This window comes from Heliconius melpomene, chromosome 21 (assembly GCF_056956725.1).
Source record: "Heliconius melpomene rosina isolate 202511_hmr_F chromosome 21, ASM5695672v1, whole genome shotgun sequence".
Lineage (NCBI taxonomy): Eukaryota > Metazoa > Arthropoda > Insecta > Lepidoptera > Nymphalidae > Heliconius > Heliconius melpomene.
The window spans coordinates 581,852-637,974 of record NC_140409.1 but is presented as its reverse complement, the minus strand read 5'-3'; the positions used below and the strand labels follow the sequence as shown (position 1 = coordinate 637,974).

The 56,123-nt window shown below is 35.7% G+C and overlaps 4 protein-coding genes across 4 annotated transcripts; 3 read left to right on the top strand and 1 right to left on the bottom strand.

The window, feature by feature from the left end:
* Positions 1 to 4,760: 4,760 nt before the first annotated feature.
* On the bottom strand, positions 4,761 to 7,307 carry LOC146526741 (uncharacterized). The gene is made up of 4 exons (XM_085206111.1): positions 6,569 to 7,307; positions 6,149 to 6,298; positions 5,848 to 6,097; positions 4,761 to 5,688 (listed from the first exon to the last, which is right to left on the bottom strand). The coding sequence occupies exons 1-4, from the start codon at positions 7,305 to 7,307 to the stop codon at positions 4,761 to 4,763; spliced, it is 2,067 nt and encodes a 688-aa protein (XP_085062237.1).
* A 22,469-nt stretch (positions 7,308 to 29,776) lies between these two features.
* Positions 29,777 to 30,888, top strand: LOC146526740 (uncharacterized). Its single transcript, XM_085205674.1, has one exon. The coding sequence runs from the start codon at positions 29,801 to 29,803 to the stop codon at positions 30,560 to 30,562; it is 762 nt and encodes a 253-aa protein (XP_085061800.1). The 5' UTR covers positions 29,777 to 29,800; the 3' UTR covers positions 30,563 to 30,888.
* Positions 30,889 to 35,823: 4,935 nt separating this feature from the next.
* Positions 35,824 to 38,877, top strand: LOC146526739 (uncharacterized). The gene has a single exon (XM_085205673.1). The coding sequence runs from the start codon at positions 36,750 to 36,752 to the stop codon at positions 37,998 to 38,000; it is 1,251 nt and encodes a 416-aa protein (XP_085061799.1). The 5' UTR covers positions 35,824 to 36,749; the 3' UTR covers positions 38,001 to 38,877.
* A 14,225-nt stretch (positions 38,878 to 53,102) lies between these two features.
* LOC146526738 (uncharacterized) lies at positions 53,103 to 54,524 on the top strand. Its single transcript, XM_085206252.1, has one exon. It carries the CDS (start codon positions 53,105 to 53,107, stop codon positions 54,407 to 54,409), a length of 1,305 nt encoding a protein of 434 aa, XP_085062378.1. The 5' UTR covers positions 53,103 to 53,104; the 3' UTR covers positions 54,410 to 54,524.
* The last annotated feature ends 1,599 nt before the right edge of the window (positions 54,525 to 56,123 follow it).

Sequence of the window (56,123 nt, the reverse complement as noted above, 5' to 3'; positions counted from 1 at the left end):
AATTACCTAAGGGCATGTATTCAGTATATGAAATACAGATAAATTACTTGCTTAACAAATTAGACGAGATATTACTTCAAATTAAATCCTTACAACCCACTAGATCTAAAAGAGGAATCATTGATGGACTCGGAACAGTTATAAAAAGTATTACAGGGAACTTAGACTATACTGATGCTTTAAAGTATAACGAAGCTATAAAATTATTAGAAAGTAATCAAGATAAAATTACAAATGAAATTAATAATCAATTAAGCATAAGCAAAGAATGGATCACTAAATATAATAGCGTTTTGACTCAACTAGTAGAAAATCAAAGTAAAATTAATAGTACCTTAATGTTAATACTTTCTAACAAAATGAATAATGGTTTGACTTTAATTAAATATGCGAAATTTGGCCAACTATTAGTAATATTAAGTGAAAACATAGACGATTTAAGGAACGAATTATTAAGAATAGAAAATAGTTTAGCTTTTATACATGCATCAAGCATGCACCATTCTATGATTAGTATAGATATATTAAGTTAGTTTCTTATAATTCAACCGGCTTCTTACTATGCTAATAAGCAAATAGTTTTTATATTCCGATTTCCTATTATTTCTAAGGATAATTTTTTATTATATAGATTAGCAGTAGTACCTAATAAAAAATCACAGGCTCTTATCCCATCCTCTCCTTTCATTGCAACAAACGAGAATTCATTCTTGTACATAGAGGCCGAATGCCCGAAACATAGCAGCTGGTATCTCTGCCAAGTAGAACTCAACCATCAGATACGTACAAATTCCGATTGTATCCACGAGCTAATTATTAACCAAATATTGAAAGAATCTTGTCACTTAACTACAGTTAATCTTCTACGAGGATCTATGGAGAAACTAGACGATATGCACTATATTATATCGTTTCCTGAGAATCAAAAGATACAAATATCATGCAATAAACACGAATTTACATCATTAAAAGGCAGCTACCTTATAACTATTCCCCTAGGATGCCAAATTATATCCGAAGAATTTACGTTAATCAACGACAACAACGAAATAAGAGGACAGCCCTTAAAATTGATAAAGATATCCGATGAAATTGCTCACCTAGATACAACTATTAATATATCATCTATAAATCTTCATGGACTCCATAGACTCAAAGATAAAATTGTGATGCAATCACCGCTACACATTGAACACGAAAAAGATACTACAGTATATCATACAACCATACCAGTATACGCAATATTATTCAGTGCAGGTGCACTTATCATTTTATTACAATATAAAAAGTATAAGAAAACTATTGGAAAGAATGAGGAAAGTTTGGAAAATGGAGATAACCCAGAAGATCCTAAGGAAGCGTGTACTCCGGCAACTTTTTCACTCAACATTCTCAAATAGTTGCCTCTCTAGGGGTGGAGGAGTTACGGAACCCTAACCCTACGAATATGCTGACGTACCAAAGTACTCGCCTGATCTCAGGCGACCACCCAGCGATTTCTTCGAATTGTCCAATGCACCTGTGTTTTAATTCTCGTAATTATAATATCTTATTAGAAGTTAAAAAATACTCTTTATTCTCACTTCGATTAAAGCAGTCGTTAGTTTTAAGATAATTGTATTAATATATAATTAATAAATAATTAATAATTATTCGGTTTTTTTTCAATCCCTCGACTGCCACAAACGTAATTTCTTACTTCAAGTAACATGGGATGTTATGCTGGCGGGAAGCGATGCATAAGAGTTTTTATAGTATTAGATATAAATATATCTTAATATTCATAGATTTTTTTATATTAGTTGTATTTATTATTATCTATTATATATACATTTATTTTAAAATATCTTTTTATTTATATATATTATTATTTGATCATTACTTAAATTACAATAAGTTTATTTATATATTAGTAATTTGTTTGATAATTTTTATTATTATTTGCTATTATATATACTGCTGCTATGTATATTGGACATAATTCTGAATGTGATGACTCAATGTTTTTTCTCAATGTAGTTCAGATGATAGTTTCCAGAGTATCGATTCCTTGCCACTTAATTCAGCGTTAAATACAACTTTTGAAAATCATGGGAAAAATTTTAATGTCGTACATAGAAATGCACAGAGCATACCTGCCCACTATCCCGATTTACTCAGTTCATTTGAAGCAACGAATATCCATGCGATCCTGGTCTCGGAAACATTTTTAAAACCATGTTTACCATCGACATCGTTTGCATTGCCAGGGTTTCACTTAATACGCAACGACAGAACTGAAAAGGGTGGTGGAGGTGTTGCTATTTATATGCGTAGTCATATTCCTTTTAGTATACTGGACAAGTCGCCATCACCATACTCAAGAACATCTGAACATTTATTTATCCAAGTACTTTTCGGTACTGTAAAACTGTTACTCGGAGTATTTTATAGCCCCTCATCTCAAATTAATTATTTCGAGACATTGAAGAATTCCTGGAAAATCACGTACCAGATGCGGATCACGTTATAATAATGGGTGATTTCAACACCTGTCTGCTAAAAAATGTCTGGCGTACAAAGCAGTTGTCAAATACCAAAGTGTCAATTTAGATATACTTCCTTCCAATCCTACTCACTTTTTTCCACACCCTCCTTCTTTACTGGATTTAATAATAGTATCGTCTACTGATAGAGTTCTAACGCATGGACAACTGGGAGCAGAAGCTTTTTCGTACGACGATCTTATATACCTCTCATATAAAATTCGCCCGCCAAAACAAAAACCAACAGTCGTGATGCGTAGAACTTTCAAGAACTTCAACAACGATAGTTTTTTGCAAGATCTGAACCGGCTACCTTGGGATACTGTTCTAAACGCACCGACAACTGACGATAAAGTTAGTATATTTAACTCATTACTAATTGACCTTTTCGATGTACATGCTCCTTTACGACCTGCCAAGCTAAAACATTTACCAGCTCCTTGGCTTACGGACGATATTAAAATTCTTATGTCGAAAAGGAATAGAGCAAAAACCAAATTTAAAATAAGTCCTACGGATGCTAACCGCTCCAAATACAAAAAACTACGGAATCGATGTTGCAAAGTCTGTAGGGATGCCCAACGAAAACACATACACGAGTCAGTAACTAATAATAGTCCTGCTAAAGTATTGAAGTTTCTCGATTCTATGGGTATTGGGCGACAACGTAAAACTACACTCATAAACGACAGAATGGATCTTGATCAACTTAATAAGCATTTTACTACTGTGAACCTCTTAAGCCAGAGCATTAAATCCAGTACTCTCTTGTCACTTTCCTCACAACCTTTTCCGTCTTTTAGTCCTTTCAATTTCTCTTCAGTTACTGTCACGGATGTTAGACGGCATATTTTTGCCATAAAGTCGGACGCAATTGGCGCTGATGGGGTGAGTCGTAAAATGATTCTTATGACATTGAATGTGGTGCTTCCTGTACTTTGTCATATTTTTAACTGTTCCCTTTCTACCAATTCCTTCCCTAGCTCTTGGAGATTTGCTTATGTTATCCCTATACCTAAAATTACCAATCCTACATCTTTCACACACTATAGGCCTATTTCTATTCTTCCTTTTCTATCCAAATTTCTCGAGAGAATTGTACATCACCAACTCTCGCTGTACCTAGCGAAAAATAATATATTATCATCTTTCCAATCTGGTTACCGGCCGGGACACAGCACTGTTACAGCACTTAACAAAGTATGCGATGATATAAGAAGTGGAATAGACAAGCAAAATATTACTATATTAGCCTTATTAGATTTCTCTAATGCTTTTAACACAATTGATGTCGACATACTTTTAGCTATACTTAAATCTATATATATAAAAGGACTTGTCCTCACTGACTGAGGTAAGACGCACGCACAGCCGTAACCGCTGATGGTAGAAACGTGGAATTTGGACAGATGTTTACTTTCGTAATCTGGACATCCACTAAGAAGGGATTTTGAAAAATTTTAACCCTAAAGGGGTGAAATAGGGGTTGAAAGTTTGTATGGAAAAAAAATTAAATCGGCATCAATTTTCATAAAATTTTAAAGTTAGATTATTAAAAGTAATTAATTGTACACGTGTTTCGTCGTTTTCTAGAATTCTCCCCCTAAGGGTGCATATAAGGGGTTGAAAGTTTGTATAGAAAAATCTTTAAATCGCCACCGATTTTTATAAAATTAGAAATTTAGACTCTTAAAAACATTTCATTGAACACATGTTTTATGGTTTATTAGAATTCACCCCCAAAATACGCAAGCGAAGCTGCACGCGTCCGCTAGTCTATTAATATATCGCAAAACGCTATTGAATGGTTTTATTCTTACCTCGTCGATCGTGAACAATGCATTCGTGCTAATGACAAACAGTCCTCATACAATCGACTCAGTGCTGGGGTACCTCAGGGTGGTGTACTTTCTCCGTAACTTTTTTCTATATTTATAAACTTCTTAACTCCATTGCTGACATTGTCCTTTCATCTTTACGCTGATGACTTGCAGATTTATACGACCACGGCAGTTGATGATATTGCTGATGCTATAATAATAATAATAATAATAATAAAATAGCTTATTTATTCCACAAAAAATACATGTTGCTTACATTACAAAATTTACTTAACTAACTAATACTATTTACATATATTATTTATTTTATTTTTAATGTGTATATTTGTATATTTTTATTTCTTAATTGTGTTTGTTTTTAATTCCTTATTATTAATATTTCTTTCTGTTTTAATTATGTGGACCCCCTCCGGGTAAAAGCCTCCTCCAAAGAATTCCATTTTATTCTGTCGTTTGCCGTAAACATCCACGCATTTCCTGCATGTGCTACAATCTCGTCTTGCCAACGAGCGCGTGGGCGACCTCTGGTTCTCTTGCCATGTGGTCCTTTCCATTTTGTGACATTGATTGTCCAACGGTCATCGGCAAACCTCGCCACATGACCAGCCCACTTCCATTTTAGAGATTTAGCAAAATGCAAGGCATCTTTCACTTTTGTTATTTTTCGAATTTTTGTATTTCTTATTCTATCTCGCAGTTTCATATTCATACAACTTCTCTCCATAGCCCTCTGAGTTGTCTGAATTTTACATCTTGCCTTGTGGTCGTATGTCCAAGTTTGGCAGCCATATGTAAGACAAGGCAAAATGGTTGTGTCTAAAACTAGCTTTTTTAATCTTGTTGGTAGTTTTGATTTGAAAACCTCTTTTTGAACCCAGTACTTTTTCCATGTAATAGCTACTCTCCTATTAATTTCTTGTATATTCCGGTCTGATCTAAATGAGATCTGTTTTCCAAGGTAAACGTAGCTCTCTACGTATTCGAACGGCACGTCGTTAACTAGTACTGGAGACATCTCACTATTAGTCATAACTTTGCTTTTATCTAGGTTCATTTCCAGGCCTACGCGAGCACTAGCAGATTGAAGTTCGTTAATCATTTCATTGAGCTTATTTGAAGACTCAGAGAACAAGACGATGTCGTCCGCAAAGCGTAGGTGGCTTAGATGTTCTCCACCTACATTGACGCCTTGGCCTGACCATGCTAAGTCTTCCATTATGTTTTGCAGAACTGCTATAAATAATTTCGGCGAAATGGGATCGCCTTGTCTGACTCCTCGGTTAATGTTAATTCTAGTACCCACTCTATCTAGCCTGATTTTGCTAGTGCAATTTATGTATATATTTCTGATAATATTTATATATTTAGCATTTACATTTTGTTTGCTTAATGCTTCCCAGATGCTAGAGTGTGAAATAGAGTCAAAAGCTTTCTTAAAATCAATAAAAGCTAGGTAGAGAGGTTTATTGTACTCGACATACTTTTCGATGACTTGATCTACGGTATGAATGTGATCTGCAGTAATAAATCCGCTTCGAAAACCCGCTTGTTCCCTCGGTTGGCATGAATCTAACTGTGGAGTTATTCTTTTTAATAAACAAGATGCGAAAAGCTTATATAGGCAAGACATGAGACTTATCGGGCGGTAATTTCCTATATCTTTAGGATCACCCTTTTTATAAAGTAGGATAATTTCTGATTCTGTCCATTGCTGCGGTACAATTTCCTCCACTAGAATTTTATTAAATAAAATTGTAAGTGGTGTTAGTAGTAGAGTTTTACCGTGCTTGATACATTCGTTGCTTAAACTATCCGGCCCTGGGCTCTTGTCTGGTTTTAAATTTTCTATTTGATTTTTAACTTCTGTCTCCGTAAACCTTTGAATGTTCATTGTTGTCTTTGGTATGTCTTGTTGTTTGTTTTTCGTTAAATCTGAAGTAGAATTGTAAAGGTTTGCGTAGAAGTCTCTAGCTATGTTTACAATGTCACTCCGTGATGTACAGATTGAAGATCCCCTCTGTAGAGACGGAATCCATTTTTTTGAACTATCTAGTTCTTTATATGCCTTTTTAGTAGATCTCGATTTTTCTAGCCATTTTTCCAGTTTAAGTAATCTATGATTATCATAGCATATTTTTATTTCTTTATTCGTTTGCTTGTATAGGTTTTTTAGGTCTTCTTTTTCCTTTTTAGTAAGTTTACCTTTGTTTTGTAGTCTGCATCGTTTAATCATTAATTGAATTGCTTTTTCCGATAGAATTGGAACTTTATTTGATGTTTTCTTGTTTCTCAGGCTTGTTAATATAGAATTTTCTATTTTCTTATAGTATTCGGTAACTGTTTGCTTTTCATGGTTTACGATTAGATTAGGTATCAATTTGCTTAATTTTTTTATGTATATTTCCAGCTCCTCTGGAGTTTTTAGTAAGTTTTTAGGGCTGGTGAAGTTTTTTCTGCTCTTTTTTCTCCCACTTAGACAAAGAGTCGCTCTCAAAAGTCTATGATCCGTGCCAAAGGAAAAGGAATTCAGCACTTCGTAGTTGGAGAATAACTTAGGTTTGGATGTTGTTATATAATCGATTTCTTTTTTTGTGTTTTTGTCAGGTGAAATCCAGGTCCATCTTCTATTGGCTTTTAATTTAAACATTGTATTAACTATTTTCAGATTTTGTTCGGACACGTACTGAATTAATCTTTCCCCTCTCTTGCTTCTGTTTCCGAAACCATGGAAACCCGCTACTTTATTCTCGTAGTTATTTGGTTTGCCGACCTGAGCGTTAAAGTCGCCCATAGCTATTACGTAATGTGTTGAGATCATGTCGTGAGCTTTTTCCAAGTCTTTATAGAATATATCTAAATCTTCTTGTGTAGAACATTCAGTTGGTGCGTATGCCTGTATAATTGCTGATGCTATACGGCATGTCAATTTTAACTTAAGCATTATTAGTACCTGGAGCAAATCATTTGGTCTGTCGATAAATCCTACCAAGTCTCAGCTGTGCATCCTCGGTAACTCAAAGCAACTCTCCAAAATTGACTACTCCCTACTTCCTTCCGTAATGCTTGATGATTGCAAGATGGAGTTTGGTACTTGCGTGAGGAATCTGGGTATCAGGATGGATAGTTCTTTGACATGGGTTCCTCAAATAGCAGAGTTAGGTCGAAAAGCTTTTGCTGCTATCGGGAGGGTAAAGAGATGGAAAAATTTATTGCCGCTTAAAACCAAAATATCTTTAGCTCAATCCATTCTCTTTCCCCTTTCTGGATTACGCAGATTCCTGTTACCTAGATTTGTCACAGCAATTACTAAACAAGCTCGAACGTGTTCAAAATGTAATAATTAGGTTCATTTTTGGATTGCGGAAGTATGACCATATTACTCAACATCGAGTTCAACTTAAATGGTTGACCATCAAGCATCGACGCAATTATCATGCACTTATCCTTTTATACTCTATCTTGTATCTTCCTTTAACTCCTTCATACCTCAAACAAAGATTCACTTTCCTGGGCTCCCACTCTCAGTCTTTCAATCTCCGTTCAAGATATGACAACGTATTGAAGGTTCCACTATGTCGCACCAAGTGCTACAGTGAATCATTTACCGTAAAAACGGTGAAATTATGGAACGAGCTACCCCGGTGCATCAGGCAGTCGACATCAGTTGGTATCTTTATGCGCCGGCTTAAGGAGTACTACCTATCGTTATAATCTATGTATCTGTTTTGTGCATATGTATATATGTAAGTCTATTATTGTATCTCTATATGAATGTATATATGGTATCTATGTGTGTATTTATTTATGTGTGTATTTATTTACATAAATACAAAATACGCGCGAAAAACATAACTCTTCCTTAGTAGTCGGGAATAATAATAAACTAATTTAATAATACATTTTTACTATTATTCCTTTAATTTTTATTATTATTTACTGAAAACTTTTCTTTTCATTATTTTTTTATATATAGAAAAAAAAATAGAAAAAACTTTATTGCACACATAAATACATATAAAAGAGAAAGAAACAATATATTTTTATAAAATGTATGCAAAGGCGGCCTTATTGCTTCAAGCAATCTCTTCCAGGCAACCCTTGTAAAATAAAGGACTAAAAATAAAGAAATGGGAATAACGTTATAGTGCCCAATTAGATGAAATAACATACAGTAATAAAATAATAATGAATATACACACATACATATATATATATATACATATTTACATAATAATAATATAATACTACATAATATATATATATATATATATATAAACGACTAAAGATAAACTACAGTTATATTTGAAAAAGATAGTCTTTTAAACGATTTTTAAAAATATTAAGTGATTTAGAATGACGTATTTCGGACGGAAGTTCATTCCAGAGGATAGCAGATTTTACAGTGAAGGAATTGGAATAGAATTGGGTACGACAAGTTGGAAATTTAAGAAGATTATCGCTCCTGGACCTAAGTTCAAGGCGTAGGCTAGAATCGGAGCCGCGGAAGCAGAAACGATCTTTTAAATAAGCAGGATAGAGAGGATTATAAAGGATTGAATAGAGGAGAGTAAGCATCCGGAAGTTACGGCGATGTTCCTATCAGAATAGGAAGCCATCCAAGCTGACGACGATGATCTGAGACATGATCAAATTTACAAAGACCATAAATAAATCGAATACATAAGTTTTGTAACCGCTCTAGTTTGTTTGATTGTTCCTCAGATAAGTCTGGGTAACATGAGTCAGCATAATCTAAAATCGGTAGCAGTAGTGAGTGAGCTAGAGTAGTTTTGATTTTAACCGGTAGGAAATGTTTATATCGTTTGAGGGATCCAATACTAGCAAATAATTTTCGGCTGACCTCCGTTATCTGCGCTGACCAAGATAGCGAGTTGTCTAAAATAATCCCAAGGTTCCTTATAGACGCATTAACACTTAAAACGACACCATTAAGCTGTACTGAGGGAAGTTTTATACCCTCAAGTTTTTTTAATTGCTTAGTGCTGCCTATAATGCTTAACTGGGACTTACTAGGATTAATAGTAAGTCCGTAAGATGTACTCCACACAGATATATTATGTAAATTCTCGTTAAATTTACAAATGGCCACATCCATATCACTGGATGGAGTCGCTAAGTAAATCAGTAAGTCGTCAGCATATAGATGGAAGGAAGAGGATAGGGTTTGGGAAACAGTATTAATAAAAATAGAGAACAGGAGTGGGGAAAGGACACCGCCTTGTGGGACACCCGCAGACAATGAGCATAGGGAAGATGATTTGTCGTTTGCTTGTACGTATTGTCGCCGGTTCGATAGATAGTTTCGGAACCACTCAGTAGCTTCTGGGGAGATGTTTATTGATGGTAAGACAGCAATTAGTAAATCAGTATTAACAGTATTAAAAGCGTTACTGAAATCAAGCAATGCAATGAGGGTAAGATTTTGGTTCTCCATATTAAACCGTATATCGTCGCACACTTTGATTAAAGTAGTAACTGTGCTGTGTCCACTTCGAAAACCAGATTGGAATTGAGACAAAGTACGATTTTCTAAAAGGTATCGATTTAATTGTTCCGAGACAATACGTTCCAAGACCTTAGACAAGAAGGGAAGTATTGAGATTGGACGGTATTGGGAAAAGGATTTTGGATTTTTGGATTTTGGTATAGGAATAATGCGGGCTATTCGCCATGCACTTGGAAAGGAGTTAGAGGAGAGGGAAAAATTAAAAATATGTGTAATTACCGGTGCCAGCACTCTTAAGGGTAAAAGTAATAGCTTACGGTTGATGCCATCAAAACCAGCAGCATCTGATTTTATCGCCAGAATATTTTTTTTAACCTGGGCAGGTGTAATTAAATCAAAAAGGAATGGAGTGGTTGAAGGAGTGGGCAAGGAACGGATAACATTTAATGTATTTGCCTTAACTGTATCGTCCATGGGTGTAATTGATGCAAAATGTATATTCAAGGCATCTATATCGATGTCCCGAATCATGTCCTGACGTTGGCGGCCGATCCCTAGTGACTGCAGAAACTTCCATGATTTGCGGGTATTTAAGTTTTTCAAATTTGTGTGAATATAATTTCTTTGAGCATCTCTGCACACTCTACTACACCGATTACGCAAGGATTTGTATTTTAGAAGATTTTGGTCAGTAGGATTTTTTTTATATTTAGATTTAGCAGAATTTCTTTTGGTCATTAACGATCTAATCTCTTGCGTAATCCAGGGCGCAGGTAAGTGTTTTAACTTCATAGGCCGCAGAGGAGCATGTTTGTCATAAAGCTCAGTTATAATTGAGTTCAGCAACTCTAATTTAGCATCAATAGTTGACGCATTAAAGATGGAATCCCAGTTGATATCATTAAGGTCGCGCATGAACTCATCATGCTTGAAATTTTTAAAACTGCGTCTCATAACAATGGACGGCTTTACCTTAGGCGGGCGAACATCATAAGACAAATACATTAAATCATGGTAGGAAAAGGCTTCGGCAGGAAATTGTCCGTGGTGCTTTACATAATCGATCGAGGAAACAATTATAAGATCCAATTGGGACGGCGCACAACGAGGGAAGAAATGTGTAGGGTTCGATGGGAGTAATTTTAAATTTGAGCTATTAATAATGTTACACAGCTGTTTCGTACGCGGGTCATTTTTTATAATGCACTTGTTAAAATCACCAAGAATCACAGTGTGATCAGCAGTAGGTACGTATTTATCTAATATAGATTCTAAAGTGTCAAAATAATTTATATGCAGGGATGGGCTATAAAACACTCCAAGTAACAACTTGGATCGCCCGAGTAGAACTTCAATAAAAATATATTCAGCAGCTTCAGAGTATTCTGATGGAGATTTGGTAACAATCGTAAACGGTATATGGTCGCGAATGTAAATGGCTACACCACCACCGCCCTTACCAATGCGGTCATTCCGTATAAGGTGGAAGTTAGGTATGGAGAAGGAAGCAGAAGGTAGATAGGGTTTAAGGAATGATTCGGAAATTAAAATTGCATGGACATTTTCACAATCAAAAGAAGTTAAAAGATCAGTATGATGAGCAGGGATGCTTTGGGCATTAGTGTGAACAACATTAAAGTTTTTTTGGAAATTTGAAAAAGTATTGTCAAGGAAGGTAGATATGGGTAAGGAAGTACTGTGAAGACTGCCATCAGAGGAAGATGATAAAGAGTAAAAAGAATCGTCTTTTATATTAAAAATACTATTATCATACATAACAAATACTATAATAGATACAGAAAATATATATATATATATATATATATATATATATATATATATATTAATATATAAACACTACTAAAACTACCACTACGGCTATTACTACCAAATATGGATATAACATTATTCACCCTTGACCACCAGCAATAAGAAACAAGAAAGAGATTGCGTTGAATGATGCCTATAAAAGCACAACAATGAAATTATAATAATAAAAAATATATAAAACAAAAAATAGAAGGCAACACTCATACTCACACTACACAATCAGGATAAGCAAACGATAAAATATTGCTATTTAATTATTAATACAATAATAAAAGGTAACTAAATATATAGGTACAAACATAAGTTAAAAATAATAATAATAAATTATTATTATATATAAAATTAGCACAGCAAATCAACAACAGTAATAGTGTCTACTTTATTTAAGTAAACTAAAAAGCTATTTTAAAATATGTATCTATATAAGTAAGTAAACTATATAATAATCTAGTCTTAATTATTTAAACAAACAAAATAGAAATACAAATAGAAAAATAAACTAGAAATATAATATAATGTTGTCTATGAGTGCAAATGATTAAAATAACCTGTATTCGACATCCACATTTTAAGTCACGGTGACATAAAAAGAAATAATTAATTTTAAAAATTGTAGATGTCAAACAATGTAAACATACTTAACCACAAATAAAGAACAAAGTGAACATTAATTACATAAAACAGTGTTTAGTTACCTAGTACATAAAAAAAAAAAAGTAAAGTTACCATAATCAGGAAAAATAAAAATAAATAAATACAAAGATATGTAACTATTACTATTTAAAAGAAAAAGAAAAAAGTAATAATACAATATTTCACTATATTATAAAAAAAGAAAGACCAGCACCAAAAAAACACCAAGAAAACAATAAAAAGATAACTACCAAGGTCACAATCTAATCTTATCAACATTTATAGGTTGAAAACTAAATACTCACAGGGAATGTACACTCTGTTTATTTTTTCACAGTCCGTTTTGACCTAATTTGTGATGCCTTGGTTTCTTTGTAGCCTGGATTTTGCTGACTAGCATGACTGCTGGTGCTTGATGGGCCGGCTTGAGAGCAAGATTTTTGTAATGAATTTACTTCAGCCACAGATGTGACCCGATTAATAGATTTATCATTGCCCATAACAACTATTTGACCGTCCTTGGTCCAGCATTTACCAATTCCAAAACTTTGGCGAGCCAAGAGGAATGCCTTATGTCTTTCCTTAGTGAGAAATTCTGACATTGTTATGCCTGTATTTTTCAAATTAGTTTTAGCAAACCATATTTTGTTTTTCAATGCTAGGTCATGAAATTTAACCAAAATAGGCCTTGGCTTGTTTTTATTATTGAGACCTAAGCGATGACACCGGCTTATAAGAGGAGCGTTAAAATCAGACATATTAAGATGTTCAGAGAATACCTTAACAGCTGTAGAGGAAGCATGTTCATTATTTTTCTCAGGAATCCCATGAATTAAAATGATCTTCTTTCTGGATTTCATTTCAAAAGCTTCAAATTTGCTGGTTAGGAACATGAGTTGCTTGTGAAGATTTTCTAACGCTGACATAACAAAGGTTTTAAACTCTGTAAATTGTGCTGCTAGGTTAGATCCTGGGCTCAATGCTGGAGTGGGAGAACTATGAAGATTATTTTCAAACTCTGCCATTCTTTTGTTGAAAAGATCACTTAACTCACTTATAGTGTGCTTCATAGATTCCATAGTGCACTAATACTGTAGAATATGATGTAGCTGTTATATATATATATATGCTGTTATATATATATATATATATATATATACTGTGTGTAGCTGTTATATATATATATGCTGTTATATATATATATATACTGTGCCTTTAATAAAATATAGTTTTGCTGGTGGCTGGGATGATTTTTTAATTACATCACTTTACTAATATTATTTATATTTAATGAATTCACAACATGTGAACGAGAGTCCAAATTTCACGTGTTCGCACTTTAACGCCTACTCTCCAAAAAAAAAAAAAACAAAAAATATATATATATATATTCTCCAATAAAAGTATAATATCTGAACATCATCTAACGCACTATTTCATACTTTATGCTTGTGCAAAAATTCAATTGTTTATCTTAACAAATAAAAAAGTTATCGATTTTTGATCTGATACAGACCTCGATTTTCCATAGTGCGCCGTCCCAATGTGATCGTGATTGTATTTTTTCACAAATATTTTTCAGGTACTTTATGTATTTCCCAATAGCCTTAATGCCTTCTGAATACGGTTGAGTATCGTAATACACTACTAGCCGCCAGTCGCCTATAATTATTTGCATGTCTTTAATGTGGTCGAAATAAATACTATTGTTACTTGGTAAGGGATTTATTTATCTTTATTACTTACCCATATTTGCCTAAACATTTTTTTGTTTACCATTTAAATTGTCACAACTTCAGAATGAGATCCATAATTCTTGTTGAAGTAATTAAAGTAAAAAAGTTGCATAATTTAGTTGTCGTCGAATCGTTTCGGGTGACACAATGGGGAGGTAAATAACATCTAAGGAATGCATTACGATCGACCGCCGCTGGTGTCATATGTCCGAGCGACAAATATTCTTGAATGAATTGCGAATAATCATTTTTAATTGGTTTAATTAATTGAAGTCGTCTTTCTAAATTATAAAATTGAGCTATTGCTTTTGGTTTTGAATTCCCTAATTTCTCCTGGTACTCGGGTTTCAGTGGCAACGAACGAACGAATACGAAGTTATCGTATCGACCGTCATCGTGCCTTTTTGTAGTAGGAAGTAAGATCTCGTTTGGATCCTCCTGAACTGACACGTGTGAGTTACGTGGAAGTTGTTTTTCTGCGCTGGCATTTTCCCTTGTATAAGCAGAGTTGCCCTCACCGCTATGACCGACTTCCGTCGATGCGCGAGTGTTTTGCGGATTGTTAAGAACTGGTGAAATTACTTTACTATTAATAAAGGACGGTTTATGATAATACTGCATCTTCTGTGCGTCAGACATGTTATTATTTTTATGAATAGTCTCACTGGACAAGTCCTTGAATAAAACCCAGTTATTGTAGTTTCCGCTAAACGTAGGCTTACCTTCCATTGCCCTATGGAAGGCCCTGAAGTTGCTTTGTTGCTTTCTCAGCATGTCTACGGTTTTGCTATCCGTATGTGAGTGTTGTAGAGCAGCCCTACTGCCGCCCGGTTGTGGATTATTTGGAGACAATCCTTTATTAGGCTCCTGTGTTTTCAGTGTGAACGTGGGAGGTTTGCCGAGGGGAGATTGTGGTTTCTACCTCTCTTTCATCATCCCACCAGTGTGAATCTCTAACTCCTTAATCAACAGTCTCGAAAAGTTACTCCCATATGCAAACCAATAGCTGTCTAGAAGGACCAACGCCTTCTTTATGTATCTACTTGCGCCATCTTTCTTAGAATTTGTATATACCCTTTCTATGGCCGATGCCACCTGCTTTAGGTTATCCAAAATATCCGCCACCGAAGACATCATTGAGAGAGAAATAATATAAAATAAATGGACAGATCTTACTTGGAATCTGCGCGCCTGAATCCTTAGCGTTCAGGCGATTTTCACTGGAACTCTTAACGTAGATACACGTAGTACACGAAAGTCACTTATTATGTTCCCTCGTGTCTCAGCGCTCGACGTAATAAGACGTGTAGTTGCTCACTATCTCAAAAACTGTGTTTTAAAATTGTATTTGTGTTAATTATGGCTCTTAAAGTATTAAGATCACTGCTTAATAGTTGTTAATATTAAATTGACGTTTTGGTTTACGTTTGAAACTTAGTGAACTGTGTTAAAGTGCTAAAATATAAAGTTTATATTCCCTTAGAGTGTTAACCTAACAGCTGTTGCAATCACATCTACCCTCACAGTATAAAAACAAGGGGACGGTATTTGTGTGAAGTTGTAAAACCAGTACAATTAATTAAGTTCATCGTCATAGTCTGTCAGTGGCCTAGCGGCAGATACTATGTATTGAAATTAATAAACCGAAGATCGAATCCTAACAAAATAAAATTGTAGAATTATTTTTTAAATTTTATTTGATTCTTACGAAATATTTTAAAATGATAAATGAATGTGTTACTTGTAAAGGAAACATATTGGTAACTCAAAAAAGAATCAAATGTTGTAAATGTCAAGCGCACTACCACTTTGAATGTATTTCAACAAATAGCAACAGTACAATAAGTCGAACACAGTGGATCTGTTCGGCTTGTGCCTCAGTTAGCCGTAAAGCCATTCAAAACGTAACAACATCTAAAGAGAAACAAAATAGCCCAGAGAATAGTACACCATTGGTAAATCCGACTTCTTCAATATCTAAGGAGTTGAGAGAAGTAATAACCAGCACATTAAGTGTTGAATTAAAAAAGATTCGTGAGGAGTTAAATGTTTTACAGAATATAAAGGAATCTCTAGAATATTTCTCTAATCTTTATGATAGCGTTAAGAAGGAATTAGACGAAGCTAAAATTGAAATCGTAAATTTGAAAAAAGACAACATTGAATTGAGGAATACTATTAGTAATCACAGTGGTGTAATTAATAAATTGGAGAGAGAGGCGAGAGCTACTAACTTGGAATTACACTGTGTGCCTGAATTTAAAACTGAAAATCTTGTAAAGACCGTCGAACAAATAAGTAAAGTTACAAACATTGAGATCGCCGAAGGTAGTATTATTAAATGTACAAGAGTTGCTAAACAAAATAAAATCTCATCTCGTCCTCGCACTGTGGTAGTAAAATTTTCAACTCCCCTTATACGTGATCGATTTATGGCTGGAGTCATTAAATATAATAAAAAAAACCCTGACAACAAGTTGAATACATCACATCTTGGAATTTCAGGAGAAAAAGCCCCCGTTTTTATACCAGAACATCTGACTTCGGCCTCGAAAGATATTTACGCAGCAACAAGATTGTTTGCCAGGGACAAACAATATCGTTTCGTTTGGTCGCGTAATGGTAATATATTCCTTAGAAAGACTGCAGCAAGTGACGTTATATTTGTGAAATCTAAAGATTTTTTAAAGACATTGGAGTAGCTCTTTGTTTTTTACATTGATATTTTATATTATTATTAACGTTTCAAATATTGTTTGGTTTTTGGAACTATTTTTTTTTTGTTTATTTTTAGCTTAATGTCTAGTGATTTAAGAATTTTATACCAAAATGTAAGAGGTATTAGGACAAAGGTAAATGCAACCTATCGCTCTATACTCAATGATAATTTTGATGTGATTATCTTTACGGAAACATGGCTTAATAGCAATATCAATATTAGAGAATTTATAGATGATAGATATGCTGTATATAGGAGGGATAGAGAATCTAGTAATTCAGCAAAATGTGATGGTGGTGGTGTCCTTGTAGCAGTTTTAAATAAAATTAAAAGCTATAGAATGGTTGCTTGGGAAACTATCTATGAGGATTTATGGGTCAATTTAGTAATTGGGTCTGCAACAATTTCAATATGCGCGGTATATATCCCGTCACCCCTTAATTATGAAAAACTTAAAATGATTGTACAAAATATTGAAAGTGTATTTGTTAAGCAAAGTACAACTTTTATAATTGGTGATTTTAATATACCTTCACTACATTGGGTGTTAGATAGTAAGGATAAAACGAAATGTACAATGAAAAGCACCAGTTCATGTGCAGGTTGTTTAATAAAAGATTTTATTTCGCTTACAAATTTTTCACAACGTAACGTTATTAATAATGCTTATGGTAAAACATTAGACTTAATTTTTACTGGTACTGAAAATATTAAGGTTAGTTACAGCGACACTCACGTTAGTCCTGTTGATAATTATCACCCACCTTTGGATATATTTTTAAACGTTAGCTCAGTAGAAGTATTTTTAGAACCAAGTACTAGTTGCAAATATAATTTCGTAAACGCTGATTATAAGATTTTAAACAATGAAATTAAAAAATTGAACTGGGAAGTACTACTTAATGAATGCAATGATATAGATGATATGGTCAAAATTTTCTATTCTAAAATACGTAATATATTAGAGACGCATGTGACAAAAAAATACAGTAAAAATTACAATAATAAATATCCTATCTGGTACTCATACAACCTAAAAAAACGTTTAAAAGAAAAAAATAAATACAGAATACTATTTAAAAAATATGGTAATCCTCTTGATGAGATTGAATTTAAAATACTAAGAGATACGTGTCAACATCTTATAGATGTAGATTACAAAAAATACATTGAGAGTGTAGAATTAAATATATATAAAAATCCAAAGTATTTTTATAGTTACATTAAAAATCTTCGTGGTAATAAATGTGATTACCCGGCTTTAATGACATTGGACGACTGTTATTACACAGATGGAGAAGACATTTGTAATCAATTTGCTAATTATTTTTCCAGACAGTTTATTGAATACGATAGTTCTTTGAATAATGTATGTTGCTTTGATTCTGGTATTAATAATAATTCATCTTTATCTACAATTAACATAAGTGAAAATGAAGTATTAAGCAAATTAAAATCTCTCGATATAAAGAAAGGACCTGGACCTGACAACATACCACCAATATTTATTAGAAGAACTGCATCAACATTGGTGAAGCCCCTGCATATCATATATTGTAGATCTATTGAAGACGGTACGTTTCCTATGTATTGGAAAAAGACAAGAATTGTGGCAGTTTTTAAAAATGGTAATAAAAAGTGTATTGAAAATTATAGGCCTATTAGTATTTTATCAGTTTTTGCCAAAATATTTGAGTCCCTTATCTGTCCGTACCTAACTTGGCACATTAAACCTGTGATATCAGATAGTCAACATGGTTTTATAAAAAATAGATCTACTTTAACAAATTTAATATCTTTTGTAGAGGATATCGCGTTATCATTGGACTTTAATAAACAAGTTGATTGTATTTATACAGATTTGACTAAGGCGTTTGATGTTGTTAATCATAAACTTTTATTGAATAAACTTTATAAATATGGAGTACAGGGGAAAGTACTTAAATTGTTGGAAAGTTATTTACAAAATAGACAAATGAATGTAGTGCTTGGTGGTTATGAGTCAAGAACATTTTTTTTACATTCAGGAGTCCCACAAGGGTCTAGACTTGGCCCTGTCTTATTTTTTATTTTTTATAATGATGTAATTACTTGTTTACACCATTGTAGTTTCTTATTATATGCAGATGATTTAAAAATATATAAAAAAATTGAGTCGGTGAATGATTGTAAGCTCTTGCAACAAGATTTAGACAGGTTTGCTGTATGGTGTTCTATGAATAGTATGAAATTAAATAACAAGAAATGCCAGAGTATAACATTTAGTAGGAAGACTTCTGACATCAATTATAATTATAAAATAAATGGTTATCCTATTGAAAAAGTTACTCAAGTACGTGATTTAGGGATAACAGTAGACGCTAAATTGAGTTTTGTTCCACACATAAATGATATAATGAGTAAATCGTTAAGCATTTTAGGATTTATTATACGAGCTACTAAGCCTTTTAAAAAATCTAGTTCAGTTATTATTTTATTTAATTCATTAATTAGGAGTAATTTAGAATATTGTTCAACTGTCTGGAATCCATATTATGTAACACATAAAAACAGATTGGAACGAATCCAAAAAAGGTTTTTAAAATTGTTATCTTATAGAGATCATATCAGTAATGATTTTCGTAAGTACGATGACTTATTAAAACATTATAATATGTTAAAACTATCCCATCGCAGAGAGATTGCCGATCTTTGCTTTTTACATAAATTAGTATCTGGAAACCTTGATTGTCCGAAGATTTTAAGTCAACTTAATATTATTACCCCTAAATCGAATGCAAGATTACGTACCCAAAATTTTAAAACAAGGTTCGCTAGAACAAATTTAGGCCTAAATGCACCACTTAATAGAACTTTAAATCTTTATAACAAATTAGCGCAAAAATCTCAATTTGATATTTTTAATGACTCATTACCTTTGTATAAAGCTCAGCTGAAAAAATATTTTATGTAACTAATAAGAAATTCATAACTGAGCTTACAATAATTATAATTATTATAACATTTTTTATTTAATTTTTTGTTTTAAGAACTTCAGTTTTGGTTTTGATAGTTTGGTTTTTTTTTTTTTTTGTTTGATGTTTGGCTATTTTTAGTATATTTTTTTTAAATTTAAGTATTATCTTTTTTTAGTTGTCTGTCTTTTTTTTTATAATTAGAACAATGTTTATGTTATAAGTTTAGATTTATATACCTGGTTAGTAGTTTTTTTTTTTTTTAATTATTATTGTTGTTGTTTTTTTTTGTTAATTTAGATATGAGCAACAACTTTACTATACATGCAAAGTTAGCCTATAATTGAGACATACTTTGTATCAATATATTTAAAAATGTTTGTAACCATTGTAGTCTTAGTATGTAACGTTGGCTTCCTAATAAATAAATAAATAAATAAATAAATAAATTATAGTTAACACATTGCCTGCCAACCTACGAGTATACTCGTAGTACATGATCTGGGCTGCACCGCCAACTACGAGTATTTTCGTAGTTGATTGTATGCAATTTCTGACGAATTTTAAACCAGTGGCCGTGTAAGGAGGACGGGGTTAAATTCTTTGGCATTTGGAATAAAACATTACTTAAATCAGAAAATTAAGTTTAATAGAAAAAAAATTAGGTACATCACTGTGAAGTCACAAAGGAGTGAAAAATTTTAAAACAATTTTCAACGCATAAGGCAGGTTTTTCAGGGCATACCGGACAATAGTAACCTGTTTCTTTGCGTTTTTTTTCTTTGGTGCAGACACGACACGGCTTCGTCGGTTTTTGTTTTTTTTGGGTAGGTGGTAAACGCTGTAAGTAATGTAATTCTACTTGCTTTTTCTGCTCATGATGACTGTGTTTTATGAACTTCTCGCCTAAAAGATATTTTACAACCTCATCTTTGAACGAAAGAGCATCTAATTTCTTTTCTGGAGGAAGATTGGCTTGTTGGTTGTAGATCATGCATGCGTTATGAATGAAAGATTCAAAAATGTGGATCGCTAGTTTTTTGTACCAAAACAATGTCTTTCTAAGAGCTGAGTAGTACGAGAGCATTTGATCTGAAAGATCGATCCCGGACATTCCGTTGTTATAATCTCTAACTACATTAGGTTTTAGGTACGACACAGAAAAATTTATCAAACTAATATAATCATACTTAATACTCGAAAATGTTGGAAAAAATTAAACTCACTCATCGCTAAAATTAATCACTTCAGACATACACACACGCACATACACACACTCACACACACGCATGCACACACACGAAAACTCACTCACATACAATGATATTTACATTTTACATATATATATTTCCGTTTTATATTTTTATATTTTTATTTTACATAAAATTTTCTTAGCGTATATTATATAATTTTTCATAGAAGTTTTTATTATTGTATTTTAATATTATCAAGAAAATTCAACAAATAAATGGCTGCATCTAAACTTTTTATATGTACTACATTAGTAAGAAAACAAGCATGCGAGGAAGACTATCCTACCGTCATACAGTAAAACTAGTTCGGAGGGTAGTGCTAATCAATTATTGTTAGCTTAACCAAAATTGTATTACTGTTAATTATACGCCATTTATTGTAATAGGTTAAGGTTTATATATTGAAACCCTACCGTTTTTATTTGGCACGGGAACCAGAATAGGTTTATGCATATTAGAGATACATAACACCTCTCTCTTATCCTTCCAGTTGCACACGAAAATATTGTTAGTTCTCTTTGTAATCATCTGGCCTTTTATCAGTTTGGTGCTCAACAGAGTTTTAGGGTTTCCTTTGCGATTTTTTCTCAAAGTTCCGCAGACATATGTCGATCTTTCAGTTAGTAACTTAGTGAGTAAAACAGAGTTGTAGAAGTTGTCGGTGTAAAGTTTGTACCCTTTGTCAAGGTAACCCTCCAAAAGATCTGTGGGTGACTCAATAACAAATCTCATCTTATCACACACATTTATTTATACATATCATATATATATTTTCATCATACATACATATATAACAACAATAATAAGTAAATAAAATAATACTCACCAATCGCTGCAACTGTGCCATAGGGACAACTTTTAATTACCTGCAGAAAAACCAGTCCCGCGGCCGAGGCACGCGCAAGCTTGGATTCGATATACGCACCAGTCGTGATTTACTGTCCGACGCGGAAGCCTTGTTACTTTGTTTTACGCTCCTTACATTTAATATCACGACAATATAATTATACTTAACACGCCCATAGATCCATCACTATTTGTGTGGAGTGGTTATATTCGACTCTGGAATTTCTAAGGATTGCTTCGTTGTTCTTGCCAGTGTATATACGAATTTTTAAAACAATCCCATTCGACTCACACAGTTTATAGAGTTTAATTCCGTATTTGTGTTTTTTATTTTTTATATATTGTCGAAACACCAAACGACCTCTCCACAACATCATTGATTCATCAATACAAATGTTAACTTTGGGTGTATATATGTCCGACATTACTTTATTGAAGTGATCTAGCATAGACTGAAGCTTGTAAAGTGGAGTTCCATCGTCTTCTTCATTATTAGCAAAATGAAGGTGTCGAAGTATCAATTGAAATCTATTCCGGCTCATTATCGCACTAAAAAGTGGCATATAATACAGATCGTCTTTTTTCCAATAATGTTCAAGAGATGGCAAATTGACAGTACCCATATGTAATAGTAAACCCAGGAAAACTCGCATCTCTGTTAAAGTAATACCTTTCCAGGCCGTTCAGCCGTGAATTGCGCCCAATACGCCGTGAATTTAAGCACTGATTAGCATATAGATTAGTTTGGGCAACAAGAAGATTAATAAAATCGTCTGTGAAATATAAATCGATTAGCTGACTTACGTTGCTCCATCTAGCAGACTGAATTTTGAAACCAGGATCAGCAGTGAACGGAAAGTCTGGAGGAGTCTCTTCATCATTGCTGTCTACATCTACCCAATTATCTTCGTCTTGTGGTGACGGTGGTCGAGAAACCGAAGGATTCACCACATTCAATATAGGTGGGTTCAAATTAGAATTGAGATCTACAACGTCCGCAGGAGAAGGTGGTTTTGATATGTCATGTACAGGAGAAACTTGTTGGGATACGTGGTTTTCTTGTGACAAAAAGGAACTTACTGATACCCGACGGACAGGCTGCACGGGACAGCCCTCTCTTTTGCTACTTGCTCGCGGTTTTACTTGTCCCTCTTCCTCCTCGGCACTTGATGAATCTTCCAATATGCGGTGCTTAGGACGGCGATTCGGTATCATGAGAGGGCGACGAACAGAAAATATTTCGTCAGTGGACTCACTATCACCCCTCTCTTCAGATTGAGGGAGAGTTCCAGGTGCACCATTTTGGACGGATAAAATGTCGCTGTTGTTGCTCTCCAAGGGTAAAGTAAACAATCGTGAACCACAACGTCGCTGGCAGCGTGAATATTCTTCAATCTAGCTCAATGAATCTTCATTTGAGCCTTCCTCATCGGCTGTAGGATGATAGTCATAATCATCGTCGTCAGCAGAAAAATCTCCTTTACGACTGTCTTCCGACTCACTTAATTCAAACAATCTACGTTTGCGAGACATCGTAAATCAAAATTACAATATCTATGCTAATTTGTCACCTGTTTACGCGAGCGCATGTAAACAAACTGCACACTAATTGTCAAAAGTTTTGATGCACACGACGAATCTCGCACGTGCCGCGACACAACACGAACAATACCGAAGCTTTACGATCCTACCCGAAGCGACGCGAGCGCCAGAGTCAGAGCAATCGTACGGCGCCCTCAGTTCCGGATTGACAGAGCATGGGAGCGCAAGTTTTCGCGTCAAATTATTTACGACTATACTCGTAGTTTGGCAATAGCTAATACTTACACTCGTATGTTCTAACATTTCTTTAACTGAAAAAGAGCAGATAATTGATATTTCTACAGATCAAATGCTGAAAGCTGAATTTTTATCTACAAATTATCAAGAATTTTGGTTATCGATTGGAAAAGAATATATATAGATTTGAAAACAAAAGCAATCCAAAAATTGATACAATTTCCTTCAACATATTTATGTGAAACGGGGGGTTCAAATTTGGTTTATATTAAAACCAAAAACCGAGTTCGATTGGATCCAGAGGTTTTGGTAACCTTTAAATATATCACCAAGGCAAAATATTTTTGTTCAAATCCAATCAGTCTATACAAAGATTTGTAAACTAAATCGTGTTCTTCCAAACATCTACATAACAATTATAATTTTCAATTTTTTGATTTTTTAGGACTATTACTATCTTTTTAATTTGAGAAAACAATAAAATATTTCATTCTTGTAAATAATTAAAAGTCAATATTTATAATAATAAAGTAATTAACGAAAGAGTTGTATACAAGAAGAGCTGCAATCCTAAAAGTCCATAAACGCCCAAATTCTCATTTTTTCCTTATAAGAGAGTATCTAAGAGTAAAATATAACTTATCTAATAATAATACTTTAAAAGACTTATATGACTCCCAAAGGAAAAACTTATATAATAAAATTAATGCGAAACCGGTCCATAAAATATTATATAAGGCAGAAGAGAATCAAATGGTATCCATCTTAGATTCATCAATATGGCTAAGCAGAGGTAACGTACAGGCAAAAAGTGATGGTATAATGTGTTACCTCCAGGATAGAAATATGTTCAATTCTGACAAACAAATATGCCCCCATAGTAAAGCAAGCAGGAAAATCGTTGACTATCTGGCTACCATATGCGAAAAGATGTTAGCCCATGACTATATGAGAAGACACAACAAAATAGTCAAATGTCTCCACCTCCTTTTGTGCAAGAAATACAACATAAAAGCAGCTAAGAGACTCCGAGGTCACTCTGTCCAACAAGTCGTTTCAATGGGGCAAACAGAAATCAGAGTTGACACTACAATTAGAACTGACATAAAAGTTAAGTGCAATAAACCAGATACACTGGTCCATTTCTTATCAATAAATAACTTTGAAAGAGGATGCTTTTTCTCAGATAAAAAATATAAACCTCGCTTCTTAATTCAAAGATACGGCTTAAGATTTTTCCACGAGAGAGCCATCTAACTTCCGTATGAAGCAATAGAGTTTCATACGAAGATCCCATTTCATTGCAAAGAATCCTGAAGAGACGACTATTTATTATTGACAAGAAGAAAAAGGAAATTTTAATTGTAGAAATAGGTGTAACCTCTCAGGATCGTTTACAACAGATTGAATCTGAGAAACTTAGAAAATATGACATACTAGCTAATGAATTGACTCAAATATACAGCTTTCAAACTAAAATAATTCCATTTGTTTTGATCTGGGATGGTATCGTTACAAAATACTACAGAAAATATAAAGAAGCTCTTAATATTCCTTTCAATCTGAAAACATACATTCAGTATGTATCTCTGAAGAAAACAATGGAAAGCATATCCATGGACTTCAGAAGACAGGATGTAGATGAGAGGTAAGCTCTGGTGTTTGTGATTCAAGTAGCAAAAAATAATTTTAAAAAGTACCTATACCCAATAAAAGGTTTTTTTTTATAATTACACAACTCTACAACTCTATAAATTTTGCAACTAATTTAAAAAAAAAAATCTACCCTTCAATGGATAAATGGATTGTTAATTCTAAGGATTCAAAACAAGATTCTAATCGTGAGGTTAAAGACACGTTTATCAAGAGAGAGGAACTGTGTGATGGAATTATTGGGGCTATTGAGTCAAAGGTTGAAAAGGAACATAATTTTTTGGTGTTCATGAAAATATAGAGAAGAATTTTTAAAGTATGGTTTGATCTGTGATGTTTTTGACGGAGAAGAACAACCGATTTGTCTCTTGTGCAAAAATAGATTATCAAATGAGTCAATGAAACCTAAACTTAAGAGACATTTGAAAACCAGACATAAAGAGTTTTCAGAAAATTCGATATTTTTTTTTTAAATCAACAGCTTAAAGCATGAAGAAAGGGAGTAAACTTAAAAAAGACACCTCTATCTCAAGAAAGGCATTAAGCGCATCTTTAGAAGTTTCTTATCAAATTAGAAAGATTATGAAACCATATACCATTAGGGAATCTTTCATATTTCCTGCTTTAATTAAAATTACGTCAATATGCTAGGAGAAAAGTACACTGGTTAAATAAGTGCCATTCCGCTATCAAAAGATACCGTTTTACGTCGGATAAATCAAATTTCTTAATACATTGAAACAATATTGATTACTCGATTTCAAAAATCTCCTGTTTTTGCTTTACAGCTTGATGAGCTGTGATGATGTCGCTAAACTGTCTCAGATTATTGTTTACATGAGGTATGCTTATAAAGGAAAAATATTGGAAGATTTTTTATTCTGCAAAAAATTGGAAGGGAGTGCAAGCGGCGAAAAAATTTTTAATTTGATTAATCGGTACTTTGATAGTAAACAGTTAAATTTGAATAAAAAAGAGATTTAAAGGATTAATAACAGTTCCGGTTCGGCCTTGCTCCGGTGAGGTCGCACAATCGGACGCCCTTATTATGTATATTCGTTGTCGGTTATATACTCTAGTGTTGTGGTTCCTGCTTCATCCTGCGCTGTGCTGAGCTGCGTAGCACCCTGCTGTGTTGTGCTGCCCGGCGCTGCGTTGTCCTGAGGTCGATAGGACTAGAGAGTCTACTCTTCTGTGAGTACTTACACAGTTTTTATAGTTAGGCACTCACCTTCCGTTCACCGACGGAAGACTAGTTTTTGCCAAAGTGATAGTTTAGACTTAAATTACACACCCTCCCCCACCGTAAGGTGAGGGGAATGACATAATGGCCGAAAAGGAGGATATCCTCCGCTACCTAGAAGCCCACCATAGTGAGGCTTACCGCGCGGCGGTCAATTATGCGCGCAACCGCAACGCGAGCCCGAGCCCGCCCGACGACGGCCCGAGTGCCGATGTTGACCAAGTAGAGCCGATGCTCTCGGACGGGCCGAGCGACTCCGAAGTCGCCCCGTCAAGGGAACTTCCCCGCGTCCCCCGCGCCCCCCGTTCACCGCAACCGTCCGGTAACGAAATGGAGGCGAACAACTGTTCCTCCTCCGATGACTCAGACGACGGTTTCGAGACCGTCGTATCTCGTTCGGCCAAACGTAAGGCCAAGGCCCCTAAGGCCCCCCCGCCGCCCAAGAAGGCAAATAAGCCCAAGGGCAAAAACACCCGTGCGAATGGCGCCGCGTCGCCGATCCCCCTCTCCCCTGCCCCCGCAACTGCGGCCGAGCGGGAAGAGCCCGAGACCCCCCGCGCCCCCCGTGTCAAGCCTCCGCCGCCCATTTACATGCAGGAAAAACACAAATGGGACAAAGTTTCTGATTGGCTTAACAGCCAAAATATCTCCTATTCCACCGCGCGCCTAACGCAGGTAGGAATCAAAATACAAGTAGCCACTTCGTCGGAGCACCGACAACTAACCTCATTCCTTAGGGAATATCAAATAGGATACCACTCGTACGCCCTAGAGGACGAGCGCCAATTGCGCGTAGTTCTAAAGGGCATTCCGAAAGAATTAGACGTAGAGCTTGTTTTCTCCGATCTCCGGAATAAGGGTTTCCCCGTGCGCCAAGCGCATCGGCTTTACAATTCTCGCACTAAAGCGAAATTTGATATAGTCCTTGTCGTCCTGGACCTCACTAAAGAGGGAAAGGAAATTTTCAACCTGAGGTCGGTGTGCTCTCTCACCGGCATCAGGGTCGAACCCCCACATTCGAGGGGACTCATAGGGCAGTGTCATCGCTGCCAACTATACGGCCACTCGGCCAAAAATTGTTTCGCGCGGCCTAGGTGCGTTAAGTGCCTAGACGACCACGCCACTGCGGATTGTCCCCGCAAAGCTCCCGATCCCGCCGTCCCTCCCAGCTGTGTGCTCTGTCAGACGCAGGGTCATCCCGCGAACTATCGCGGATGCTCCCGCGCGCCGCGCAGACGCACCCGGCGCGGAGGCAAAAACAGGGGGGCTAATCGCAAAATAGAGGAGCCGGCTCCTAAATACGTGCCCGCCCCCCAGCCTAAGGAGAACGCGTGGCTTAAACCCGCGCCACCTCCGGTAGTAGCCCGCGCTGCCGGTCAAGCCGCCGACCGTCAAGGTCGGGGCTCCCAACTCCACCCCTGCGCCCTCACGCGCCGCCCTCTCTAATGGTAGCGATTTCGCACTAGTGCTAAATTTAGTTAGATCTCTTGACTTCAACGAAATCAAAATTTTCGCGAATAAATTAAGGAATACGAATAGTCCAGACGACCGCGCCCAAGCGATAATCGAGCATATCGATCTCCTGGAAGCCATCGCGGGCTCCATATCTAAATAACTTTCCCAATGGCGGTCATCAATAGATTCACTCCATTACCCGCTGACTCGCAACTCGCGCGTATTAAGCCAAGAGCCCTGTCTATAGCGACTTTTAACGCTAATGGTGTCAAACGTCAACGTGAGTCAGTGAGTGCCTTCGCTCACACTCACCAATTAGATATCTTTTGTATACAGGAGTCTTTTCTTAAGCCCGGGGTTCGCAGTCCCAGCATTGCGAACTACAGGTTTGTAAGGAATGATAGGGCCACCAAAGGCGGCGGCACTATGATTTATTACAAAAAGAATTTACACTGTATACCGCTCGACCCTCCGTCTCTTGAAGCCGCCGAGGCGTCGGTGTGCCAGGTATTCCTCACAGGCCATCAGCCATTGATTATTGCCTCCGTTTATCGTTCGGGAAATAGGCAACTATTAGAAAGCGACATTTTATCGCTACTTAGTATGGGTGACTCGGTCCTTCTGATCGGGGATCTCAATTGTAAACATAAAAATTGGAATTCGTCGATGACTCATACCGATGGTAGGAGACTCCTTGAATTCACTAGTAAATATAATGCTTTCGTTATTGGCCCGCCTTCACCCACCCGCCTTAGTGCCCACGGCACAGGCGAGGTTCTCGACATAGCGATTCTATCGAATGTAGGCTTTATGTCAACATTCAATAGAAACAATTCCCGACCTCGATTCGGACCACCGTCCTGTCATTCTCAAATTAGGCGAGGTGCGCCCCTCAGGCCCACCCACTAAAACAGTAATCGACTGGAGGAAATTTGGAAAGCTCCTCCGTTCGAATGAATCCCTTTTAAAGGAATTAATACCTGGCATCGCCGACTCCGCGGAGTTAGCAATAGACGCGGCGAATAAATTTACCGAATATATTCAAAACACAATCCAGAGCTGCTCGAAATAGGTACCAAAACTACCCGAAGGTAGGTTTGAAATCTCAGAAAAGCTCCGACGATTGATTAGACGCAGAAATAAAGCAATGAGACGACACGACGCATACCCGACTGACGATAATCGTAGGGAATTTAATAGATTAAAGAGGAGAGTTCGATTCGAGTTCGAACTTCTGCGCGGGGAGTCGTGGGATAAAAAGCTTGAGGGGCTCGCTCCATCGCACCAGGCATTCTGGGCGCTGTCGCGTGTTTTTTGAGTCGATTGTCTCTCGACTATGCCTCCTCTCATTAGGCCAGATTTATCAGTTGCCGCCGATGACACCGAAAAAGCGGAATGTCTCGCTGACAGTTTAGAGGCTCAATGTACTCCGAGTAGTCAGCCCTGCGACCCGAGCCACATTGCGCGCGTGGATTCCGCGGTCGCAGAATGGGCGCTGACGCCCCCGCAAGGGGAATCGCTCCGCCCGACCTCGGAAGACGAGGTCAAAGACATCATCAAAAATCTCAAAGATAGGAAGGCCCCGGGGCCCGATAAATTGTCTAATAGAACACTTAAGTCAAAACTTTTTTTTTCGTTTTTTTTTCGAGGGTAGGTGCCAAAAAATAAACACGTTTTTCTTAAGTTGCTCCCAAATAAATCTCTTTTAAAAATAGTTTAAGCAAAGTATAAGTGAAAGGTTTTATTTACAAGTGATGTATTAATAGTCACTAACCTGCCAGCAGTTATTCGTGCAATAATATCTACACTAAAACTTTTATACAGTTCCCATAATCACTGGTGTTTTGAATTCTAAACTGAATCAACATGGAAGCTATTAAGCAGTCAATACAAGAATTGTCACAACACTTCAACACGCAAATGGCTGAATTTCAGCAAAATTTGAGTTCTGCTATTCCTGCCACAAGCCCCACTTCCCATATCGCCGCTCAATTCAGTGCATTCCGGTCTTTCGTGTTGGGTGCACTGGAGGGTCTTCAGCTCCAGGTAAATATTCTGTCAAAACAGTACGACCTTCTTGACTTGAGGACCAGAAGGAAGATATTGCTGATGCATGGTGTGCCTGAAGAGAAAAATTCAGCTGACTGTGCTATTGCGGTGAAGGTCCTGTCTAATCACTTAAAGATGCCTGATCTAAAGCTGGGTGACATTAGCAGATGTCAGCGTCTGGGTAGCATGGTTGTAACATCGGATAAGCCAAGACCCATACTCGTGAAATTTCGAGAATTGTCTATGCGAAATCAAGTATGGTATGCCAAAACTAATTTAAAAAACACAGGCATTACTTTATCGGAATTCCTCACCAAATCCAGGCATGAGACTTTTATGACAGCCCGAAAACGTTTTGGCATAAACAAGTGTTGGACAAAGGAAGGCTATGTCATTGTTATAGGGCCAGATGGGAAGCGTCATACTATTTCCACATGCAGTGAGCTAGACAATATCCACGACGTGGCTGGGGTTCAAACTCTGCAAGCACCTTTGGCGAGCTCAAGTGCTAGTGATTCTAGGACAAAGCCAGTCACTCAGGCTCCCCGAATGAAGAGGATCGTAAACTCGAAGAAGTAAACAACCTCCTTTTAATCTATTACTTTGTTCAATTACTGTTGATACAATATTTTTACCACTATACCTAATGACTTATGAGCTAGTATCCTATAAAATCATTAATATGTTAAAAAAATATAAATTACCCACTATCTTACAAACTTAATATTTAATATTGTAATGTTTACTTCATGTTGTTGACATTTGGATAGACGTATTGACATCTAATCTGTCAATGGTCACAGATAGTCTATGTTGCTGTCTTAAACGTTTCTGTTCACGATAACTCCTAGTTTATGAACTTAGTTGTATTTTACTTGTTATCGTGTTTTATTTTATTTTTTTTTATTTTTTTTCTCTTTGTATGTAGATGCTATTTATTGTTTTTTTTTTCTGTAAAAGTGAATGCTGGCAGGCGTGTGTTGCAAGCTTATTATTTTATTATTATTTTGGTAAATTTATAATAATATATTTATATTATATAACTACTTTTATCTATTTATTTAGTTTATCTTTTTATTTTGTTCTTACTTACATATATTATACACATTATATAGCTCTCATTACTGCTATCATTATTATTTTGCATATATATTCACATATTTTATTTTATTTTTTAAATATTTCTACATTTTCATCTCTTTTACTTAAACATAGTACTATTATATTATATTTACTACACAATGTTTAACAACAATAATTCCAACAGTGACACCTCGGATAATGATATATTTTGCCAAAGTACATCTTTGTCATCTGATGACAGTTTTCACAACACTTCCCCTCCACTGAATACTATATTGGGCACGACATTTCTTAACTCTAACAAACAATTCAACGTTGTTCACATTAACGCACAGAGCATTCCCGCACACTATCCCGACCTTTTAGCTTCCTTTGACGTTAAGAACGTTCATGCTGTCTTAGTCTCGGAAACTTTCCTTAAACCATGTTTACCATCTACATCCTATGCACTACCTGGTTTCCATTTAATCCGAAATGATCGTACAGGAAAAGGCGGTGGTGGAGTAGCAATCTATCTACGTAGCCACATACCTTTTTCTATTCTTGATAAATCTCCTACACTCTACTCAAATACTTCTGAACATATTTTTATTGAACTTATTTTCGGTACTTTAAAGCTTTTACTAGGAGTGTTTTACTGTCCATCTCTCCACATTAATTACTTTGATACCTTCGAAAATTTGATAGACAAGTTTGTCCCGAATGTAGATCATACAATTATTATGGGTGATTTTAATACGTGTATTATTAAAAATGACTCGCGAGCTAAAAGACTTACAAATATCATTAATAGTGCAAACCTTAACCTCCTACCCACAAATGCTACCCATTTTTTCCCAAATACCAATCCCTCACAACTGGATTTAATGATTGTCTCCTCTCATGAACGTGTCGCCACTTTTGGTCAACTGTGTGCAGAAGCGTTTTCCTACCATGACCTCATATATTTAACATATAAAATTCGCACGCCAAAAATTAAACCTACGGTTATTATGCGTAGAAGCTTTAAAAATTTTAATAATGAAGGTTTTATGAAAAGCTTGGACCAGATACATTGGGATAGTGTGTATAATGCTCCAAGTACCAATGACAAGGTTAATATATTTAACTCTCTTTTAATTGAACTGTTTGATGAATTTGCTCCACTTAGACCTGTTAAACTTAAACATCTTCCCGCTCCATGGCTCACAGACGATATTAAGAAGCTCATGGCTAAGAGAAACTCTGCTAAGTCTAAATACAAAAGAAATCCAACTGAAGAAAACCTAATTAAGTTCAAAACACTACGGAACCGATGCAGTAAGACTTGCAGAGATGCTCAACGTAAATTCATTTATTCTAATGTAGTAAATACCAGCCCTGCTAAAGTCTGGAAGTTCTTAGATGCAATGGGCATTGGACGTTCACGGAAAGCTGTTAAGATAAGTGAAAAAATAAATCTGGACGAAATGAACAAACACTTTACAAATGTTAATATATTAAAGCAGAATGTTAAAACTGACACTATCAATTCTCTTTCCGCTATCTCTTGTCCATCATCCTTTTATTTCTCTAATGTTTCCACTGAGGACGTGAAGAAGCATGTGCTGGCCATTAAATCCGATGCCACTGGTAGTGATCAAATTGGTCGAAAAATGATCCTCTTATCTCTTATTCCTATACTTCCAGTCCTATGCCATATTTTTAACCATTCCCTTTCCACTAATACTTTTCCCAATGCCTGGCGTCAGGCAATAGTGATTCCCATTCCCAAAGTATCAAATCCTTTATCCTTTACTGACTATCGCCCTATCTCAATTCTACCGTTTCTATCTAAAGTGTTGGAGCGTATAGTCCATAATCAACTCTCATCTTTTTTATCTTTAAACAAAATCCTGTCCCCCTTCCAGTCCGGATTCCGTCCTGGACACAGCACTGTAACTGCTCTGAATAAAGTTAATGATGATATTAGGCTGGGTATTGATAATCGACAAGTTACTATTCTTGCTCTTCTGGATTTTTCTAATGCTTTTAACACCGTTGATTTTGATATCCTCTTAGCAATTCTTCAATCTATTAATGTATCCTCTGAGACTACTGAATGGTTTTACTCCTACTTACATGAACGCGAACAGAGTATCTATATTAACGACAAACGTTCATCTGTATGTCGTCTCAGTGCTGGTGTTCCCCAGGGTGGAGTGCTCTCTCCTCTCCTTTTTTCCATATTTATCAACTCCGTTACTAAGCTTCTATCCCTTTCCTTTCACTTATATGCTGATGACCTACAGATTTACATGACTACGGACGTTAATGACATTGTTAAGGCGATCGATGCAATTAATTTTAATCTGCGTACTATCAGTACCTGGAGCAAGTCATTTGGTCTGTCTGTAAACCCCAAAAAGTCACAAGTATGTATCCTCGGTAATCCTAAACAATTATCTAAATTACATTTTCCTTCTCTTCCTCCCATTATCTTTGACAATTGCAAGTTGGAATATAGAAGTACTGTCAAGAATCTAGGTATCAAAGTGGACAGCTCTCTCTCCTGGGCTCCTCATATCTCTGACCTAAGCCGTAAAGTATACTACACCATTGGTAGGCTCAAGAGATGGAAATATCTGTTACCAACTCAAACTAAAATATCACTGGCACATTCACTCTTATTGCCTATATTAGATTATGCTGACACTTGTTACCTAGATTTATCACAGCAGTTGCTCAATACGCTTGAACGCCTGCAAAACCTAGTTATTAGGTTCGTTTTTGGACTAAAGAAGTTTGATCACATCAGTCAGCATCGCGTTAGGCTTCAGTGGCTTTCTGTAAAAGACCGACGGAATCTTCACACTGTCACGCTCCTCTACTCTATCCTTTTCCATCCTGATACTCCTATTTACCTTAAGGAGCGCTTTTCCTTCCTAGGCTCCAATTCCCGCCTTCCGCCCACCCTCCGCTCGAAAAGTGACAATGTTTTAGAAACACCATTGTGCCGTACCCACTGTTACAGTAAATCGTTTACTGTTGAAGCAGTAAAATTGTGGAACGCGTTACCACGAAATATTAGGCAATCTACCTCTATAAACATTTTTAAAAAAAGAGTCAAAAATTATTATCTTGGCATGGAGAGTAGTAATTAATGTGTGCTAATTTATTTTCCCTTTATTTATTTATTTGCTATATATCTTACGTATATAATCAGTGTATGTATAAGAATTTGTGTATGTTTGTGTGTATATGTATGTATGTATATATATGTGTATGTATGAGTGTATATATATATGTGTATGTGTGTATGTATATATTATATAATTTAATTATTTATTTTATTTCTTTGTTTTCTTATTTATTTATTTAGTTATTTTTCGCGTCACTTTGCACCGCATTATGCCCGCACTTTTAATTATATCCTTCCGTAATTCGGTTGCCTGGAAGAGATCACTTGTAGTGATAAGGCCGCCTTTGTGCATTTTGTTTTAAGAAGTTATTGTATTGTATCTTTTTAAGTGTGCAATAAAGATTTTTATCTATCTATCTATCTATCTTTTTTTTGGTGGGTAGGTGCAAAAGTAGTAACAGCTGTTTGTAGAGCTCTCTAAATTTTATTATTTTAAAACTAATTTCTACATATAATTTAATACATTAAAGTTATGAACTAAATTTACTTACCTGCCAGCAGTGATTATCCTATGAAAATATCCAGGAATTTATAAGAATAACATCAAAACTACTGACCTTGTGTGACCTTGGTGAAAATCATTTTTTAATAAAACTTTAAGTGTTTATAATGGAATCTATCAAGCACTCCATGGAAGATTTGACACAACAATTCAATTCCCAAATGGCAGAGTTCCAAAAACAATTGAACTCAACACATAACACAGCAAGTCCAACAGCGAGCATAGCAGTGCAATTCAATTTATTTAGATCTTTTGTGTTGAACGCTCTTGAGGGTCTCCAACATCAAGTTCTACTCCTTACTAAGCAGTACGATAATTTTGAAATGCGTAGCAGAAGAAAAATCTTGTTAGTGCATGGCGTTGCTGAGGATAAACAAGAAGACACTGCTTCGCAGGTGATCCAAGTCCTAGCCAAACATCTGAAAGTTCCAGATCTCTGTATTGATGATGTCAGCAGATGCCAGCGCCTGGGGAAAATCTCATCAGGAAATCCTAGGCCCATTTTGCTTAAGCTTAGAGACCAGTCTATGAGGAATCAAATTTGGTACTCAAAGGCCTCTCTTAAAAGCACTGGTATTACTGTCTCCGAATTTTTAACCAAATCTGGGCACGAAGCATTCATGGCAGCGCGACAACGCTTCGGAATCTCTAAGTGTTGGACCAAGGATGGAATTATAATTGTCATTGGTCCAGAAGGCAAGCGACATAGCGTAGTCTCGTGCTCCGAGCTTGATAAAATCACTCCTAATCCTGATGCCCGAGGTCAAGTCAATCCTGCTCCTGCTACGGTCAAGAATCCAGCTATAGCCAAACAGGTCGCCCGCACAAAGAGAATCGTGAAGAAGTAACTTTTTATGTTTTTTTCACATATATCTTTAGTACTCTCCTCTTTGCTTGTATAATTATTAGCCTTTTTTATATTTTTTTTATATACCTTTATATTCATATATAACTCTCTTCATATAAATTGTTATTGTACCCACAATGTTTTGATAATGCTTATTACTTTGTATTTTGTAAACAAATATCACAATGACAGCTGACACTTGTCGGCTGTATGACCATAGATGGCGTAACAAAGTTCTCACTAAAACCTATTTAGTTATGCACTCACCCAAACCCTCAATATTAGGTTAAGCGAGAGTATTCCGCTGGCTCAGCGAGACCACCGGGGTATTCTCAGTATTGTTATAAGCACCTTTAAAATTTCGCAATACATTATAACTTTAGCAATACAAATATTTTTTAACTTGAATTAATTGTTGTCTTGATCTCCAAATCGATCGGACGTAATAAATAGTTTTAATTTTAATTAGTTTTTTTATTTTTAAAAAAGTAAATCCACTATTAGAAAGTTTAACTGGCGCAGCCGGTAGGATAGTCTATCAAAGGTCTGCGTGTCTTGTAGATTTGGGTGTCCAAATTCGCCCAAAAATCGCGAGTACAGTGCGAATAGACTTAGGCTATCCACGAACCAAAGAAATAAGTTGAACAAGAAGATGGGATCAGCGATCGGTCGGTGAGTAAAACTCTTTGCCTTCCTTTTTTCTTATATTCCCACATTCTATTTGAGATTTACAATAAAAATAAGTGGCGTTATTTTGGGATTGAACGTCTCGCATTATAACGTATCTGGTTTTAATATAAAACTCTATTAAACCTGTAGTTCTAAGAAAAGTACCTCCATAGACTAATTAACGTCTAGAAGTAATATTATTAAAATATTTGAGTAATTAAAGAAAAATATATATAGTAATTAATGATCTAAAAATCGATCGTAATTGTTTTTATGTATTATGAAATAAAATAAAAAAAAAAAAAAAAAAAAAAAAAATTATTATTTTATTGTGTTTTATTTTCCTACTATTTTTATATTTTTAATTTACTGTGTGCTATTTTATATACATAATTGTTATATGTGTTTTTGATATATTTTATATTTTTGTGTGTGTTAAATTAGTTAAAAATAATTGTAATTGATTTGAAACTTCAGAGCTCTCTATTAATTTTTACTCTACAAAATGGAACAATCGCGAGAAATTCCTTTAGCGTCAAATAGCGTAGTACCAATACCCAATGAAATGTTACGACTAATTCCTCTTTTCGGTGGCGACAAAAGAATATTAAATTTATTTTTTAGAAAATGTGAGTACATTATAAATAAATTTCGTGGTCATCAGCAGCAGAATATTTATGTTTTACATGCTATAACTAGTAGATTAATAGATGATGCCGCCGCGTTGTTATCTGAGCGTGAGGATATAGAGACGTGGCCTGAGTTAAAAGAATTATTGGAACAACATTTTGGTGACCCTCGTAGCGAAGAATGTATAAAAATTTCTCTCGAATCATGTAAAATTAAATCAGGGGAAAGTTATTTAGAGTTTTGTAACAGAATACAAAATATTCGGTCCCTGTTAATATCTAAAGTAAATTTATCGGCAGATGAAGAAGTTAAAAATGCGAAAATTGCTATTTATAACCACACAGCCTTAAATGTTTTTCTCTATAATTTACCAGAAAATATGGTGCGTATTGTGAGACTTAAATCACCTAGTACATTAGAACAAGCTCTATCAATAGTTTTAGAGGAGGTTAATTTTCATGAACAATATCAACTTCGTAATCGCATTCTTAATAATTCAACGGCACCGAGGCCAACACCTAACGTCGCAGGGTCGTCATTTACACAAAATAATCTTACCCCTCAGCAAAAATTTAATTTTGGAATCCATACTATTAGACCTCAATTTACACAACAACCGAAATTTGAATATAAACCGCAGCAAACATTACTAAAGCCTCAACCGTTCGGGTATAGGCCTCCCCAAAATCCACAATTCGGATATAGGCCTCCCCAAAATCCACAATTCGGGTATAGGCCTCCCCAAAATCCACAATTCGGGTATAGGCCACCCCAAAATCCGCAATTTGGGTATAAGCATCCCCAAAATCCTACTATGACACCACAACAGTTTGGCCAAAGACCACCTCAGAATAACCGCTTAGAATCAACTGACATATCTATGAGAACGGCACCCCCGCGACCTCAAATAGCGCAACAAGGTTTTAGGTTAAATGAAACTGATTTACAAAATGAAAATTTGGAATACGACTATTACTACGATTATGATCCTTATGACTATATGAATTACGAACCGTATGTTGAGGACGTGCCTTATGCACCTATTGACGAAATAGACAATTATATTGTAACTCCACCAGTCGAGGAAAATTTTCAAACAGAAGCCTCGCAAAAGAAGAAATCATAGAATTAAATTGTGACCCGAATCTTAAATTACCTCATATTTTTATTCCAGAAATTAATGCAAAATTAATGATTGATACTGGCAGCACTCGCTCGTTTATTAGCCCCCGTATTGCTTACCAATATTTTCATAATTTTATTAAATATGAACCTTTTAAAGTTATTAGCACACATGCTTCTAGCCTACACAAAGAAATTATTGAAATTCCCTTATTTCCGACTTTTAATACTACAGATTATCATAAATTTCATTTATATGATGTAGATGAACGCTATGACGGACTTATTGGAAACGATTTACTTAAACAATTGGACGCAATTATTGACCTCAAACATTTATTACTGAGAACTAAGACCACTGACATTCCTATAATTAATAATTTGAATTATCTCGTTCATTTACAACCTCGGTGTGAACAACGAGTAAAGATCCCTACTGATTTACACACGGGAGAAGCAGTAATTGAATTTAAAGAGTTTACACCTGGTATACGAATGCCTTCTGCATTAGTAAATTGTATTAATGGATATGCATCAACAATAATTCAAAACACTTTAGATAGACCTATGACTTTGACTATTAGCAAAGCGTTTAAAACATCGAGTATTAATATTTCAGAATGTAACTTCATAAAAAATAATAACGAAACAATGACTGACACCGACGAAATATTGAAACAAAATTTAAAAAAACTTAGATTAGACCACACTAACGAAACTGAACGTACTAGAATACTAGAATTATGTCACGAATATAGGGATATATTTTATTGTGATGAACTACCCTTAAGTTTTACCAACGAAGTTAAACATAAAATCCGTACTAAGAGTGAAGATCCTATTTTTATAAGACCATATAGGCAAGCTCCTGCGCAAGCAGACGAAATGAATAGACAAGTTGAAAAATTACTCCAAGATAATGTAATAAGAGAATCACATTCCCCGTGGAATGCACCTGTTCATTTAGTTCCCAAAAAGCGTGATGCATCAGGTTTAGTAAAATGGCGTATGGTAGTCGATTATCGACGTCTTAATGAAGTGACTGTTGACGATCGTTACCCACTACCTAATATTACTGACCTACTGGACAAACTTGGCAAAAGCTTATACTTCACTACGCTTGATTTGGCAAGCGGTTACCATCAGATAGAGGTAGACGAGCAAGACATAAAGAAAACGGCTTTTAGCACGCAACATGGCCATTATGAATTCCTTAGAATGCCGTTTGGCTTAAAAACAGCCCCAGCAACATTCCAAAGGGCTATGGATAGTATATTAAGAGGGTTACAGGGAATACATTGTATGGTCTATTTAGATGATGTCATTATATTTTCAGCTAGCCTAGATGAACATATTCAAAAATTAAGAACCATTTTTGACCGACTTAGACAGACGAATTTAAAAATCCAACTAGATAAATCGGAATTTCTACGAAAAGAAGTAATTTACCTTGGACATACAATAACAAAAGACGGTCTTAAACCAAATGACGATAAAATTACTGCCGTATTAAATTACCCAATACCCAAGACGACAACTGAAATAAAATCGTTTTTAGGTCTCATTGGATATTATAGGCGGTTCATTAAAGATTTTGCTCATGTTACAAAACCATTAACGTCTTGCTTAAAAAAACGAAATAAAATTGTCTTAGATAAAAATTATATGGATGCATTCAACAAATGTAAGGAACTTTTAACAAATGCACCCCTCTTGCAGTATCCTGATTTTGATAAAACTTTTATTTTGACTACTGATGCTTCTAATGTCGCGTTAGGAGCAGTTCTATCCCAGGGTCCCATTGGTAGCGATAAACCAATCGCGTATGCTAGTCGTACCTTAAGTGACACGGAATCTCGATATAGTACAATAGAACGCGAATGTCTTGCTATTGTTTGGGCTATAAAACATTTTAGGCCATATCTTTACGGTAAGAAATTCATGATATACACTGATCATAAGCCTTTATCATGGCTGAACTCACAAAAAGATACAAGTAGTAAACTTACTCGTTGGCGCCTTCGACTTCAGGACTACGATTACGAAATAGTTTATAAAAAGGGAAACCAAAATTTAAATGCGGATGCTTTGTCAAGAATTAGAGTAAATGCCACACATTCAGACGATGAAAAAGACTCTATGATAGTAAATTTTGATAAGAAAGAGAAAGGGCTACGGCAACGCAATGACTCTAGTACAATGTCTATATCAGAATGTAGTTCTAGGGAAAAACCTATAACCCTTTCCGATTCCGAAACTTTATCAGTGCCGAGTTCACCTAGGACATGTGACTATCCGGTTAGGTCACCGTCTGAAACATCCAAAACAGACACAGTTCATTCCGCTAATATCATAGAATCGTCAGGTATACCAATATTGCACGAAGCAATAGACACAAAGCCTAATCAAATTCTAGTATATACATGGTTTAAGAATGATATACAAGTTCGCGATCTTTCACGTGAAAAGCAAAAGGTGTTAGAAGTATTTTTACCCACTTATAATAGAGATTTAGTTAAACAATTTTTAAAGGAGTATATTAAACCAAAAACCAAGTATTTCATTTATTTTGAAAATAATGAACATCGGAAACAGTTTACTAGTATTGTCATAGAATTATTTAGGAAGGATACCGTTCTATTATTCGAATGTACAGAGCGAGTAATTTTTATAGAAAATGAAAAAGAACAAAAAGCTATCGTATTAAAACATCACCAAGGTAAAACATGTCACCGCGGTATTAAGGAAACTCTAGCAAGTATACGTAGGAATTATTTTTGGCACAATATGCAAGAAACCATTTCAGCCATTATTAACGCTTGTGAAACATGCTGTAAAATGAAATACGATAGAAAACCTTTTAAACCTGTTTTACAGTTGACTCAAACACAAGACGCCCCGTTTCAAGAATTATTCATTGATCTTTTTCAGATAGAAGGAAATTACTATTTGACTATTATAGATGCATTTAGTAAATTGGGTCAAGCCATTTCAATAGATAATAGATCAACCGCGGAAGTAGTTCGTGCACTTATGAAATATTTTTCATTTTATGGTACCCCTAAAAAGATTAGTTCCGATCCTGGTAGCGAATTTAATAATGAATTAATGAAAGAATTTTTGAGTTTACATAAAATCGAAATCCATATCGGCTCCCCTAACAACTCTAATTCGATGGGATTGATTGAGCGTTTACATTCTACTATTAATGAAATTTATAGATGCGCGAAATACGAAGAGAAATGCACGGATGCAGCATCAGTGATGATGTATTCCATTATTGCCTATAATAGTTCTATCCATTCTGTCACAGGTCTAACCCCTTTCGAAGTAGTATTTGGTCATACGGATTCAAGTAGTTTATTTGAGGTAGATTTAGAGAAACAATACATACAGCAATTGGTTAAAGATCATGCAAAACGTTTAAAAGTATTATATAAACACTTAGCCGAAAAAATGATTGAAATTAAGCAGAAGGTAAAGGAAAGTAGAGGTGGTGAAGATGAAATAGATCTTCCATTAGGAAAAATTATATTTACAAAAGACGTTAATAAACGGAAAAGCAAGGATAAACCGCGATATCATAAGGCCAAAATTATAGGAAAGGATTTAAATAATGTTATACCGATACAAATTGGTCAAAGAAAATCTAAAGTTCCCGTTAAAAATATAAAACGCCCTCCGCAGGTGGTGTTTGCTGATACTGATGATAATGGGATCTGTGCTGGCCCTTCATCTGCAATCTCTTGAAAATAATCCAGGTGTGTATCCTGTAAAAGAAGGTCAGGCGTATCTTCAAACAGATTACTGGACTATAATTAAGGTTTTAAATTTAAATAAAATATATGATGATTTAAACTTTGTTATAAATAAATACAATGAATTTAACAATTTAATTAATAAAAATATTTCTTACTTACGTGATTTCCAAGTTGCAAGATTTCACGTTGAATATATTCGCGACATCACCGTACAGAAATATGAACAGCTAGTTCCACAAAAACGTTTCAAGAGAGGCCTTTTCAATCCATTGGGTTCTCTTATTAAAATTATTACTGGGAATTTAGACTATAATGACGCTGTAAGATATGAAAAAATCATTTCTCAGCTCGCAAATGATCAAACTACAATGAGGAACAAATTTACTTTAATATCTAAAATGCTTGATAGTTTTATAAATACTACTGAAGTTTTGAATCAAAATTCTTTTGTATTAAATGAGCGTTTGAAAATTGTTGAATCTATGATCAAAGAGTTAGTTTCTAAGGATAATCATTTAGTGTATACCACATATATAGTAAGTCTTCTTAATTTGTTCGTAAGTAACTTTCGTACTATATTCATTAAGTTAGGAGAAATAGAGACTGCATTAGCTTTCAGTAAAATATCCATATTACATCAAAGTATTATTAATTCTACTGAACTATTACAACATTTAGTTTTAATATCTCAAACTGAAAATTTAGTATATACGCCGAGTGCGGAAAATTTGGTAAAACTAGAGGAAACAATCAATATTAAATCATATATTAAGCAAAACCAGATTACGTTTATAATGGAGATTCCAATTACGGATAACATTACTTATAATTATTATAAATTATATTCCTTACCTATTTTTCGTAAATCAGAAAATAAAACATTTTCCATTATCCCTAAATATCCCTACCTCTTGGCAAAGGGTACGAAATACTTACCGATCCTAAAACCATGCCGGTCACTTGCTGCTGGAGAACAATTCTTGTGTAACGAAGATCATCAAACTCTTTATCCTGAGATAACTTGTATCGAGCAGCTCTTAAAATTCGAAGATAACTTAACACAATGTGAACAAAGAGAGATTGACATAGAGAATATAAGGGTCCAAAGAATCACATCTACAAGTTGGATACTATTTTCAAAATTTAGAAACACCCTAACTCAAACCTGTAATGGGGATGTCAATAAGTATTCTATTATTGGGACTTATGTTATGACCTTAGACGAACCATGTAATGTTGAGGTAAAGAATATAAAGATTCGTAGTCATGTCAACCTCATAGAGAGTGATCCCGTGGGAACCAAGCAAGATTTAGTTTTGCCACAGCTGCCTATGGCTAGAGCCCCTGTATTATCCAGTACACGCGTACTCAATATGAGAGGAATCAATTTGGATGAAGTAAAATATATGTCAGCGATACTAAAGCAAAGTGTTTTCAGCGATAGTGAAATCATTAATAGTGAGAGACATCCTAGAGTCAGTGAAATTTTAATTTACATCTTTATATTTTTATTTCTTTTATGTATACTCTCATTTTTACTTTATGTTTTTCGTTGTAAAATCTTACATATAAATTGTTCGCGAAATCATCGGAAAGTTATTAAAAATGAACAACCCGATAATTTCGCACTTGGGGAGGGAGGAGTTATGCACTCACCCAAACCCTCAATATTAGGTTAAGCGAGAGTATTCCGCTGGCTCAGCGAGACCACCGGGGTATTCTCAGTATTGTTATAAGCACCTTTAAAATTTCGCAATACATTATAACTTTAGCAATACAAATATTTTTTAACTTGAATTAATTGTTGTCTTGATCTCCAAATCGATCGGACGTAATAAATAGTTTTAATTTTAATTAGTTTTTTTATTTTTAAAAAAGTAAATCCACTATTAGAAAGTTTAACTATTTCGTTACACGTTAATCGTTTATTTATTTATTTTGTTTTTTTTTTTTATATTATTTTGTTTATTATTTATAATGTAAAACACTGCCAGCAGGTGAATGAAGTCTAAACTAACTTATTACAATTGTTATATCTGTTAACATATTACTGTATATATATATATATTTATAGCTGTATCTGAAAAGCTTATTTTGTATATATATATTTTATTTATCTTATTTTACGAATATTATTATTTATATTATTATTAGTATTCTTATTGATTGTATTATTATATTAACTTAAAACTATATCTTACTAGCGGACGCGCGCAGCTTCGCTTGCGTATTTAAGGGTGAATTCTAATAACCCATGAAACATGTGTTCAATGAAATATTTTTAAGAGTCTAAATTTCAAATTTTATAAAAATCGGTGGGGATTTAAAGATTTTTCCATGCAAACTTTCAACCCCCTATTTGCACCCTTAGGGGGTGAATTCTAGAAAACCATGAAACATGTGTTTAATTATATACGTTTAAGAGTCTGAATTTCAAATTTTATAATAATTGGTGACGATTTAAAAAAAACCTATACAAACTTTCAACCCCTTATTTACACCCTTAGGGGGAGAATTCTAGAAAACTATGAAACACGTGTTCAATTAAATACTTTTAAAAATCTAAATTTAAAATTTTATAAAAATCGGTGCCTATTTAAATTTTTTTCCATACAAACTTTGAACCCCTATTTCACCCCTTTAGGGTTAAAATTTTTCAAAATCCCTTCTTAGTGGATGTCCAGATTAAGAAAGTAAATATCTGTCCAAATTCCACGTTTTTACCATCAGCGGTTACGGCTGTGCGCGCGTCTTACCTCAGTCAGTGAGGACAAGTCCTTTTATATATATAGATTTTGTACATACATATATTTATACATTAATTTATTATTATTTTATTTTATTGTCTTTTCTTTTTGTTTGGCGTAGTTATGCATACTAATGACAATGTTAGTAGTGATAGTATAAATAGCGACAAACTTCACCAGTGCGATTCTACAGAATCCGATTGCAGTCTCCATAGCATTTCTGATCCTCTCAGCTCCCTCCTAGAAACCAAATTTAATAATTTCCCAAAAAATTTTAATGTTGTCCACATCAATGCACAAAGTGTTCCAGCCCATTACCCAGACATGCTCGACTCATTCAGCTTAAAAAATGTTCACGCTATCCTTATCTCAGAAACATTCCTTAAGCCGAGTTTGCCATCCACTGCATATGCTCTGCCTGGTTTTCACCTCATACGTAATGACCGGACTGAAAAAGGCGGAGGTGGAGTAGCGATTTATCTGCGTAGTCACATCCCCTTCTCATTACTACATAAGTCACCGTCTGAATACTCAAATTCTTCGGAGCATATCTTGATAGAAGTCCTCTTTGGAACTCTTAAAGTTCTGCTTGGTGTTTTTTATAGTCCCAGCTTACACATCAATTACTTTGACTCACTTGAGGATCTTTTAGATAGATATGTTCCTGGAGCGGACCACTCTATCATTATGGGTGATTTTAACACTTGCTTACTCAAGGATGACTCACGTGCAGGTCGGTTAAAAAATATCATTAACAGTTCCAACTTAAACATTCTTCCCACGAACCCTACCCACTTATTTCCTGGTTGTACCCCATCTCTGTTAGATCTTATGATCGTCTCATCAACTGAACGTCTTGCAACTTTTGGACAAATGTCAGCGGAAGCATTCTCTTATCACGACCTCGTTTATCTATCGTATAAAATACGTCCGCCTAAGCTAAAGCCGACGGTGGTGATGCGCAGATGTTTTAATAATATAAATAGTGAGAAGTTCATGAGCGATCTGAGTCGTATTAATTGGGATTGCATATTTAGTTCTGATAATGTTAACGATAAGGTAAATATTTTTAATTCCCTTTTGATTGAGCTTTTCGATACTCACGCACCGCTAAGGCCAGTAAAAATAAAACATCTCCCTGCCCCTTGGTTAACTCAGGATATCAAGGTGCTCATGGCCAAACGTAATTCTGCGAAGTCTAAATATAAGAAAGACCCTACTGACGCTAATCTGCAAAGGTACAAAACACTGCGGAACGGATGTAACAAGAGTTGCAGAGATGCCCGACGTAATTATATCCAGTCGTCAATTAACAACAGCAATCCTGCAAAAACTTGGAAATTTCTGAACGTGATGGGAATAGGTGGACGGCGTACTAATAACACAGCTACCTTAAATCACTGTACGGATTTAGACTCGCTGAACCGATTCTTTACCACCGTCAATTTGATGGATAACAAAACTAAAATGAAAACCCTTCACTCACTATCATTACGTTCTAGTTCTTCGACTAATTCCTTCCTCTTCTCTCCTATCTCTGCAGCTGAAGTACGTAAGCATGTGCTATCTATTAAGTCTGATGCTACTGGATCCGATAACATAAGCCGACGTATGATCCTACTAACGCTCAACTTTATTCTTCCTACCTTATGTCATATCTTTAATTTCTCTCTTTCCTCTAGTGACTTTCCTGATGCTTGGCGACATGCACTTGTTATACCTGTTCCTAAAATATCCAATCCAACAACTTTCGCAAACTATCGTCCTATTTCTATACTCCCTTTCCTTTCGAAGGTTTTTGAGCGCATTGTACATGAACAAGTGTATCAATTCCTGCACAAAAACAATACCCTAACTCCTTTCCAGTCTGGTTTCCGTCCTGGGCATAGCACAGTCACAGCACTTAATAAAGTCTGTGAAGATATTAGATACGGTATTGACAACCAGCGAGTGACTGTACTCGTTTTGTTAGATTTTTCTAACGCCTTCAACACAGTTGACTACGATTTACTATTATCAATATTAAAATTCATTAATGTCTCCTCCAAAGCTACTGAATGGTTTTCTTCTTACCTTCACAGCCGCAAACAGAGCATTAAACTTGAAGGAAAACTTTCGTCAGTGTGCCATATCAGCGCTGGTGTGCCGCAGGGTAGTGTACTGTCCCCCTTACTTTTTTCCATATTTATTAACACTCTCGCTCCACACATAACGTCATTTCACCACCTATATGCTGATGATTTACAAATTTACACGACCGCCGCCATAAATGATATCTCTAGCGCAGTAACTAAAATTAATTCTGACTTACAAATAATCAGCACCTGGAGTAAATCGTTTGGGCTTTCAATTAATCCAAATAAGTCTCAGGTATGCGTGTTTGGTAACTCTAAGCAATTATCTAAAGCACTTTCTCCTCTCCCTCCAATTATGTTTGACAATGTTTGCTTAGAGGTTAGTGCGAGTGTTAAGAATTTGGGAATCAGGATGGACAGTACATTTTCCTGGTCGCCTCATGTCTCCGAGCTCAGCCGCAAGATTTTTTGTGCCATAGGTAGATTGAGAAGATGGAAGAATCTCTTACCTTTAAAAACTAAAATATCTTTAGCCCATACTCTCCTTCTACCTATACTAGATTATGCCGATTCATGTTATTTAGATGTGTCTCAGCAACTGCTTGGTAAGCTTGAGCGCCTTCAAAACCTTATAATAAGATTTATCTTTGGATTAAGAAAACACGACCATGTGTCACAGTACCGTAGTCAACTTAAGTGGTTGTCAATAAAACATAGGCGCTATTTACATTCCCTCACACTCCTTTATACCGCCCTTTACCATCCTATCACTCCACCGTACCTCAAGGAACGTTTCAAGTTTCTAGGGTCGGACACCCAACACTCCCAACCCCTCCGTTCCCGTAATAACAACTTCCTTGAAATACCTATGTGCCGCACGAAATGCTATGGCGATTCCTTTACTGTGATGACAGTAAAACTTTGGAATGAGCTGCCAGTGGAAGTGAGACGGTCCCAATCGGTTGGGATATTTAAGCGGCGTCTTAAGCAGCACTATCTCAAAGTAAATACCTGAATTGACATTTTTGCTTAATCCTTTTATTTATTTGTATCTTTATTTGTTACGTATATATACGTATATTTGGTGTATCTAAGTATGTATGTATATATTTATGTATTTGTATGTATGCATGTATGTATATAGTTGTTTGTATGTATGTATGTATGTATGTTGTGTATTTATCAGTGTATGTATGTTTATATGATAAATAACGTATTTATATTTAATAGTATCATATTTATTATTACTTTTTGCACCTTTTCGCTGTCTTTTATGTAATAAGTCCTTTCAAATGGTTGCCTGTAAGAAATCGCTTTTAGTGATAAGGCCGCCATTGCACTTTGTATTGTCTTTCTGTAATTATTGTTACTCTACTGATTCTTTGTTTATTTTAGTGCAATAAAGTATTATTATTATTATTATTATTAAGTCCCTTCCGGCTCAGTTCTTATCTCTATTGGTCATTATTTTTAATTCCCTTCTCATGTCGTGCACCTTCCCCGACGAGTGGAAGGAAGCCATTGTCATAGGTATACCGAAACCTAACAAGCCGCGGAATATGCCCTCTAGCTATAGACCTATCAGCCTTCTCAGCTGCTTAGGAAAAATTTATGAGAGAATCATTCTCATTAGACTCTCCGAGGTGGTAGAGGCCAAATCTCTGCTCATTAAAGAGCAATTCGGTTTCAGAAAGAAACATTCCGCCATCCACCAAGTCCATCGCGTGGTAGAGCACATAGCCCAATATAAAGTAAAAATTTCCTACCGCAGACATACTGCCGCCATTTTTCTCGACGTAGCGAAAGCCTTTGACAAGGTCTGGCATAACGGCTTAATTTTCAAGCTGCGGCGCTCTGGCTTGCCAGACTGTCTCGTGCGCATCCTGCAGGATTTTCTGTCAAATAGATACTTCCGCTATAAAGTAGAAGGAACTCTCTCCTCCCTCCGCCTCCTCCGCGCAGGCGTCCCCCAGGGTTCAACCATCTCTCCTATGTTATACGCGCTGTACACAAGAGACATACCTCGTACCAGGGATGTACACTTGGCTATGTACGCCGATGATACCGCCCTATACACCTCTTCGCGTAACACACGCATAATAGCCGATCGACTTCAGAAAGCGGCCCGCGTACTTGGTGTGTGGTTCCGCCAATGGAGAATCGAGGTTAATCCAGAGAAGAGTAAAGCGATACTCTTCCCTCGCGCTCGTTCAGAGCAAATCTCTACCATCTATCTATTAGATAAAGCCATTCCCTGGGAAAAAGAGGTCAAATATCTAGGTGTCACATTAGACTCTAAACTCTCCTTCAAACCCCACGTCACGAAAGCTTGCAACAAAGCTAAATTCATTCTTAATAGATTATACTATCTCATAAACAAGCGTAGTAAAATGTCACTTAGAAATAAGCTGACACTATACAAAACTTGTATAAGACCCGTCCTCTCTTATGCTTGTGTAGCGTTCGCGCACACTAAGCTAGATCCCATGCAAAAGGTACAAAATAAATTCTTACGTATCGCATCAGGTTGTCCCTGGTTCGTGCGTAACGTCGACCTACATAGAGACTTTGAACTGGAATCGATTTACGAGCATTGCAAACGTTTAGCGAAGCGCTACTTTGAGCGCGCAGGCTCGCACGCGAATCCCCTCATCGTTAATGCGTGTGGTTACATCCCTAACGCACTCCCTAGACGTAGACGCCCGCGCAGCGTCCTTTTAGACTCCGATGACGCCATTACCATAGCGAATGCCCCGTATGTAGATAGGAAACACACTACTCACACACGACACAAACACCGTCGTCGACGGAATCGACGACGAAGTCCAGCTTATTCAACGGCTCGATCGCGTCTCGGCGCGGTCGGGCCCAGCGGTTAGGGACCGTTAGCTCCCTTAGAGTAGTCTAATTTGTCCCCAGTCGCGACTTCATGTCGCGGCTGGTTTGCTTAGCATAGGTGAAATCCCAGTCCGCTCGACGGCCGCAAGCCGAGGTTCGAGTCCCGCAGGGGGCGCCCTTACAGTCGTCGACTTCCTCACAGGCAGCCACTTAGTGCTTGCATTTCTTCAGGGACAGAGTACCCTCTTCCCTACCCAACCGGTGTCGCTGTAAAAGCCAATAGGGCTAACAGCATTATCCACATGTTCGAAAAAAAAAAAAAAAGGATTAATAAAGCATTTTGCACTTCACATAGAATTCATTTACTGCATTTTACATAGTCAAGCTCTTGTATCGAAAGATATCGATGGGGAGTTAAGTAAAACTTTACAATAAGTAATAATTGCAATAAATTATATCAAAAGTAATAGGTTAAATAGTCGTCCCTTTACAATACTCTGCAATGAGATGGGTGTTGCATATAAAACTTTATTGCTTCATATAGAAGTTAGATGGCTTTCTCGTGGGAAAATTTTGAGACGAATGTTTGAATTGAGAAATGAAGTTTATATATTTTTATTGAGTAAAAAACATTTTCTGTCGGATCTATTCATAAACAAGAACTGGATTTGTAAGCTTTGTTATTTAATTGATATTTCTGAAAAACTTAATGATTTGAATACAAGTTTACAAGTAGAAAATATAACTTTTTTTGACGCAAGCAGTAAAATAGATGCTTTCACAAAAAAACTAACATTTTGGCAAAAGGAGTTGGAAAAAAAATAACACAAATATGTTTTACTGCTTTTTAGAATATATTTTCGAAAATAAAGAAGATTTTATCCCGATGAAAAATAATATTATTAATCATTTGCAAAAATTAGTGGAAAATTTTTCGAAAAGATTTAACAATTTTCCAGAAAATGAATTAGGATGGATAATTGATCCGTTTTCTTTTGATATTATACACTCTGATACCTCTTTTATTGAAAAAGAAAAATTATTGAAATTTTATCTAATAAAATGTTTTAAATCTACATCTTATCAAGAGTTCTGGACTTCAATAGAAGAAAAATACATTGACCTAAAGCTAAAGGCATTAAATAGATTAATCCAATTTCCTTCTACATACTCATGCGAATCAAGCTTTTCAAAATTAGTATGTATAAAAACTAAATACAGAGCTCGATTTGATCCAGAAGATGATCTGAGACTAGCAGTATCAAAAATAAAACCAAACTTTGAAAAATTATAAGTTTTTTACAATCTCAATTATCACATTAACTCTGAAGGTTTTTTAGTTTTTCATGAAATTTTTAATTTTTTTTTTATTTTTATCTTAAATTGTTATAATGTCTTCGGAATACTTTACAGTACGAAAGAACGTTTAAGAATATATTATTTTTAATCAAAAAGTAAGTATTATTTGGGATGTGACGATGCACAGCTCCAATGATTTCCACTTCCGGTTGCTGTCTTTGACCAATCAGCGATTCGCCGGAAGTCACGTGGTCTCAGGTGGTAGGGCGCCGGAACGTATAAAAGGCGACACTACGCTTCTTACCTCATAGCGTCGTTATTTCCCATCAGAGTAACATTGTTTAAAAGGGAAAGTGCTGTGATAAGTGTAGTGTTGGAGGTGGAATTTCTTCACATCGTGAACCGGATTTCTATATCGGGCCTACTCCTGGGAAGGCCTCCAGCAAAGATGTTCATCCTCATCAGAGAACTTGTTTTTGTGAAATTCAAAGGTAGAAAATGGACAACGGGTGAGTCATTTGATCCTCTTGTTTAACAAGTATCTACATGCATGTAATACTGTTCTATTGCTTGGTATCATATATACCAATACAGTAGTGGATTCTGAGCTTCACCGAACACGGCTGTGTTATAACCTACAATAGGGTGTAGGTATATGTCTCAGATTTTCAACAGTTATGGCCCAATTTTATTCAACTAACGGGCATTGCAAAAAAGCAAGGGGACTCATCGCTTGTTTAACGCTCTATAGTATTAATGTAATTATATATATATTTAATTCTAATTTTTTTTTAAATTAAATTCTAATTCAATCATTAATTGCAGACAATTTTCTTCTTTGGACCTTTGATATTTTTGGTAGTTGATTTGTTAATGTCTAATTCTTTGTTTTTAAATAGATAGGCTCCTCCAGGGATACGTTTTCCAAGTCTTTTTTTCCTTTTGCCCTTTCTCTTTTAGCCTTAAACTTCTTCTAGGTGTATTACAGATTACAGTTTTAGCAAACCTGACTTTTTTTATTGAAACTTGGTTTTTTTTTATTATTTATATTTAATTTTTGAACTATAACTCTACACGGAGTCACTCGTTTATCTATAGGTTCATATACTTGTTCAACAGTACAAGGTACTGTGCTTCCTCTTATACAGGGTCTCAAGGAAACACTCTTCCTACTGAAATCTACAACATCCATGGGGGTTTCTACATTTTCAAATATTTGTCTCTGTTGTATCTCTGGAACACATTCTCTTTTATTGCTTCGAGATTTTCCAGCGGACATCTTGAATACAATAGATGGCACCTCCTGCGTTCGCGCATTTGCTCACAAAAAAATATGAAAATCAAAAATACAAATAAGTAATTAATAGTGTTCATCTCTTCAAATCTCATCAGATACTCATTTATTTTTAAGATTGTATGATTGCCTAAGATTATTTACCAAATGCTTTTATTTTATTATTTTATTTTATTTTTGAATTATTGTTAATTTAGAGTATTTTTTTATTTTTGCTAAGCTAAGTATTTCATTGTATTATTGATTTTATGGACAAATTAGCATTGCATCCATTATAACTTACTCTTATCTTTTTTAAATGAATAAAAATAATATAGTCATAAAAAAAAAATCAATGTCAAATTATACATTGTTCATTGGATTTTTAAATAAGTACTGTTTTAATTACATATATAATATTCATTAATCACGAAACTGCCTAGTTTATTTTGTCAACACTAGCATATTTTCTCTATTTACCCCTCCCCTCGTGACCTATGACCCCTCTTTCCGGGGTAAATAGAAATTACTTTTCCTCATTTACAAAAAATATATATTGTTCTTGATGTTGTAAGTTTACGGTACTCGTTGAAAACTCGTTGGTATGTACAAAGCACGACTAAAATGCGAACCCCGAATCTGACACATCGGCAGTTCGACACACTATTACTAGACAATCGAGGCAATTTCATTCATTCAGGAGTTTTTTCAATCATTCACGTAGTCGCAACACTCATTTTTATTTCATCAAAAACTGACAACACAGGAAACGTCAGTTGACTTCGTCTAATTAAATATACGATTTCAAAGTGGGACTTCGCTAACGTTTGTTTTGGTTGACACACGTGTCAGTGAGGATTGTATTTAATTTAGTGTTGTTCATTGTTTTAAGTGGAAAAGTTTAAGTTTTTAGAGGTTCCATATTAACAAGGTGTTTGGTTTTAGTAAGTGTTTGTGTTGTTATTTGCTAGATTGGTGTTATTATATATATTTGAAATTGTAGGTTAGAATTTAAAATGGATCCAGACCCCCCGCCTGATCCCCCTGATCCTGGTGGTATAGAATCTCAGGTAAGTAGAAAAAGGCAAAGTGTAGATTCTCATCCTGATGTTGATATGGTTAAAAAAACCATAATCGATCCATCCACTGCAACTCCTTCAATCCAAAATATTTACACTCACCCCTCCCTTTCCGAAAATGCTAAGTCATACCTTGAATCCGATAAAGGCCCTTTCATTGTGTATGTGGCGAGGGAAATTCCTGACCCGGCAGCTGGTACATCTATTAGAGCTATCAGGTTTGGCCAGTTTCTACACAAGAATAAAATTAACGACATCATTGATGGTGGTATTAAAAACATTGGTCGCAATAAGATTAGCGTTGAGTTCTCAAATGCTACTGCAGCGAATTTATTTTTGACTAACCCATTATTGAGTCTATGTAAATATGTTGCTGTTATTCCAACCTTTAACATCACTAGAATGGGTATAGTAAGAGATGTTCCCGTTGACTTCTCATTAGATGAACTTGTCGAGTCCTTGGTATTTCCCTCTGGGTGTGGTCAGGTATTGAAAGCCAGGAGATTAAATAGGAAGAATGTAAGTGAGGGGGTAACTACATGGATTCCGACACAGTCGGTTGTAGTTACGTTCCGTGGACAGATGTTGCCTGATAGGGTCTTTTCCTATCACTCTTCCCTCCCTGTAGAACCCTACAAGTTTCCTACCATTCAATGTTTAAATTGTTGTCGGTTTGGCCATGTTAAAGCACAGTGTAGGTCTAAGCCTAGATGTTACAGGTGTTCCCAGTCGCATACTGGTGATACATGTGACATAACCAAGGAGGAGTCTAACTGTATGTATTGTGGTAGCAAGCATTTTGCCAATGACAAAGATTGCCCCGAGTTTTTAAGACAACAGTCAATCAAACTTTTAATGTCACAGGAGTGCATATCCTACATGGAGGCGTCATCACGTTTCCCTTCTTCCCAACGCTCTTATGCTGATATGGCAAAAGAAGTGTTCTCCCATCCTATCCCCTCATACCAACCAATTCCCAAGAATAAATCCCTGTTACCACATTCCAGTGTTCCAGTCGGTCCTAACAAATCTTATCGTAAGACTGTGTTCCAATTTCCCCGTCCCCGTGCTCCTTTAGCAAAGGGATATGATAGGCCAGCTCACCAGGCAATAACTGGTAATTGTCCCTCTTCCCTCCCTAATGGTTGTGCTCTTAATCAGAGTGTTGATAATTCAGCAATGACAAGAAAGGACCTGTTAGTCGTTCTAACAGAGACCCTTGTGAGCATAATCTCTTCCTCTGATGAATTTCCTTTACCGTCCCACGTTGCCCAGAACCTTACTAAAATCTATAATAAAATCATTAATAATGGATCCATTGAAATTCCTCCAGTGGAATAGTAATAGTATTCGGCCTAAAAAGCATGAATTACTGAATATTATTTCACTGTATCAGCCTGTCATTGTTGCCCTCTCGGAGACATGGTTGTTGCCTGATTCCCATTTTAGGGTGCCAGGTTTCTCTTGTTTGCGGGAGGACAGGAGTGACGGGTATGGAGGTAGTGCTATTCTTATCCGGCACTCCTCTTCCTATTCCCGTATTCCTCTTCCACCTCACAATCAGCAGATTAATGCTGTTGCTGTGAGGGTTTTTAATATCTCCTTTCTTTCCGCTTATATCCCTCATCCTTCCTCTTCCCTTTTCCTTGAGCTGAAGTCTATTATCTCTGCGCTTCCTAGCCCTGTGCTGGTCCTGGGTGATTTTAACACTCACCACACTATGTGGGGGTGTTATTACTGTGATAGATTTTCTCCTTCGTTGGTAGACATAATTGACGATGTGGATCTCTGCATTCTCAATGATGGCTCACCGACTCGTAGGGTTAATCCTAATCAGAATCCTAGGACTGCTATTGACCTCTCCTTATCCTCTCCTTCCCTGGCTTCCCAACTATCATGGTCTGTACTTCCTTCCACCCATGGTAGTGATCACTTCCCAATTCTGTTATCCCTCAATAATTCACACTCTCCTACTGTTAATCCCTATTCGACCCTTAAATATAATTTAAAAAAAGCTAACTGGTCTGAGTATGCTGACTCTGTGGATTATATGTTGGGCAATCTTCCTGAGTCTGATAATTATGAGAATATCGTTCTTTGCTATGATAGGTTTATTTCTGTCATTTTATCTGCGGCTGACTCACATATTCCTAAAAAGCGCTTCATTCAGAATTGGATGCAGTCCAATCCCTGGTGGGATCAGGAATGCTCTGATTCTGTCGATCGGCGAACGTCTGCCGAGGTGACATACGCGGCCTGTATGTCAATGGAGAATTTTATTGAGTACCTACGCAGTGATGCGAAGTTTAGAAAATGCATTTGTAAAAAGAAAAAGCTTGGCTGGGTCAATTTCTGTGAATCCCTAAGTCCCCGCTCCTCTTCCTCTCTAGTGTGGACAAACGTTAGGAGATTTCGCAGATCGCTTAACAATGTCAACTCTCCAAACTCCAATAATCCTTCCAGTTGGCTTAATGATTTTGCTGACAAATTGGCCCCTCCTTCTGTGCCATCCTATGACCTTTTTGTATCCTCGCCGGTTGAATCTTCAGAGGAAATGGATTGTCCTTTCTCCTTTGAAGAGCTCAATAACGTCTTAACGGATTTAAAGGACACTAGTCCAGGAGAGGATGGTGTCTCTTATTCTTTTGTTACTAGATTAAGTGAACAAGCTAAGCGCCATTTTTTAAATCTGGTAAATATTATATTTCAATCAGGCAACATTCCCAACTCATGGAAATCCCAAATTATTATTCCTTTGCTTAAACCAGGAAAGTGTTCTTCCGATCCTAATTCCTATAGATCCATTGCTCTATCATCTACTTTATCAAAAATTGTTGAACGGCTTTTGAAAAACCGTTTGGAATGGTTAGTGGAAAGCAGGAATATACTAGCACCCTCTCAATTTGGTTTCAGAAAGGGATTAGGTACCATAGATAGTCTCAGTGTTTTAACTACAGACATTCGACGGGCTTATGCCAAAGGAGAGTATCTAGTTGGTGTTTTTCTGGATGTTTCATCTGCATATGATGGTGTTCTTCTTCCGGTACTCAGGCAG

What these genes read in the sequence shown, in the direction of transcription:
- LOC146526741 (XM_085206111.1), bottom strand. Translation starts at nt 7,307, where the DNA reads ATGCTTAAGTTAAAATTGACATGCCGTATAGCATCAGCAATTATACAG. An exon ending in CAACGAATGTATCAAGCACG is followed by an intron (nt 6,098 to 6,148) that starts GTAAAACTCTAC and finishes ATAAAATTCTAG; the next exon opens with TGGAGGAAATTGTACCGCAG. An exon ending in GTAGATCAAGTCATCGAAAA is followed by an intron (nt 5,689 to 5,847) that starts GTATGTCGAGTA and finishes AAATTGCACTAG; the next exon opens with CAAAATCAGGCTAGATAGAG.
- LOC146526740 (XM_085205674.1), top strand. Translation starts at nt 29,801, where the DNA reads ATGGAAGCTATTAAGCAGTCAATACAAGAATTGTCACAACACTTCAAC.
- LOC146526739 (XM_085205673.1), top strand. Translation starts at nt 36,750, where the DNA reads ATGGAACAATCGCGAGAAATTCCTTTAGCGTCAAATAGCGTAGTACCA.
- LOC146526738 (XM_085206252.1), top strand. Translation starts at nt 53,105, where the DNA reads ATGGTTAAAAAAACCATAATCGATCCATCCACTGCAACTCCTTCAATC.